Genomic DNA, 72,089 nt, shown 5'->3' on the forward strand with positions numbered 1-72,089 from the left:
TTCTGTGGTTGTGTAGTTTTTCTGTGCGTCATTTAGAATACGGCTAGCATAATAAATGACGTGCAGAAGCTTGTTATGCCTCTGTCCCAACACTGCACCAATGGCATGGTCACTGGCATCACACATTAATTCGAATGGTAATGTCCAGTCTGTTGCAGAGATGACTGGTGCTGTGACTAGCTTAGCTTTCAGGGTCTCAAATGCCTGCAGACACTGTGTGTCAAACACAAATGGTGTGTCAGCAGCTTATAGATTGCTCAGAGGTTTTGCAATTTTCGAAAAATCCTTTATAAACCTTCTGTAGAATCCTGCATGCCCTAGAAAGCTTCTAATTGCCTTAACATTGGCAGGTGGTGGTAATTTTTCAATTACTTCTACCTTTGCCTTATCCACCTCTATTCCCCTGCTTGAAATTTTGTGCCCAAGGACAATTCCTTCAGTCACCATAAAGTGACACTTCTCCCAGTTTAAAACCAGGTTAGTCTCTTGGCACCTTTTCAGGACAAGTGCTAGGTGGTTAAGACAGGAGCTGAATAAATCTCCATATACTGAGAAGTCATCCATGAAGACTTCCAGGAATATCTCCACCATATCAGAGAAGATGGATAGCATACATCTCTGAAAGGTGGCAGGAGCATTACACAGACCAAAAGGCATCCTCCTGTAGGCAAACACGCCAGAAGGGCAAGTGAATGCTGTTTTCTCTTGGTCCTGAGGGTCTACTGCAATTTGGTTGTAGCCTGAATAATTATCCAAAAAGCAGTAATAATCATGCCCAGCTAGTCTTTCTAGCATTTGGTCTATGGATGGCAAAGGAAAATGATCCTTTCTGGTGGCGGTATTGAGCCTTCTGTAGTCAATACACATGCGCCACCCTGTGACTATTCTTGTAGGAACCAGTTCATTTTTTTCATTATGAACTACTGTCATGCCTCCCTTCTTGGGGACAACTTGGACAGGGCTCACCCAGGGGCTATCAGAAATAGGATAAATAATCCCAGCCTCTAGTAATTTAGTGACCTCTTTCTACACCACCTCCTTCATGGCTGGATTTAGCCGCCTTTGTGGTTGGACCACTGGTTTGGCATTATCCTCCAATAGGATCTTGTGCATGCATCTTGCTGGGCTAATGCCCTTAAGATCACTTATGGACCACCCAAGAGCTGTCTTGTGTGTCCTTAGCACTTGAATCAGTGCTTCCTCTTCCTGTGGATTTAAAGCAGAGCTTATAATCACTGGAAAAGTGCTACCTTCTCCCAGAAATGCATACTTCAGGGATGGTGGTAGTGGTTTGAGTTCAGGTTTTGGAGGCTTATCCTCCTCCTGAGGAATTTTCAAAATTCTTTTGTTTCCTCTGGTTCTTCCTGATCAGGCTGAGCATCCCTGAAGATGTCCTCAAGCTCTGATTCTAGACTTTCAGTCATATTGATCTCTTCCACCAAAGAGTCAATAATGTCAGCGCCCATGCAGTCATTTGGTGTGTCTGGATGCTGCATAGCTTTTACAGCATTCAACTTGAACTCATCCTCATTGACTCTTAGGGTTACTTCCCCTTTTTGTACATCAATGAGAGTTCGTCCAGTTGCTAGGAAAGGTCTTCCTAGAATGAGAGTTGCACTCTTGTGCTCCTCCATTTCCAGCACTACAAAGTCAGTTGGAAAGGCAAATGGCCCAACCTTGACAATCATGTCCTCAATTATGCCTGATGGATATTTAATGGAGCCATCAGCAAGTTGGAGGCATATCCGGGTTGGTTTGACTTCTTCAGTCAACCCAAGCTTTCTGATAGTGGATGCAGGTATTAGATTGATACTTGCTCCAAGGTCACACAGGGCTATCTTGGTGCAAGCACCTTCTAATGTGCATGGTATCATAAAGCTTCCTGGATCTTGAAGCTTTTCTGGTAAGCTTTTCAGAATGACTGCACTGCATTCTTCAGTGAGAAACACTTTTTCAGTTTCTCTCCAATCCTTCTTATGGCTTAAGATCTCTTTCATGAACTTAGCATAAGAAGGTATTTGCTCAAGTGCCTCTGCAAACGGAATCTTTATTTCAAGAGTCCTCAGATAGTCTGCAAAGCGGGCAAATTGCTTATCCTGTTCCGCTTGGCAGAGTTTCTGAGGATAAGGCATCTTGGCTTTATATTCTTCAACCTTAGTTGCTGCAGGTTTATTCCTTACAGAGGTGGTTGGAGAAATCTTTTTAGGGGGGTTACTATCAGCACTCTCAGGTGTCTGGTTCCCCTTTTGCGTTTGAACGCCAGGATTGGGTGGAGAATGGGCGTTTAACGCCAACTTTTCCCCCTTTTCTGGCGTTTAAATGCCAGAACTGGGCAGGGAATGGGCGTTTAACGCCAACTTTTCCCCCTTTTCTGGCATTTGAACGCCAGAACTGGGCAGGGAATGGGCGTTTAACGCCAGCTTTCCCTCCTTTTCTGGCGTTTGAACGCCAATAGTATTCCTCTCTGGGCTCTTACTGTCCTCAGAGGGATTTTGGATAGTGGTTTGGCTATCCTCTGTCAATTGTTCCTTTACTGACTTTTTGCTACTTTGAGCAGTGTTATTCAGTGTCTTCCCACTCCTCAGTTGAACTGCTTGGCATTCTTCTGTTATTTGTTTAGATAGCTGCTGTTTTGCCTGATTCAACTGTGATTCCATGTTCTTGTTAGCAATTTTAGTCTCTTGGAGCATCTCTTTAAATTCTGCTAACTGTTTTGTCATCAGGTGTAATTGTTGAGTAAGCTCAACCATCTGTTCTTGAGGACTAGGATCAGTGGCTAATGCCATAACTTCTTCTTTTGTAGAGGACTCATGGCTAGAGTACAAATGTTGATTTCTAGCAACAGTATCTATGAGCTCTTGAGCCTCTTCAATAGTCTTCCTCATATGTATAGATCCACCAGCTGAGTGGTCTAGAGACATCTGAGCTTTTTCTGTAAGCCCATAGTAGAAGATGTCCAACTGTACCCACTCTAAAAATATTTCAGAGAGGCATTTTCTCAGCATACCTCTATACCTCTCCCAGACATTATAAAGGGATTCATTATCCTCTTGTTTAAAGCCTTGGATGTCCAGCCTTAGCTGTGTCATCCTTTTTGGAGGGTAAAAGTGATTCAGGAATTTGTCTGATAATTGTTTCCATGTCTTTATGCTTGCTGTAGGTTGGTTATTCAACCACTTCTTAGCTTGATCTTTTACAGCAAATGTAAACAGTAATAATCTATAGACATCCTGATCCACCTCTTTATCACGTACTGTGTCAGCAATTTGTAAGAACTGTGCCAGAAACTCAGTAGGTTCTTCCTGTGGAAGACCGGAATACTAGCAATTTTGCTGCACCATGATAATGAGTTGAGGGTTTAGCTCAAAGCTCCTTGCTTTGATGGGAGGTATACAGATGCTACTCCCAAATACAGCTGTAATGGGGTTGGCATATGACCCCAGAGTCCTTTTGGACTGTTCATTCCCATTTATGTCCATATTGGGGAAAAGGGAATTGATGTGAATAGTAATCAAGATATATATGTATATATATTTTTTTGAAAAGATGAAAGATAAAAACAACAAAGAGACACCAAACTTAAAATTTTTCAGAAAATCAAACATGAATTTTCAAAATTTTAAAGAAAAACCAAAGAAGACACCAAACTTAGAATTTTTAAAGATCAAAAAGGGACTAAGGATATGCAAATTCGAAAATTAAAAGAAAAATAGAAGCATGCAATTGACACCAAACTTAAAATATGAAATTATACTTAAATAAAAGACTCTAAACCAACAAAAATAAAACAGTCCTAATCTAAGCAATAAGATAAACCGTCAGTTGTCCAAACTCGAACAATCCCCGGCAACGGCGCCAAAAACTTGGTGCACGAAATTGCAATCACACTTTGCAATCCCGCACAACTAACCAGCAAGTGCACTGGGTCGTCCAAGTAATACCTTACGTGAGTAAGGGTCGATCCCACGGAGATTGTCGGCTTGAAGCAAGCTATGGTTATCTTGTAACTCTTAGTCAGGATATCAAAAATTATAAGGATTAATTGTAAAAAGCAAAAGAACATGAAACAGGTACTTGAATTGCAGTGATGGAGAATAGGTTGAGGTTTTGGAAATGCTCTGTCTTCTGAACCTCTGCTTTCCTACTGTCTTCTTCTTCAAACACGCAAGGCTCCTTCCATGGCAAGCTGTATGTAGGGTTTCACCGTTGTCAATGGCTACCTCCCATCCTCTCAGTGGAAATGTTCAACGCACCCTGTCACGGCACGGCTATCCAGCTGTCGGTTCTCGATCATGTCGGAATAGAATCCAATGATTCTTTTGCGTCTGTCACTAACGCCCCACAATCGCGAGTTTGAAGCTCGTCACAGTCATTCAATCATTGAATCCTACTCAGAATACCACAGACAAGGTTTAGACCTTCCGGATTCTCTTGAATGCCGCCATCAGTTCTAGCTTATACCACGAAGATTCTGATTAAGGAATCCAAGAGATATCTACTCAATCTAAGGTAGAACGGAGGTGGTTGTCAGGCACGCGTTCATAGTTGAGAATATGATGAGTGTCACGGATCATCACATTCATCAGGGTTAAGAACAAGTGATATCTTAGAACGGAAGCAAGCATGATTGAATAAGAAACAGTAGTAATTGCATTAATCCATCAAGACACAGCAGAGCTCCTCACCCCCAACCATGGGGTTTAGAGACTCATGCTGTAGAAGATACAATGAGAAACGTGTAAAGTGTCATGATGTACAGATACAATGTCAAAAGATCCTATTAATAGAGAACTAGTGATCTAGGGTTTACAGGAATGAGTAAATGACAGAAAAATTTACTTCCGGGCCCACTTGGTGTGTGCTTGGGCTGAGCATTGAAGCATTTTCATGTAGAGACTCTTTCTGGAGTTAAACGCCAGCTTTTATGCCAGTTTGGGCGTTTAACTCCAATTTTTATGCCAGTTCCAGTGTTAAACGCTGGGAATTCTGAAGCTGATTTGCAACGCCGGTTTGGGCCATCAAATCTCGGGCAAAGTATGGACTATTATATATTTCTGGAAAGCCCAGGATGTCTACTTTCCAACGCCGTTAAAATCGCGCCAATTGGGCTTCTGTAGCTCCAGAAAATCCACTTCGAGTGCAGGGAGGTCAGAATCCAACAGCATCTGCAGTCCTTTTTCGTCTCTGAATCAGATTTTTGCTCAGGTCCCTCAATTTTAGCCAGAAAATATCTAAAATCACAGAAAAATACACAAACTCATAGTAAAGTCCAGAAAAGTGAATTTTAATTAAAAACTAATAAAAATATACTAAAAACTAACTAAATCATACTAAAAACATACTAAAAACAATGCCAAAAAGCGTATAAATTATCCGCTCATCAGTAGCACAAACACGGTCACGCATACGGGTGCACGACGCTCTCGCGTCGCCTCCCCCAATTGCACGCCTCACGTGTACGTGTCAATCACGCGTATGCGTCAACAGTGCCGCGTCACCAAAACCCGGCAACGCCCACTTTTCTTATCTTTTCTTTCTCAATCCTAATTTCTTTCTTCTTTCTTCTTCTTTCTTTCTTCTTTATTCTACATTTTTTCTCTTTTCTTTTTCTTCTTCAAACTTTACTCCTTGATCGCAAGAATTGCGTTGGTTAGGAATTTCTCTTATAGAAAGAAGAATTTTGTTGTAAGCATAGCTCCAAACCAACAAACAAATCTCACACAATTTAAATTTGGTTGTCACAAGTAACAAACTCCAAATAAGAATTAACCGAAGTATTAAGACTCCGGGTCGTCTCACAAAGAATTGCAATAAAGTGCTCAATTATTGATTATGAAAGAATATGAGGGGGTTTGATTTTTATATTTTGGTAAGAAAATAAATGACAAGGAAAGTAAATCAAGCAAATAACTAAAGAAAGCAAGTAATAAGGAGAGACATTCATGGCAAGAATTGAGATCATAGGCTTCCTATCCTAGTCATACAATGATTAATTCATCTTATTTAGTCAACTCCAACAAATGGAAGAAGGTATCATGTTATCTTCACATAGGGAGAATGTCAAACAAGAATAATCAATCATATCACAATAATAACAAGAATCTATCTCATTTCGTCATCTCCAATATTGGAAGAAGGTATCACATTATCTTCCATGAGAGAAAGTCAAACAAGACTAGTTAACCTCAATCCAAATGTACTAATTAACTCACTAATAGAATTAGCAAAAGATTAGAGTCAATGAAATTCATATTAACTAACAACTCTAGATCACCAACATTAGTTGGGTATTCATGACTCAAGATTGCCTAATTACTCTTTCAAAGCCAAGAATGCTCAAAGTCTACTTTAAAGCCCAACCAAGCATTTTGTCAAACACTTGGTGGGTGTATAAGGTAAGCATGGTAAATGTGCAAGAATAGTAAAATCTACCAACTACAAATTGCAAGAAAAATAAATCAACAACTCAAATCATCAATGAAAGAAACATCATCATTAAATTTCATCAAATGTAAACAAGATCCAACATGAGTGTTCATAGACATAAAAGAGACATAAAAGTAAAATTGACAAAAGAACTAAGAAGAATAGAGTAGTAGAAACAAAAAATTGGAAAGGAAATAAGATGAAATCAAGAAATCATGCCTAGATCTAAGATGGATTAACCTAACTAATTCTAGAGAGAAGAGGGAGCTTTTCTCTCTAGAAACTAACCTACATAATGCTAAGCTACCAAACAATTGCTCCTCCATTGCCCAAGCTTGAATTCTACATGAAATAGCATTAGAAATGAGTTGGATTGGGCCCAAAATGCTCTAGAAATCGCTGGCCACAAATTGCTTAAAGTGAACCCACGTGCAGCATCGGCGCGCACGCGTACATGGCGCGTGCACGCCCATAAACACGAAGCAACATATGACAAATTTTTGAAGCCCCGGATGTTAGCTTTCCAACGCAATTAGAACCGCCTCATTTGGACCTCTGTTGCTCAAGTTATGATCGATTGAGTGCGAAGAGGTCAGGCTTGACAGCTTTACGGTTACTTCATGAGTTCTCCCACTTTGCATGTTTTTCTTCTCACTTCTTCCATCCAATACTTGCCTTATGAACCTGAAATCACTCAACAAACATATCAAGGCATCGAATGGAATTAAAGTGAATTAAATTTAGCTATTTTAAGGCCTAAAAAACATGTTTTCACACTTAAGCACAAATCTAGGGATAATTACAAAACCATGCTATTTCATTGAATAAATGTGGGAAAAGGTGATAAAATCATCCAAATTAAGCACAAGATAAACCACAAAATTGGGGTTTATCAAATCTCCCCACACTTAAACCAATCATATCCTCATGCTAAGAATAAAGAAGGACAAGAAAGGGGTATGAACATTTATTCAATGCAAAGAAACTATATAAACCTATCTACATGCATGCAACTATATGCAAAATACTTCTACCTACTTGGTCGAAAGCAAATCAATCTCCAAGAGCATGTATGAACAAGTAGGGTTGAGATCATATGATGATTCATGAATCCTCCCAATTCAAACATTAAAATGAAGTTCAAGTAGACTTGTAAGAAGAAAGCTCATGAAAGCTGAGAACAAGGAATTGAGCATCGAACCCTCACCGGAAGTGTATCCGCTCTAGTCGCTCAAGTGTATAGGGTCGATCACTCAATTCTCTTCTAATAATGCTTTCTAAGATTTGTTTTTCATCTAACAATCAACAATTATTCAATGCATGCATATATTTATCATGAGGTCTTATTCATAGGTTGTAATGGGGCTAGGGTAAAGGTGAGGATGCATATGGTCAAGTGAGCTTGGAATTTGAATCTTTGATTAACCTAAGCTCTCACCAAACACATAAAACAACCAATACAATTCTAATACACAACCTAGCTACCCACGATTCCCACTTTTTCACATACTCATGCATTCTCTTTAATTCACATTCTATATGCATTGATTTTTATTGAACTTTACTTTGGGGCATTTTTGTCCCCTTTTTATTTCTTTTTCTTTTTTTTTCTTTTTCTATATATATATATTTTTTTTCTTCATCATTTTTTTTCACATTTTTTTGTTTTTTCAAAAGTATATACAAACGTATCAATGCATATGGTTTTACATATAGTGCATGAATATGTACCCAATTCCCAATATTTTCAACAAAAATACAAAAATTACACTTTTACCTCAACCAATGTCCCAAGTTTCCCATACCCAAATGATACACACCCCCACTAGCCTAAGCAAATCAAAGATCCAAATTAAGGGATATTTATTGTTTTTCACTTAGGTGTAGTAATGTGCTAAAATTAAGAACAAAAGGGATTAAATAGGCTCAAATTTGGCTAATAATGGTTGATGAAAGGTAGGCTATTTGGGTAAGTGAGCTAAATAAAATGATGACCTCAATCATATAAATGCATGTATACATGGAATAATGGACATATAAAATCAAACAAATCAAATATTACAATCATAAAAAGAGAATAATACAAACAAGAATGAAAAAAAGTGGTTATAAGATGTAACCACGCAATTAGGCTCAAAACTCACATGCTTGTGTTCTTAGCTCAAAAACCATGTTCTAAAACAAATTCTTCAAGCAAGTTCAACAATTTTTTTTTTCAAATTGGTAGGGTGCCCTAAAAACAGTTTCTTGAAAAAGAAATCATCACCCTAACCAAGTAGTCCTAACATAAAAAAAATGGTAAAATATATACAAATTCTAACTAACATGCAACCTATCATGCAATGCAACAACTAACCAACAAAGACAAAAATTAAGAATTGGTGTTGAAAGAAAGAAATTGTTACCCATGGAGATCGGTCGGACGATCTTCCCACACTTAGAAATTTACACCGTCCTCGGTGTATGCAAAGAAGAGCAATGTGGATGGGTTGCTACAATTGATGAGCTCATTCAAAAGGTTGTGCGGGTGAACTTGTTTGTTGCCTATTTAGAAGCCTTTCCAATCCTTTCCTTCTTGGTGGCTAACCTAAAAGGAGAGAAAAGAAATAAAATTACGACTGCAATAAAGATATTAAAGCGAAGAGAACATAGGTAGGGCTAATGCCAAATAAAAGTAGGGTTCTCACTATATGGTAGCTACAATATATAAGTGAGAAGACAATATAAGCTAAGGCATATCAACTAATACTTGATGCAAGAATAAAGTCAAAGCATAGGTACATGACATGAAGAGCATGTTGCATCAAGCTTAATCAATAATTGACACAAACAAGATTAGTGATAAGCATGAGAGTATTTGGTCCCATCCTAACTCAATGATGATGAGGTATAAAAACAAGGGATCATGAGTCAGGAAGGACTAAAGCATTAATCTTGTGTGTAGAGCAAATATTACAATTAATGCCAAACAAGTCACGAAGCACCAAGATTAACTAAGGAATTCTCAACAATTGAGTAAGAGCATTCAACACTATTATTAAAATAAGAAACTCGAAAAAAAATAAAGTAAAAGCAGGCTATAAAACAAAATGGAAATGCGAAGAATAAAAGTATGCGAATGCAATGGACGAAAGATAATGGAAGATGAGAAATTTTTTTACCGGCGGGGACGCGTCATGCATGCTTACAAGCCGATGTGCATTTTGGCCGAAGCACGCGTACGCGCCAGGTGCGTGCACGCGCAGGATAGGTTGGGCGTAGGGCACAATGTCAGCTCAGGATTGGCCCAACTCTCTGGAAAATGTACCAGGAGGTAGGTAGCGCAATCAGCGCGTGCGCGCACAATGTGCGTACGCGTGGATTGTGCAATTAGAGTCAATGGCACGTACGTGTCAGGTGCGCGTACGCGCGGGTGGGTTTGTGCCTCAGGCCCAATGTTCGCACGGTGCAGGCCTAACTCTCAGGTTTTTGGCTGGGGGTAGAATTTTTGCATCCACGCGTACGCGTACATGGCGCATTCGGGTGGGTGATCGAAAATGCTTGAGGCGCGTGTACGCACCAGGTGCGCGCACACGCAGGTTAGTGCTCTGTTTTTCAAAATTTTTCCAAATTCTTGCACCAAACCAAGCCTTCCGAACCTCCGTACAGCTACCAAAACACCATAAAACCTTATTTAACCTACTAAACTACTAATTATACTCAACAAACTCAACAAAATATGAAATTAAACTAATTACCAATATGTACAAAAGGGAAAAATGAAAAGAATTTACCATAGTGGGGTGTCTCCCACCTAGTACTTTTGTTTATGGTCCTTAAGCTGGACTTATGGGGTGTTCCCCTTAAGGTGGCTTGTGCTTGAAGCTATCCTTGAACATTCACCAATGCTTGAATCGCCAATAAGCTTTAGTATTCAAAGATGATAACTCCAAGCCTTGATGGAGTTCCACACAAGCCATGGGCTGCCAAATTTGATTCTCCTTGTGCGATCCGGGATCCCACACTTTGTTTTGACACCCATCTTCAAATTGATCATCATGATTCCAATTGGGTGGCATGACCTTAGAATTCTCAATTAAGCATCCAAACATTCTCCTAGACCCATATAATTTGGTTCTACACCAACCATTACTATTCAACTTTGAGCATGCAACCATTATGAACTTAGAGTGATGTTCCCAACCACTACACAACTCTCTCTTACTCCTAACTCCACAAAGAGCTCTAAGTTGCCCATTATTTTCAATCAAACCATATTCAAATGAGAAAGTAAATCTTAGGGATAGAAATTTTATCCACTTGAATGTTGTGTTGGATGATGGTGACTTAGGAAGGGGGACCTATTCCGAGGGTTACCTGAAACTGTAGGTCGATATCGGACGAGACCTTCTGTACTGGTCGGAGCTGTTGTGTCCAACTTGTTGGACTTGGTGATGGTGCTGATCCTTCGTCACCGGAGGGTGGTGGTACCTGCAAGGGACTCCGATGCTTAAGTTAGCAAGGGTATTATGCAGGTTTTTTGTAGAATCGGAGTCTGAGTTATACTTGGGTGCTCTAGTGTATTTATAATGGTGTAGAGAGACCTTCCTTAGATAAGATAAGTGACGTTAGGATTTTTGCTAGTAAAGAATTTTATAAAAATAGTCGCGTTGTAGATATAGATTCTAAACCAACAGAAATCCCTTCGTGCAAACATTTTGGTTGTCACAAGTAACAAACCCCTTTAAAATTGATAACCGAAGTATTTAAACCTCGGGTCGTCTTCTCAAGGAATTGCAGGGAGGTATGTTCTTATTATTGGTTATGGAGATTGTAAATTGGGGTTTGAGAATGAAGAATTAATATGGCAAATAATTTAAATGGCAATTAAAATAAATAAATACTGTAAAGCAAACCCTTTGACAAGGTATGAGAAATTGGAAGTCCAGACTTAGTTATTCTTATCAATAATAATGAAAGTTGAATCTTAATTCCACTTAGTTAACCTTTGCTAAAGCAAAGGAAAGTCAAGGGACTAATTAGTTTGAGCTTCGAATCCTATTTATTTCCTAAGAAAAGGTTAGGATTATTGAAGTTCAGTTCAATTAGCAAAGATAACAGTTATCAATTATGTTGAGCTAAGATAACTCCTGAGTTACTGATTTCTTAACCAAGACCAAAAGGAAAAGGAATTAAATCTACTGGAATAAAAATGTCTTCAGATTGGGAATAATCAATAATATAAGTAAAAGAAAGCAATATTAACTGAAATACCTCAAATAACATTAATTCGAAAGAGTAATCTGTAACATAGAAGAATTTATAAACTAAATTGAGAAAACAAGTAATGAAAAAGGAATATTGAACCTGATAAAAAGATAATTCTTAAAGCAAATAAAATCCTAAATCTAAATCCTAATCCTAAGAGAGAGAGGAGAGAACCTCTCTCACTAAAAACTACATCTAGAACTTAAATTGTGAATTATGAGAGCATGCTGAGTCTCTGTAAGTTCGCTGACTTTAATCTGTGTTTCTGGGCCGAAAACTGGGTTGAAATGCGGCCCAGAATCTCTGCCAGCGACTTTTGTAATTCTGCAAATCGCGCATGTCACGCGATCGCGTCATCCATGCGGACGCGTCATTCGCGTTTTTCCCTGCCACGCGTTTGCGTTGTCCACGCTTCCGCGTCACTTGTGCTTTTCCAATCTGCGCGGTCGCGTGAGCCATGCGGCCGCGTCACTGTGGATTCCTTTCTTCTGCGCGGTCGCGTCGCTGACGCGTACGCGTCACTTCTCGCTGGTCATCTCTTCAATTTCTTGTGTTCCTTTCATTTTTGCAAGCTTCCTTCCCAATCTCTCACTCATTCATGCCCTATAAAGCCTGAAACACTTAACACACAGACCAAGGCATCAAATGGTAATAGGAGAAGATCAAAGCATGTTTTCAATCATAGAACTAAACTAGGAAGGAATTGTAAAATCATGCAAATCATATGAATAAGTGGGTGAAAAGCTTGATAAAACCACTCAATTAAATACAATATAAATCATAAAATAGTGGTTTATCAACCTCCCCACACTTAAACATTAGCATGTCCTCATGCTAAACTCAAGGAGACCAAATAAATGAGTAGGGAAAGGCAAGACTCATGCAATGCAACCTATGAATGTGAATGCAACTACAAGCTAAAATGATTCTACCTACTTGGTGAAAAAGTAAATAAATCTTTCAAGAATAAATATGAACTGGATTTCACTAATTCAAATCACAAAATACAATACAAATAACTTGCAAGAAGAAGATAGCTCATGAAAGCAGGGAACATAGAATTAAGCGCTGAACCCTCACTCATAGTGTATATCACTCTAATCTCTCAGGTGTATAGGGTCAATTCTCTCAATTCTCTACTAATCTTGCTTTCTATAGCTTGCTCTTCATCTAACAATCAACAAAAAATTTAATGCACCAATACACAAATCAAGAGGTCTTTTAACGGTTGTAATGGGGTTAGGGTTAAGGGTTGTATTTGGCCAAGTGGACTAAAATTTGAATCCTTAATTAACATAAACTTTCCACCTAACTCAAGATAATTCATTTAATTAAAATACAAAATCCAACTTCTCATTAACTGTGCTTTCCTACATATTTATGCATTCCAAGTTTTGAGTGCAGCTCATATGCATTGATTTCACTATTTATTTTGGGGCATTTTGTCCCCTTTTATTAATTGCTCTTTTCTTTTTTCTTTTTAACTTTTTTTTCTCAATGCATATGATTAAAGTATTGAATACAATAATATGTGCTCAACCATTATTTTGCACATTTTCACTAAAATATACAACGCCCAATTATTCAAACCAAATATTTTCAAACCCAACTTCCCCACACTTAAATCATGAGCACTTTTACTAGTCTAAGCTAACCAAGGATTCAAATTAAGGACATTATTGTTTTCCACTTAGAGTTAGTAATGTGCTAAAGTAAAGAACAAATGGGTATATTAGGCTCAAATTGGTTTGCAAAGGATAATGAAAGGGTAAGGCCATATGGGTATGTAAGCTTAGTGAAACAAAGGCCTCAATCATATCAGTGCATGCATACATCAAACAATAGAAATATAGAATTAAGCAAGACAAAGATCACAATTTTAGAGAGAAAAACACACACCAAAAATAAAATATTGGTTGATAAAATGCAACCAATCAAATAGGCTCAAAATCTCACTGGTTTTGTGTGTTCGAGCTCTAAACCATGTTCCAAAATAAGATTTCTTCAAACAAGTTTTTCAAAAGGTTTTATTCAAATTAGTGAAATACTATAAAAATTTCTTGAAAAAGAAAATATTACTTTAACCAAGTGGTAAAATATGCACAAAAAAAAATAAACATACAATCAAATATGCAAATGCAACAACTAACAAGAAAAATAAATCATTGGTGTTGAGGTAGAAGAGTAACTAACCCATGGACATCGATATCGACCTCCCCACACTTAAAGATTGCACCGTCCTCGGTGCATGCTAAGATGTGCAAGTGGACAGGTTGTGGTTCCTCAGCTAGTGCTCTTTTTGTTCCTTTCCTTGTCGGTGGTTTTGGGGGTAGCTTTCTCTTTGCCTTTCTTAGTGGCCATTCTGAAAAAGGGAAGAGAAAGTAAATTAAATTCTAAGAGATAGAGCAAGGAAGAGGAATGAGTGAGTGATAGTCAATGCACGCTATAGATCAATGAAGGTTACACATGGTCATGACAACATGTGAAAAGTTCATCAAATGGAATAGAATAAGTGCATGAAAGGGTAAGTAGATGCAGGATGTGTATTGGCATGCCGGCAAGGGCATGAGTAGCATAGATCAAGCATCACTCTGTAACAAACTATCATGGTTGTATTTACAATTAAAATCAATTAAGATAATAATAAATGGAATTTGTGAAAAGTGGGCATTAAATAGAATAATGTAGAAAAGGGCATGATGCCATACGAGCTTTTTCACAAACACATAGCATGCATGGTAAATAAGTCATTGAAAGTATTAAATTGAACATGCAAGTAATCTTTTTTTTAAAAGTTGTATAATTGTCAAACAATTCTTTGAATAATTCACAAGCAAATTAAATAAATATCTAACACCAATGAAGATAATGCAATGAATGAAACTATGCAAATAAATTAAATGGAAGTGAAGAGGGATGAGAAGAAGAAAGTAAAAAGGAAGAAGAAAGAAGAAAAGAAATAAGAAGGGAAGAAAAGAAGTAGATATAGGGAAGAAAAGATAAGATATTTGGCTGCTCTGGAAAAGTTGTGCGGCGGAAGTGACGCAGACGCGTGGGGGACGCGGTCGCGCGACTTGCGCTTAAATTAATCGACGCGGTCGCATCGGTCATGCGGCCGCGTCATAGGTGTTCTTCTTTAGGTGCGCGGTCGCGTCAATCATGCGGCCGCGTCGCTGCTTCTTCGCTCTTGGCACGCAGTCGCGTCGCCCATGCGATCGCGTGGATGCCAGTTTCTCCAAAACTCCGTTTTACACTTTTCTTCCATTTTTGTATGTTTCCTTTTTCATCCTTTAAGTCATTCCTGACTAAGAAGATCTAAACTATTCAACACACTAATCATGGCATCGAATGGAAAATAAAGGTAATTAAAATAATTAATTTTAAAGCATAGGAAACATGTTTTTCACATACATCGCATAATAAGGAAGGGAAAGTAAAACCATGCAATTAATATGAATAAGTGGGTGAAAGATTGAATAAATCACTCAAACTAAGCACAAAATATATCAAAAAATATGGGTTTATCAACCTCCCCACTTTTTCACATACTCATGCATTCTCTTTAATTCACATTCTATATGCATTGATTTTTATTGAACTTTACTTTGGGGCATTTTTGTCCCCTTTTTATTTCTTTTTCTTTTTTTTTTCTATATATATATATATATTTTTTTTCTTTATCATTTTTTTCACATTTTTTTTGTTTTTTCAAAAGTATATACAAACGTATCAATGCATATGGTTTTACATATAGTGCATGAATATGTACCCAATTCCCAATATTTTCAACAAAAATACAAAAATTACACTTTTACCTCAACCAATGTCCTAAGTTTCCCATACCCAAATGATACACACCCTCACTAGCCTAAGCTAATCAAAGATCCAAATTAAGGGATATTTATTGTTTTTCACTTAGGTGTAGTGATGTGCTAAAATTAAGAACAAAAGGGATTAAATAGGCTCAAATTTGGCTAACAATGGTTGATGAAAGGTAGGCTATTTGGGTAAGTGAGCTAAATAAAATGATGGCCTCAATCATATAAATGCATGTATACATGGAATAATGGACATATAGAATCAAACAAATCAAATATTACAATCATAGAAAGAGAATAATACACACAAGAATGGAAATAAGTGGTTATAAGATGTAACCACGCAATTAGGCTCAAAACTCACATGCTTGTGTTCTTAGCTCAAAAACCATGTTCTAAAATAAATTCTTCAAGCAAGTTTAACAATTTTTTTTCAAATTGGTAGGGTGCCCTAAAAACAGTTTCTTGAAAAAGAAATCATCACCCTAACCAAGTAGTCCTAACATAAAAAGAAATGGTAAAATATGTACAAATTCTAACTAACATGCAACCTATCATGCAATGCAACAACTAACTAACAAAGACAAAAATTAAGAATTGGTGTTGAAAGAAAGAAATTGTTACCCACACCTAGAAATTTGCACCGTCCTCGGTGTATGCAAAGAAGAGCAATATGGATGGGTTGCTACAATTGATGAGCTCATTCAAAAGGTTGTGCGGGTGAACTTGTTTGTTGCCTATTTAAAAGCCTTTCCAATCCTTTCCTTCTTGGTGGCCAACCTAAAAGGAGAGAAAAGAAATAAAATTAAGACTGCAACAAAGATATTAAAGCGAAGAGAACATAGGCGGGGCTAATGCCAAATAAAAGTAGGGTTCTCACTATATGGTAGCTACAATATATAAGTGAGAAGACAATATAAGCTAAGGCATATTAACTAATACTTGATGCAAGAATAAAGTCAAAGCATAGGTACATGACATGAAGAGCATGTTGCATTAAGCTTAATCAATAATTAACACAAACAAGATTAGTGATAAGCATGAGAGTATTTGGTCCCATCCTAACTCAATGATGATGAGGTATAAAAACAAGGGATCATGAGTCAAGAAGGGCTAAAGCATTAATCTTGTGTGTAGAGCAAATATTACAATTAATGCCAAACAAGTCACGAAGCACCAAGATTAACTAAGGAATTCTCAACAATTGAGTAAGAGCATTCAACAATATTATTAAAATAAGAAACTCGAAAAAAAATAAAGTAAAAGCAGGCTATAAAAACAAAATGGAAATGCGAAGAATAAAAGTATGCGAATGCAATGGACGAAAGAAAATGGAAGATGAGAAATTTTTTTTTACCGGCGCGGACGCGTCATGCACGCTTACACGCCGATGTGCATTTTGGCCGAAGCACGCGTACGCGCCAGGTGCGTGCACGCGCAGGATAGGTTGGGCGTAGGGCACAATGTCAGCTCAGGATTGGCCCAACTCTCTGGAAAATGTACCAGGAGGCAGGTAGCGCAATTGGCGCGTGCGCGCACAATGTGCGTACGCGTGCATTGTGCAATTAGAGTCAATGGCACGTACGCGTCAGGTGCACGTACGCGCGAGTGGGTTGGTGCCTCAGGCCCAATGTTCGCACAGTGCAGGCCTAACTCTCAGGTTTTTGGCTGGGGGTGGAATTTTTGCATCCACGCGTACACGTACATGGCGCATTCGCGTGGGTGATCGAAAATGCTTGAGGCGCGCGTACGTGCCAAGTGCGCACACGCGCCAGGTGCGCGCACACGCAGGTTGGTGCTCTGTTTTTCAAAATTTTCCAAATTCTTGCACCAAACCAAGCCTTCCGAACCTCCGAACAGCTACCAAAACACCATAAAACCTTATTTAACCTACTAAACTACTAATTATACTCAACAAACTCAACAAAATATGAAATTAAACTAATTACCAATATGTACAAAAGGAAAAAATGAAAAGAATTTACCATAGTGGGGTGTCTCCCACCTAGCACTTTTGTTTATTGTCCTTAAGTTGGACTTATGGGGAGTTTCTCTTAAGGTGGCTTGTGCTTGAAGCTATCCTTGAACATCCACCAATGCTTGAATCGCCAATAAGCTTTAGTATTCAAAGATGATAACTCCAAGCCTTGATGGAGTTCCACACAAGCCATGGGCTCCCAAATTTGATTCTCCTTGTGTGATCTGGGATCCCACACTTTGTTTTGACACCCATCTTCAAATTGATCATCATGATTCCAATTGGGTGGCATGACCTTAGAATTCTCAATTAAGCATCCAAACATTCTCCTAGACCCATATAATTTGGTTCTACATCAACCATTACTATTCAGCTTTGAGCATGCAACCATTATGAACTTAGAGTGATGTTCCCAACCACTACACAACTCTCTCTTACTCCTAACTCCACAAAGAGCTCTAAGTTGCCCATTATTTTCAATCAAACCATATTCAAATGAGAAAGTGAATCTTAGGGATAGAAATTTTACCCAATTGAATGTTGTGTTGGATGATGGTGACTTAGGAAGGGGGACCTGTTCCGAGGGTTACCTGAAACTGTAGGTCGATCTCGGACGAGACCTTCTGTACTGGTCGGAGCTGTTGTGTCCGACTTGTTGGACTTGGTGATGGTGCTGATCCTTCGTCACCGGAGGGTGGTGGTACCTGCAAGGGACTCCGATGCTTAAGTTAGCAAGGGTATTAATCAGGTTTTTTGTAGAATCAGAGTCTGAGTTATACCTGGGTGCTCCAGTGTATTTATAATGGTGTAGAGAGACCTTCCTTAGATAAGATAAGTTAGTTATCTTATCTTATCTTTATCTTCGAGTGAGGCCATCCTATCTTTAAGGGAACCGCCTTCATCTCTCTAGGCTTGGGCTGCCCTTGGATTCGCGTCGTGTTCCTCTGTTTGGGCCCTTTATTGGGCTTTTCTGGTAGTTTGGCCGAGCTCTTTGAGAAGAGGTCGGATTGTCCTGACCTGAAGAGGTCGGTCGCTTTGTCGGTAGAACATCCTGGGTCGGACAGCTCAACCCAGGGTATGAACAGTGCCCCTGCTTGAGCTCGGTCTTCCTTTTGAGGTCGAGTCTTTAGTTTTAGGACTTCGATCCTTCTCGGGTGAAACCGAACTCGAGCATTTCATCGATTTTATCTTTGTAGAGTTCCTTTTGAATACGAAACATTTCTGTTCCATTTCCTCTGAAAGCGCGCACTTTTGCATTAGTGTCATGGCCTTGGGAATGCGCGAGGGTTTTTATTGCCCTCATTAATTGGTTTTTGATGCTCCATTTCTTTTGGCTTTTATTTTGAATTTTACTCTCAAGAAACGTTTTTCTTCTTCTCTTGCTTTTTGCTGTAACTTTCCTTTTTCTTCTCTCCTTCTGTTTTCATTTGAAAACTTACGTTTTTTGTGTTTCTCCTTGCAACATTGTTTGGTGATCGTATGTGCTTTCTTTGTTTTCGACGGTAATTTCTGGTTTCTTCGTCTTCAACCTCCTTGCGCACTCTTCTCCTTTTCCAGGTTGGTTTTGCTTTTTCTTTCGTCGTCTATTTTTGCTGCTCTATTTTTTATTCTTTTGGTGAAGTTTTTATTTTGACTGAGTGCATATTGGAAAGCTTGAATCTTTGTATATTATCACGCTCGGTTTATCACTATGATGCATGTTTTCTGGTTTTCCTTTTGACCTTATGTATGCTTCGGGGTGTATTTTTCTGGTTTGACTCTTTTAGGGCTTCGTATGCTACTGCTGCTTTCTGAACTGTTGTTTTTTAGAAAGGTTGCTCCTTTTGATGGCTTTTGTCCTGTTGATTGCTTTTCTTTGATGGAGATTATTTTTTTTTTATTTTTGCCCTTTTTTTCTTGGGACGCTGCTTTGTTGGGAGAGGGTTATTTTCTCTGCTGAGGGTTTCGTTTTTATCTTTTGTAGATTTTTCTGAGACTTTACTCTGTCATTGCCTCCAAAGGATGCCCCTGGACCTTGGTGTGCGTCTTGGGGTCTTCCTTTTACTGTTTGTGTGCTCGAGATCACGTTGTCCAAGTTGCTTCCATATTGCCCGAATTTGTTTTTGGGTTAGTAGTCCGTTTCCTTTTCTTTGTTTGTAGGATTAGTTGGCCATGTCATCTCGCAAAAATATTGTCGAGGTGTCTTCTAAGGTTCCTGAGGGGATGGTTGATTGGGTAGATTCTATGGTCCTTCTGTGTGTCTCACTGGTTGACTCAGAGTTTTGTCAACAACTTAGGCAATTTCATAGGATCTGTGGCAACGGTAGTGATGAGAAGAATTATGATCTCGTATCTCCAACTTCTGAGGAAAGGGTCTATTTTTCTACCCGAATTGCTGGAGAGCGTCCTTTTTTCTATGCCTACGACTTCCTTTTTAGTCAAATGAATATTACTCTTCCTTTTCCCCCTTTTGAGACCAACCTGTTATGGTCCTGTAATGTAGCTCCATACCAACTTCATCCAAATTCCTGAGTTTGATGCTAGGGCATCTAGGCCAGTTTTACTGACCTTTTCTTTACTATTTTAGGATAGTTTCATGCATTTTCTTAGTAAATAAGGCAAGTTTTGGATGAAAATACACTTATACCATGATTCAGGCAAGTATTGTGAATTTTATATGATTTCATGAGAATTAAGCATGAATTGAATGATATAATTGATGATGCATAATCTCATGACTTGGAGCAAAACTTTGATGCACTTTAATTGCTTGATTTTAGGACAAAGGAAGTAAGGAAGAGCCACGTTAGTAGCCACGCCAATCTAATTAATGTGACCACTAATGTGGAAGAGAAAAGTGATTGCCAATAACGTCTTTGAAGCCATCATAGCTCACGTTAATTGCCACGTTAACTACATTAACATGGTAGTTAACGTGGAAGAAAAGGGAGCTCTAGCATTAGTGGTAAAAGTGAATACCACTAATGCTCCAAATTGGCAATTGGCCATGTTAAGAGTCACCTTAACTCAGTTAACGTGAACTCTAACGTAGAAGGGGAAGACAATGCCAACGTTAGTGACACTCACCTTTGTCACTAACGTTGGATTAAGCCAACATTGCCCACGTTAGTGGTCACGTTAAGACCACTAAAGTGAGAGATAACATGGAGCTAAGCATGATGAGCCAATGTTAGTGACACTCACCTTTGTCACAAACGTTGGAGATGGCATTCACTACCACGTTAGTCGCCACGTTAATCCAATTAACATGAGCTCAAACGTGGGAAGGAGGGGCGTTTGGAGCGTTAGTGACAAAGGTAAGTGTCACTAACTCTCGAAGCTTAGGCATGCTGATGAGCGGATAATTTATACGCTTTTTGGCATTATTTTTAGTATATTTTTAGTATGTTTTAGTTAGTTTTTATTATATTTTTATTAGTTTTTAGTTAAAATTCACTTTTCTGGACTTTACTATGAGTTTGTGTGTTTTTCTGTGATTTCAGGTATTTTCTGGCTGAAATTGAGGGACCTGAGCAAAAATCTGATTCAGATGCTGAAAAGGACTGTAGATGCTGTTGGATTCTGACCTCCCTGCACTCGAAGTGGATTTTCTGGAGTTACAGAAGCCCAATTGGTGCGCTCTCAATTGCGTTAAAAAGTAGACATTCTGGGCTTTCCAGCAATATATAATAGTCCATACTTTTACCCGAGATTTGATGGCCCAAATTGGCGTTCCAAATCAGCTCAAGACTGCCCGGCGTTAAACGCCGGAACTGGCACAGAAGTGGGAGTTAAACGCCCAAACTGGCACAAAAGCTGGCGTTTAACTCCAAGAAAAGTCTCTACACATGAAAGCTTCAATGCTCAGCCCAAGCACACACCAAGTGGGACCGGAAGTGGATTTTTACGTCATTTACTCATTTTTGTAAATCTTAAGCTACTAGTTCTCTATAAATAGGACCTTTTGCTATTTTATTTTCATCTTGGTTCTTCTGGTTCCCTCTCTGGGGCCAAAGCCAATGATCACCATTATCACTTATGTATTTTCAACAGTGGAGTTTCTACACACCATAGATTAAGGTGTGGAGCTCTGCTGTACCTCGAGTATTAATGCAATTACTATTGTTCTTCTATTCAATTCAGCTTATTCTTGTTCTAAGATATTCATTTGCACCCAAGAACATGATGAATGTGATGATTATGTGACGCTCATCATCATTCTCACTTATAGACGCGTGCCTGACAACCACTTCCATTCTACAAGCAAACAAGGCTTGAAAGTTTATCTCTTGGATTCCTTAATCAGAATCTTCGTGGTATAAGCTAGAATTGATGGCGGCATTCAAGAGAATCCGGAAGGTCTAAACCTTGTCTGTGGTATTCTGAGTAGGATTCAAGGATTGAATGACTGTGACGAGCTTCAAACTCGCGATTGTGGGGCGTTAGTGACAGACGCAAAAGAATCACTGGATTCTATTCCGACATGATCGAGAACCGACAGCTGAATAGCCGTGCTGTGACAGAGCGCGTTGAACATTTTCACTGAGAGGACGGGATTGTAGCCATTGACAACAGTGATGCCCAACATACAGCTTGCCATGGAAAGGAGTAAGAAGGATTGGATGAAGACAGTAGGAAAGCAGAGAGACGGAAGGGACAAAGCATCTCCATACGCTTATCTGAAATTCTCACCAATGAATTACATAAGTATCTCTATCTTTATTTTACTTATCATTTATCCTCCATAACCATTTGAATCTGCCTGACTGAGATTTACAAGATGACCATAGCTTGCTTCATACCAACAATCTCCGTGGGATCGACCCTTACTCGCGTAAGGTTTATTACTTGGACGACCCAGTGCACTTGCTGGTTAGTTGTGCGAAGTTGTGATAAAGAGTTGAGATTGCAATTGAGCGTACCATATTGATGGCGCCATTGCTGATCACAATTCCGCACACCACATGCCCACGTTAAGAGTCACGTTAGTTATACTAACGTGAACTCTAACGTAGGGAAAGGGGGCACAAGGCAACGTTATTGGAAAAGGTGATTCCCAATAACATTCGCGAAGGACCAAGAAGCAATGTTAGTGGTCACGTTAGTGATACTAACGTTGAAATTAACGTTGATCATTTTGGGTTAGAACGTGATGTGCATAAACTTGATATGCTACGATTTTAGGAAATTGCACGAACGGCAAAATTCCTTCCGGCAAGTGCACCGATTATCGTCAAGTAAAAACTCACAATAGAGTGAGGTCGAATCCCACAAGGATTGGTTGAATGAGCAATTCGAATTAGAAGTTTGTTTAGTTGAGCGGAATCAACTTTTGGATGTGAATTTGCATAAAGTAAATGTGGCAGGAAACATAAATTGCAAGGAATTGAAATTGCATAAACTTAAATTGCGAGAATTAAGGTGCGAGAAAGTAAATTGCTGAAAGTAAAAGGGAATTGGGGTGATTGCATGAATTGAAATTTCAGAATGTAAATAGAAAAGGATAGATCAGAGATGGGGAATTCATTGGGGTCAGGAGATATTGAAATCGCCGAATCTAAACATTTTCATCTCTTCCTCAACCAATGCATTCATTGAATCTTGCTTGGCAATCTTATATGATTGGATCCCAATTCCTTGGCTCACCAATTCTCTCTAAAAACAAACAAATTCCCAATCCCTTGGTTTAAATGTTCATAAGAAGAGATGATGCTCGATCACTGATTATACCACACAGTTTCATGGACCACAATTTGGTAGGATTACATGTCACAATATCCATCCAAACCCCAATCCAATTCACTGTGAGAAAGCTTATCTAGCATGAATCCATCATTCCTTTCCCAAGGTTCCGAAGGATTCCAATTATGGGTAGTTTCTTTCCCAAGACAACTACCCAATGGAATTAGATCGAGAAGCTTTCTAACAAAATTCAAGAGAAAAGATTGAAGAAGAAGATAAAACTATTATTGATTCATTGAATTACAATAGAGCTCCCTAACCCAATGAAAGGGGTTTAGTGAGTCATAGCTCTGAATTCAATTACAAAGAGTATGAAAACTAGCAAATGATCAAAAAGTTCCCTACTGTCAAAAGTGCCAACTAACTTCAATTCTATCCTATTTATACACTTTCTAAATTGAGCTTCTGTTGAGTTTCTTGGGCTTTGAGGCTTTCTCTTGATTTCCTTTTGCTTTGGGTTTATGATCCATAATCCTGATGAGACTGTGATCCAATTCTGTAACATTCATTGAGCAAACTTAGTGATAAACAAGTAATGACACAAGACTCAACAAATTGAAGTTCCAGACTCATCAATTCTTCCGGCCCAATCCCATAAACCATGATATTCAATTGGGTTTCATACCATAATACGTTTAAGTTAATATCTGTGCTCAAATGCTAACTTAAACTTCAATATATTTGGCCCAGAAACCCTTTCAAAAGGTGGCGTTTAAGTTGAAGTTTAAGTTTCAGTTTAAGGTTAAACTGAAACTTAAACGTGGAATTGGAAGAAAGCAACCCAGGGGTGTAAAATGTCGAACACGTTTAAGCTTCAGTTTAAGGTTAAACTGAAGCTTAAACGTGGAAATGAAGAAAACAACCCTGGAGGAGCAATTGGGTCGAACACGTTTAACCTCCAGTTTAAGGTTAAACTGGAGGTTAAACGTTGGTGCGCGAAATTGTGATCACTACAACTTCGCACAACTAACCAGCAAGTGCACTGGGTCGTCCAAGTAATAAACCTTACGCGAGTAAGGGTCGATCCCACGGAGATTGGTGGTATGAAGTAAGCTATGGTCATCTTGTAAATCTCAGTCAGGCAGACTCAAAGGGATATAGTGATGAACGAAAATAACATAAAAGATAAAGATAGAGATACTTATGTATATCATTGGTGTAAGAGCTTCAGACAAGTGTATGAAGATGCCTTCCCTTCCGTCTCTCTGCTTTCTTACTGTCTTCATCCAATCCTTCTTACTCCTTTCCATGGCAAGCTCGTGTAGGGTTTCACTGTTGTCAGCAGCTACCTCCCATCCTCTCAGTGAAAGCGATTGCATATGCTCCGTCACAGCATAGCGGAATTCATCTGTCGGTTCTCAATCAGGCGCGGAATAGAATCCAGTGATTCTTTTGCGTTATCACTAACGCCCCGCCCTCAGGGTTTGAAGCACGTCACAGTCATTCAGTCATTGAATCCTACTCAGAATACCACAGACAAGGTTAGACCTTCCGGATTCTCTTGAATGCCGCCATCAGGTCCTGCCTATACCACGAAGACTCCGAAGAATCCAAGAGATATTCACTAAGCCTCAGATGCTTATAGAACAAGAATGGTTGTCAGTCACCTTGTTCATGGGTGAGAATGGTGATGGGCGTCAATCATCACCTTCATCATGTTGAAGAACAAGTGATATCTTGGATAAAGAACAAGTGGAATTGAATGGAAGAACAATAGTAATTGCATTAATACTCGAGGTACAGCAGAGCTCCACACCTTAATCTATGGTGTGTAGAAACTCCACCGTTGAAAATACATAAGAACAAAAGTGATCATTGGTTTCGGCCCCAGAGAGGGAACCAGAAGAACCAAGATGAAAATACAATAGTAAAAGGTCCTACTTATAGAAACTAGTAGCCTAAGGTGTACAAGAATGAGTAAATGACATAAAAATCCACTTCCGGGCCCACTTGGTGTGTGCTTGGGCTGAGCAATGAAGCATTTTTCGTGTAGAGACTCTTCTTGGCGTTTAACTCCAGCTTTTATGCCAGTTTGGGCGTTTAACTCCCAATTAGGTGCCAGTTCCGGCGTTTAACGCTGGGAATTCTGAGGGTGACTTTGAACGCCGGTTTGGGCCATCAAATCTTGGACAAAGTATGGACTATTATATATTTCTGGAAAGCCCAGGATGTCTACTTTCCAACGCCGTTGAGAGCGCGCCAATTGGGCTTCTGTAGCTCCAGAAAATCCACTTCGAGTGCAGGGAGGTCAGAATCCAACAGCATCTGCAGTCCTTTTGAGTCTCTGAATCAGATTTTTGCTCAGATCCCTCAATTTCAGCCAGAAAATACCTGAAATCACAGAAAAACACACAAACTCATAGTAAAGTCCAGAAAAGTGAATTTTAATTAAAAACTAATGAAAATATACTAAAAACTAACTAAAAGATACCAAAAACCTACTAAAAACAATGCCAAAAAGCATACAAATTATCCGCTCATCACAACACCAAACTTAAATTGTTGCTTGTCCCCAAGCAACTGAAAATCAAGTAAGATAAAAAGAAGAGAATATACTATAAACTCCAAATTATCAATGAAACTAAGCTCCAAATTAGATGAGCGGGACTAGTAGCTTTTTGCCTCCGAACAGTTTTGGCATCTCACTTTATCCTTTGAAATTCAGAATGATTGGCTTCTTTAGGAACTCCGAATCCAGATAGTGTTATTGATTCTCCTAGTTAAGTATGATGATTCTTGAACACAGCTATTTTATGAGTCTTGGCCGTGGCCCAAAGCACTCTGTCTTCCAGTATTACCACCGGATACATACATGCCACAGACACATAATTGGGTGAACCTTTTCAGATTGTGACTCAGCTTTGCTAAAGTCCCCAATTAGAGGTGTCCAGGGTTCTTAAGCACACTCTTATTGCCTTGGATCACAACTTTATTTCTTTCTTTTTCTTTCTTTTTCTCTTTCTCCCCTTTTTTTTTTCGTTTTTCTCCTTCTTTTTCTCTTTTTTTTTTTTTTTTTGTATTCACTGCTTTTTCTTGCTTCAAGAATCATTTTTATGATTTTTCAGATCCTCAGTAACATGTCTCCTTTTTCATCATTCTTTCAAGAGCCAACAATTTTAACATTCATGAACCACAAATTCAAAAGACATATGCACTGTTTAAGCATACATTCAGAAAACAAAAAGTATTGTCACCACATCAAACTAATTAAGCTAGTTTTAAAGATGAATTTGAAATCCTGTACTTCTTGTTCTTTTGTGATAAAAACAGTTTTCATTTAAGAAAGGTGATGGATTCATATTCATAGCTTTAAGGCGTAGACACTAAGACACTAATGATCATAAGACACAAACATGGATAAACATAAAGCACTAAAATTCGAAAAACAGAAGAATAAAGAACAAGGAGATTAAAGAACGGGTCCACCTTAGTGATGGCGGCTCTTTCTTCTTCTTGAAGATCCTATGGAGTGCTTGAGCTCCTCAATGTCTCTTCCTTGTCTTTGTTGCTCCTCTCTCATGATTTTTTGATCTTCTCTGGTTTCATGGAGAATGATGGAGTGTTCTTGATGCTCCACCCTTAGTTGTCCCATGTTGGAACTTAATTCTCCTAGGGAGGTGTTCAGTTGCTCCCAATAGTCTTGTGGAGGAAAATGCATCCCTTGAGGTATCTTAGGGATCTCTTGATGAGAGGGGTCTCTTGTTTGCTCCATCTTCTTCTTAGTGATGGGCTTGAGGTCATGCCTTCTCAGTTGAACCGGCTTTGGATGCCATAAATGGTTATGGAAAAACAAAAAGCAATGCTTTTACCACACCAAACTTAAAAGGTTTGCTCGTCCTCGAGCAAAAGAAGAAAGAAGAGAGTAGAAGAAGAAGAAATGGAGGAGAGGGAGATGGCTTTGTGGTTAGGCCAAAGAGGGGAAGAAGTGGTGTTTTATGAAGGATGGATGTGAGTGGTGAAGAGAAAGAGATGTTGAGGTGATTGATGAATGGGTGAAGAAGAAGAGAGAGTGGTGGGGTTGTTTGGGGATCCTGTGGGGTCCACAGATCCTTAGGTGTCAAGGAAAAGTCATCCCTGCACCAAATAGCATCAAAATCCACGTTTTGAGCCATTTCTGGCGTTAAACGCCGGGCTGGTGCCCATTCCTGGCGTTTAACGCCAGGTTCTAGCCCTTTTCTGGCGTTTAACGCCAGTCTGGTGCCCCTTTCTGGCGTTAAACGCCCAGAATGGTGCCAGACTGGGCGTTAAACGCCCAACTGCTAGCCTCACTGGCGTTTAAACGCCAGTGAGTTCTTCCTCCAGGGTGTGCTGTTTTTCTTCCTGTTTTTCATTCTGTTTTTGCTTTTTCAATGGATTTTGTGACTTCTCATGATCATCAACCTACAAAAAAGATAAAATAACAAAATAGTTAACTATAAAACATTGGGTTGCCTCCCAACAAGCGCTTCTTTAATGTCAGTAGCTTGACAGATGGCTCTCATGGAGCCTCACAAATGATCAGAGCAATGTTGGAACCTCCCAACACCAAACTTAGAGTTTGAATGTGGGGGTTCAACACCAAACTTAGAGTTTGGTTGTGGCCTCCCAACACCAAACTTAGAGTTTGACTGTGGGGGCTCTATTTGTCTCTGATTTGAGGGAAGCTCTTCAAGCTTCCTCTCCATGATGATAGATGGATGTCCTTGGGCCTTAAACACCAAGGATTCTTCATTCACTTGAATGATCAACTCTCCTCTATCAACATCGATCACAGCCTTTGCTGTGGCTAGGAAGGGTCTGCCAAGGATGATGGATTTATCCATGCACTTCCCAGTCTCTAGGACTATGAAATCAGTAGGGATGTAGTGGTCTTCAATCTTAACCAAAACATTCTCTACAAGTCCAATGGAATCTCTATGGTCTCATTTTGAGCCTCAGATTCCCATGGTTCCTCATTGGGGAACTCATTGGAGGCCAGTGGACGTCCAGTGAGGTCTTCCTCAGTGGCGTTCACTGCCTCTTCTTCCTCCCAGAATTCGGCCATGTTGATGGCCTTGCACTCTCCTTTTGGATTTTCTTCTGTATTACTTGGGAGAGTACTAGGGGGGAGTTCAGTAACTTCCTTACTCAGCTGACCCACTTGTCCTTCCATATTCCTAATGGAGGACCTTGTTTCAGTCATGAAACTTTGAGTGGTCTTTATTAGATCAGAGACCATGGTTGCTAAGTTAGAGGTATTCTGCTTAGAACTCTCTGTCTGTTGCTGAGAAGATGATGGAAAAGGCTTGCCATTGCTAAACCTATTTCTTCCACCATTACTATTATTGAAACCTTGTTGAGGTCTCTCTTGATTCTTCCATGAGAAATTTGGGTGATTTCTCCATGAAGAATTATAGGTGTTTCCATAGGGTTCTCCTAGGTAATTCACCTCTTCCATTGAAGGGTTCTCAGGATCATAGGCTTCTTCCTCAGATGAAGAGATCCTCCAGCGGAGCTATCCAAAGACATTTTGGATAGTTCAGAGAGACCATCATAGAAAATACCTATGATGCTCCATTCAGAAAGCATGTCAGAAGGACACTTTCTGATTAATTGTTTGTATCTTTCCCAAGCTTCATAGAGGGATTCTCCATCCTTCTGTCTGAAGGTTTGGACTTCCACTCTAAGCTTACTCAATTTTTGAGGTGGAAAGAACTTTGCCAAGAAGGCATTGACTAGCTTTTCCCAAGAGTCCAGGCTTTCTTTAGGTTGAGAGTCCAACCATATTCTAGCTCTGTCTCTTACAGCAAAAGGGAATAGCATCAGTCTATAGACCTCAGGGTCAACCCTATTAGTCTTGACTGTGTCACAGATTTGCAAGAATTCAGCTAAGAACTGATGAGGATCTTCCATTGGAAGTCCATGGAACTTGCAATTCTGTTGCATTAGAGAAACTAATTGAGGCTTAAGCTCAAAGTTGTTTGCTCTAATGGCAGGGATAGAGATGCTTCTCCCATAAAAGTCGGGAGTAGGTGCAGTAAAGTCACCCAGCACCTTCCTTGCATTGTTTGCATTGTTGTTGTTTTCGGCTGCCATGTGTTCTTCTTCTTTGAAGAATTCGGTCAGCTTCAACAAGAATGCCTTTGTCTTTGTTCCTGCTCATATGAAAGAGAAGAAAACAAGAAAATATGGAATCCTCTATGTCACAGTATAGAGATTCCTTGAGGTGTCAGAGGAAAAGAAAAGTAGAAGACAGAAGTAGAAAATTCGAACTTATCAAAGAAGATGGAGTTCGAATTTTGCATTAAGAGATAGTGTTAGTCCAAAAGTAGAAGGATGTGAGAAGAAGGGAAGTAATTTTCGAAAATTAAGTAAAAGATTTTGAAAACATTTTGAAAAACACTAATTGATTTTCGAAAACAAAAGTGGGAAAGAAGTAAAGTGATTTTTGAAAAAGATTTTGAAATTAGAAATTAAAAAGATTTGATTGAAAACTATTTTGAAAAAGATGTGATTAAAAAGATTTGATTGAAAAGTTATGGTTTTAAAAAGATGTGATTGAGAAGATATGATTTGAAAACAATTTTAAAAGATATGATTTGAAAACAATTTGAAAAGATATGGTTTTGAAAAAGATTTGATTTTGAAAAGCTTTGAAAACTTGAAAAAAATTTGATTTGAAAACAAAATCTTCCCCCTTGTGCCATCCTGGCGTTAAACGCCCAGAATGTGCACATTCTGGCGTTTAACGCCCAAACTACTACCCTTTTGGGCGTTAAACGCCCAACCAGGCACCCTGGCTGGCGTTTAAACGCCAGTCTGTCTTCTTCACTGGGCATTTTGAATGCCCAGCTTTTTCTGTGTGATTCCTCTGCAGTATGTTCTGAATCTTCAATTCTCTGTATTATTGACTTGAAAAGACTCAAATTAAAAATATTTTTGGATTTTTAATAATGAGGAATAATCAAAATGCAACTAAATAACAATGCATGCAAGACACCAAACTTAGCAGTTTGTATACTACTGACACTAACAAGATGAGAATGCATATGAGAAACAACAAAACACTCAAGTCAATAGAATTCAAAGATCAAAACAAGGAAATCATCAAGAACAACTTGAAGATTAGTGAAGACACATGCATAAATTCGAAAAATGCAAGAAAAACAGAAACATGCAATTGACACCAAACTTAAAATGAGACACTAGACTCAAACAAGAAATATTTTTGGATTTTATGATTTTGTAAAATTTTTTGTGCTTTTTCGAAAATTAAGTGAAAAGGAAAATAAAGGTATCAAAATTCTTACTGAGAATTCCAGGAATCATGCAATGTTAGTCTAAAGCTTTAGTCTAAAGGAATTAGACATGGCCGGCTAAGCTTCAGCAGGACATTGCATTCAAGAGCTAAATTGATGATGATCAATCAGCTTTGGTGATGATAAGAACATCACTTTGAAACACTAGAATTCACTCTTAAGAACTCTGAAAAATAAAAAATACCTAATCTAAGCAACAAGATGAACCGTCAGTTGTCCATACACAAGAACAATCCCCGGCAACGGCGCCAAAAACTTGGTGCGCGAAATTGTGATCACTACAACTTCGCACAACTAACCAGCAAGTGCACTGGGTCGTCCAAGTAATAAACCTTACGCGAGTAAGGGTCGATCCCACGGAGATTGGTGGTATGAAGCAAGCTATGGTCATCTTGTAAATCTCAGTCAGGCAGACTCAAAGGGATATAGTGATGAACGAAAATAACATAAAAGATAAAGATAGAGATACTTATGTATATCATTGGTGTAAGAGCTTCAGACAAGTGTATGAAGATGCCTTCCCTTCCGTCTCTCTGCTTTCTTACTGTCTTCATCCAATCCTTCTTACTCCTTTCCATGGCAAGCTCGTGTAGGGTTTCACTGTTGTCAGCAGCTACCTCCCATCCTCTCAGTGAAAGCGATTGCATATGCTCCGTCACAGCATAGCGGAATTCATCTGTCGGTTCTCAATCAGGCGCGGAATAGAATCCAGTGATTCTTTTGCGTTATCACTAACGCCCCGCCCTCAGGGTTTGAAGCACGTCACAGTCATTCAGTCATTGAATCCTACTCAGAATACCACAGACAAGGTTAGACCTTCCGGATTCTCTTGAATGCCGCCATCAGGTCCTGCCTATACCACGAAGACTCCGAAGAATCCAAGAGATATTCACTAAGCCTCAGATGCTTATAGAACAAGAATGGTTGTCAGTCACCTTGTTCATGGGTGAGAATGGTGATGGGCGTCAATCATCACCTTCATCATGTTGAAGAACAAGTGATATCTTGGATAAAGAACAAGTGGAATTGAATGGAAGAACAATAGTAATTGCATTAATACTCGAGGTACAGCAGAGCTCCACACCTTAATCTATGGTGTGTAGAAACTCCACCGTTGAAAATACATAAGAACAAAAGTGATCATTGGTTTCGGCCCCAGAGAGGGAACCAGAAGAACCAAGATGAAAATACAATAGTAAAAGGTCCTACTTATAGAAACTAGTAGCCTAAGGTGTACAAGAATGAGTAAATGACATAAAAATCCACTTCCGGGCCCACTTGGTGTGTGCTTGGGCTGAGCAATGAAGCATTTTTCGTGTAGAGACTCTTCTTGGCGTTTAACTCCAGCTTTTATGCCAGTTTGGGCGTTTAACTCCCAATTAGGTGCCAGTTCCGGCGTTTAACGCTGGGAATTCTGAGGGTGACTTTGAACGCCGGTTTGGGCCATCAAATCTTGGACAAAGTATGGACTATTATATATTGCTGGAAAGCCCAGGATGTCTACTTTCCAACGCCGTTGAGAGCGCGCCAATTGGGCTTCTGTAGCTCCAGAAAATCCACTTCGAGTGCAGGGAGGTCAGAATCCAACAGCATCTGCAGTCCTTTTGAGTCTCTGAATCAGATTTTTGCTCAGATCCCTCAATTTCAGCCAGAAAATACCTGAAATCACAGAAAAACACACAAACTCATAGTAAAGTCCAGAAAAGTGAATTTTAATTAAAAACTAATGAAAATATACTAAAAACTAACTAAAAGATACCAAAAACCTACTAAAAACAATGCCAAAAAGCATACAAATTATCCGCTCATCAAACGTGGAAAATGAGAAAGCAACCCTGGAGGAGAGAAATAGTCGAACACGTTTAACCTCCAGTTTAAGGTTAAACTGGAGGTTAAACGTGGAATTGCTCCTTGGTGAGAAAAAGTGTCGAACACGTTTAAGCTCCAGTTTAAGGTTAAACTGGAGCTTAAACGTGGAAATGCTCCTTTGGTTCAATTCTCATTCTGGCGTTTAACCTCCAGTTTAAGGTTAAACTGGAGGTTAAACGTGGAAATGCTTCTTAGTGCCTTTCTCATTCTGGCGTTTAACTTCCAGTTTAAGGTTAAACTGGAGGTTAAACGCCAGTTACAGCATTTCCTCCTTTCTCATGATTCTGGCGTTTAAGCTCCAGTTTAGGCTTAAACTGGAGCTTAAACTCCACATTTGATATTCAAGCTTCCTTTATTGATTTTGTTGCTTCCTTGCCTAGCCTCTTCTTCCCTGAAATCATCCAAACAATTGCATCAAAGTCTTGCAAAATTTCATGAGAAATCATCCATTCATAGCATTCAAGTAATATAACTAAAAACTCATGGAATTTGCATCAAAATCATACTGTTTGGATGGTTCATTGCTTTGTTGTTCATTTAACCATTCTTGGTTACTTTAAGCTCAAGAAAATGCATACAACAACTAAAACTAACAGAAAAATGCTAGTGAAACTAGCCTAAGATGCCTTGGCATCACAACACCAAACTTAATACTTGCTTGTCCCTAAGCAAGTCCTGAGTTATTTAAGAAGAAAGTATGAAACAGAAAGCAATTACATTGGCTATATTAGCAAGCATTTGAAGTTCATCAGAAGGGTTTAATGCAGAAAGTTGCAGCATCACTTTTTCATTCTTATCAGGTAGGATTATCACTTTTTCATTGCATCCATCAAACACTGCTATGGCCTCTTGTTATTCTTATGTCCTTGGCACTTTTTCTTTTCTTTGTTTTTCTTTTTCTTAGAGCTCTTTTGCTCCTTGTTTGCTCAGTGTCATGTGTTGCACAAGCCTTTGGCATTTTCTTTTTCTTATCAGTGCATTACACATATCCACTACAGGCATTTTAGTTCACATTTCTTCTTGAGACATTGGTGCCCAGCACCTCTTTGTGTGACTAAATGTTTTGTATTTAGGTTGCTCTTGATAATGGACTTTTGGTTGATAATCCCGGGTTAGTTAACCCAAGTTACCAAGTGTTGAAACACTCCACAGAACCTATTCATCCAAGCAGATCCTTAATACATAAACACCACAGGCATTTGTCTCAGAAGTTCAAACCATTGGTGCCTAGCTTATTTTCTCAATTTTTTTGCTTTTTGGTTGCCCTTTTTCAGTGGCTTTTTCTTTCTTTTTCATGGCCAAAGACATTTATTCATCAAGATCCATAGACAGTATTCAACTTCTACACAAAAATGATAATTCTACACTCAATTTCCAGTGAGCTGACTAAACAATCAAACATGCATACCACCACTTAATTCTACTTGATTTGTCACTAATTGAGCCAAGTTACTTTTGTTCAAACTTTTCTTTTATTTTTTGAAACAGAACAAGTATGGCAAGCATTTGTTTAAGAAGGTGAAGTTATATCCAAACATCTAGGCATTCACTTTATTCAAAGCAATAAACAGACAAACATACTAACAACTCCACATTCCAGAAAGATTCAACAATTACAGTTTAAACCAGAACAAGCATGCTTTTGTTTGCCTTTTAAAGAATGGTCAAGGAACAACACCACCTTGTGAAATTTCTTGTTTTCTCTTTGTTGTCAGGAAACAATTTGATTTCTCCTTCTTCTCCTAATTGTTGCTTCATGTTCTTTCTAAGATCCTTGTTTCCTTTCCTGCAAAGAGTGATGAAGTTGCTTGCTTCTCAAGCACTTGAGTGGTTAGCTCAACTATGTATGGGCAAGTGTATGAGTCTTAAGTTGGTGTGTGAACACCAAACTTAGTCTCCTACTTACTCCTCTGCTCTTTGAATCCTTGAATTCTTCTTGGAATGAAGTTACTACTAAGGAATTTAAGCATTTCTGTGATTGCTTAGAATGGTTGTTCCTTTCATATAATTCAAAGGTTGTTGTGTTCAGTTGATCTGTATGGTGGAACACCAAACTTAGAGTCACACATTCCCTTTTGAATTATTGATCCATGAATTCATTGTTTGGTGTGAAACACCAAACTTAATTCTTTGCAATACACAGAAACTACTTCACCTTTTTATTGAAACAATTAAAAGAAACAGCAAAAGAGTATTACCTCAGGTTGGGTTGCCTCCCAACAAGCGCTTCTTTAACGTCACTAGCTTGACGGTTGTCTTCCTCAGTTGAGGTGATATTTAACCTTGTCCTTCTCCTCCACATCTTATCCTTCCTTTTGTACCTGCACAAACAAACAAATTTGCTATTATTTTTCGGTCCATGTGAATAATGAATAGTACTTGCACATGTTTTTCATTCTTTTTGAATTGTAAATCAATGATTGTCTTCATGAGCTTGTAGCCGTGACCTTTGTATGTATGCACACTTATTACTGGACACCAAACTTAATGTTTGGTAATGTCTCCTGATGATATGAAATCCATGTTGGTTGTCCTTAATAATTATGCATAATTCTAATAAATCATAGTCACTTTGGCTCTTTGATCCTAAACAATTTTACTACCTAAAGTAATTGAAATCAAAGTATTAAAACGTGCAAATGGTATACTTGTCATGAATTTCTAAATCCAAAGGAACTTCTTGCTTTTCATTAACTGTGTTCAAAAGGAACACCAAACTTAATGTTTGGTTGTGCACCTTGAAAGATTGAATACAATTTGAATAAGATTTGGGGGTGCCTTCAGGTACACCAAACTTAGAGACCAATTGTATTTTACATGCAATGTTTAGTGCACCTTATCAACAGTTGTCCTGAGGATTCAAGTTCATGCATAAGAAACCATGCTTTATTAGATGCAGAGCAAAACAATAAAGAGTAAGGATACTAAAACATGGGTTGCCTCCCATGAAGCGCTTCTTTAACGTCACTAGCTTGACGGTTGTCCCTTGTTAGGGTGGATTGTAGTGCTTGATGTCTTCTCCTCTCACTATGGAGACATCCCCATTTGATTCCTTCATGATTTCCAAATGTTCCATAGAAAGAACTTTCCTGATTGTGAACACTTGAGGGAGCTGGGAAGGAATGGGTTTGAGGCCAGGTGGGATTGGCAGATAATGACTTGATATCACTTTATCTCCCGGAGAGAAACCTTCAGTGGGAATTTTCTTGTTTCTCCACCCTCTTGGCAATTTCTTTACAATTCTTCCCTCTCTCTTGAGGATTTCTTCATTGACCTTTATGCTAGGAGGACCCTTCTGATTTATTTCTATTGATTCTTGTGGCTTTAACTCTTGTAATTCTTGTTTGCCTTCAAAGGATTGTTTTAGAGTTTCAGCTGCTGAATTGCTTTCCTCCAAACACAGATTGCTACTATCATCCTTAGGCTTTTTAGGTTCTGGTTCAGGCTCAGATGCAGGTTTAAAAACATGGAAAATGAGCTGTTCATCATGTACTCTCAAAATTAGTTCTCCTTGTTCTATATCTATGAGCGCTCTAGCAGTGGCTAGAAATGGCCTTCCCAGAATGATAGGGTGTAGGTAGCTTTCCTCCATGTCCAAAATGACAAAGTCTGTGGGGAAAAAATAATTTCCCACTTTCACCAGCACATTCTCAACTACCCCTTCAGCTTGCTTTTGAGTTTTGTCAGCCAGTTGTATGATTACATCAGTGGATCTCACCTCATTCAGTTGTAGCCTCCTCATAAGAGTTAGAGGCATCACATTTATGCTAGCTCCTAGATCACAGAATCCTCTGTCAATTTTTGTTTCCCCTATGATGCAGGGGATATGAAAACTTCCTGGGTCTGTTTTCTTAGAGACCATATCCTTCTTGATGAGTGCACTGCATTCTTTGTTCATTATTACCGTTTGTCCTCTCTTCAAAACTCTTTTCTTGCTCAGCAATTCCTTCAAATACTTGATATGTGTAGGCATCTGCTGGAGAATCTCAAGAAAGGGAATATTGATATGGAGAGACTTAAATGTCTCTAAAAACCTTGAATATATTTTCCCTTTTTCACCTCCTCCTAACATCTGAGGAAATGGTGCTTTTGGTTGGTATGTTTCCAGCATGCCTTCCTTTTGCATTTCCTTGTCTTGCTCAGTTTCACTTTCCTGCTTAGCTTCTTCCACACCTTCTTTCAAGATTTCTAGTTCCTTTTCTGAGGGTCTGATTCCTTCTTCTTCTGAGACTTCCTTCAATATGGTGATGGCCTTGCATTCTTCCCATCTCACTCCCTTTTGTTCCCCTTTAGGATTCTTTTCTGTGTCACTAGGGAACACTGCAGTTGACTTGGGGGCCTGTTGAGATAGCTCTCCTACTCGAGACTCCATCCACTTGAGTTTTTCACCATGGTTCCTTAAGGTCGATCTCACATCTTCCCTAAAGCTTTTCAACTCATTTATGTCCTGACCCATGTATGCTAGTATTCCTTCTATCCTGTTTAATTGATCTTGAAATTGTTGGTTCGGATTGGATTGGGCAGGTTGATTATTTTGGCCATGATATGGTGGTTGGGAGTAAGTGTTTTGTGTGGCTTGGTATGATCTTTGGTTGGAGTTTTGGTATGTGGAATTGTTATGTTGGTTGTGGTTGTAAGGTTTGTGGTTTTGTGGTTGGGTTTGCTGGTTTCCCCACCCAAAGTTTGGGTGGTTTTTCCATCCTGGGTTGTAAGTGTTGGAATGTGGATCATATGATTGCTTGTGTTGGTTTCCCACATAGTTGGCCTCTTCCCAATCACCTCCTTCAATGCTCACTTCCTCTTGATCTTGTGTGTGTATTGCAGCCACTTGCTTTGTGTCTAATTTCCTGGTGAGCTTTGCTAGTTGCTTGGCAAACACCTTGTTCTGGGCTAGAATTGTATCAACATGGTTCAGCTCAATGACTCCCTTAGTGTTGTGCCTCTCTGAAGTATAGTAGTACTCATTCTCAGCCACTGTCTCAATCACTTCAATGGCTTCTTCCACAGTCTTTTTCCTGTTCAATGAACCTCCTGATGAATGGTCTACAGCCTTCCTTGATTCATAAGAAAGTCCATCATAGAAAATATGCAATTGCACCCAGTCATGGAACATGTCTGGTGGGCATTTCCTTGTCAATTCTTTGAACCTCTCCCATGCCTCGTAGAGGGTTTCACCATCCTGTTGTCTAAAAGTCTGAACCTCAGATCGAAGCCTATTGACCTTTTGTGGGGGGTAGAAACGTGCCAGAAACTTGCTTTCCACTTCATCCCAGGTTGTTAGGCTCCCCCTTGGGAATGATTCCAGCCACTTAGCTGCCTTATCCCTAAGTGAAAATGGGAACAAGAGCAGTTTATAGGCATCTTCCTGGACTCCATTGGACTTCACAGTGTCGCAAATTCTCAGGAATTTTGTGAGATGTTGGTTTGGGTCTTCATTAGCACTCCCACCAAATGAACAATGATCCTCCACCAGTGATATTAGCTTTGGTTTGAGTTCAAAATTGTTGGCCTGAATGGGTGGTTTCTGAATGCTGCTACCACAATTCCCAGAGGTTGGGTTTATGTATGAACCAAGAACCCTCCTCTCAGGAATGGCATTGTTTCCTTCAGCCCTCTCATGGTTGTAAACTTCTCTATCCATGTTGAGATCTAGAGCTTCCTCAAAATTGTCCTCAGATTCTCCTTCAGATTCTTCTTCTCCCAGTACTCTCTTCCCTCTTGCTTCCCTTCTAAGTCTATGAAGGGTCCTCTCTGGTTCGGTATATGGAGGAGTTGTTGTCTCTCCTCTCCTACCTGTCATACAAGAACACAGCACAGGCAGCAAACAAGTGAAATACTCTTGGTTAATGGAAGAGTATGGTTAGAGCAATTGAGGAATTAATTCAAATAGTTAGTGGGTCAGTGAGTTAGTTGCTTGAATTGAAAGGCATAAGAAAGAAAAAGCAAATAACAGAGTGCAGAAATTAAAATTCAACAAGTAACTTGAACTGAATTAACAAAACAAAACAAAAAATGCTCAATCTAGTTAACTTCCAATTTGAGAATTCTCAATCGAAAACCAATCCCCGGCAACGGCGCCATAAACTTGATGTGCATAAACTTGATATGCTACGATTTTAGGAAATTGCACGAACGGCAAAATTCCTTCCGGCAAGTGCACCGATTATCGTCAAGTAAAAACTCATAATAGAGTGAGGTCGAATCCCACAAGGATTGGTTGAATGAGCAATTCGAATTAGAAGTTTGTTTAGTTGAGCGGAATCAACTTTTGGATGTGAATTTGCATAAAGTAAATGTGGCAGGAAACGTAAATTGCAAGGAATTGAAATTGCATAAACTTAAATTGCGAGAATTAAGGTGCGAGAAAGTAAATTGCTGAAAGTAAAAGGGAATTGGGGTGATTGCATGAATTGAAATTTCAGAATGTAAATAGAAAAGGATAGATCAGAGATGGGGAATTCATTGGGGTCAGGAGATATTGAAATCGCCGAATCTAAACATTTTCATCTCTTCCTCAACCAATGCATTCATTGAATCTTGCTTGGCAATCTTATATGATTGGATCCCAATTCCTTGGCTCACCAATTCTCTCTAAAAACAAACAAATTCCCAATCCCTTGGTTTAAATGTTCATAAGAAGAGATGATGCTCGATCACTGATTATACCACACAGTTTCATGGACCACAATTTGGTAGGATTACATGTCACAATATCCATCCAAACCCCAATCCAATTCACTGTGAGAAAGCTTCTCTAGCATGAATCCATCATTCCTTTCCCAAGGTTCCGAAGGATTCCAATTATGGGTAGTTTCTTTCCCAAGACAACTACCCAATGGAATTAGATCGAGAAGCTTTCTAACAAAATTCAAGAGAAAAGATTGAAGAAGAAGATAAAACTATTATTGATTCATTGAATTACAATAGAGCTCCTAACCCAATGAAAGGGGTTTAGTGAGTCATAGCTCTGAATTCAATTACAAAGAGTATGAAAACTAGCAAATGATCAAAAAGTTCCCTACTGTCAAAAGTGCCAACTAACTTCAATTCTATCCTATTTATACACTTTCTAAATTGAGCTTCTGTTGAGTTTCTTGGGCTTTGAGGCTTTCTCTTGATTTCCTTTTGCTTTGGGTTTATGATCCATAATCCTGATGAGGCTGTGATCCAATTCTGTAACATTCATTGAGCAAACTTAGTGATAAACAAGTAATGACACAAGACTCAACAAATTGAAGTTCCAGACTCATCAATTCTTCCGGCCCAATCCCATAAACCATGATATTCAATTGGGTTTCATACCATAATACGTTTAAGTTAATATCTGTGCTCAAATGCTAACTTAAACTTCAATATATTTGGCCCAGAAACCCTTTCAAAAGGTGGCGTTTAAGTTGAAGTTTAAGTTTCAGTTTAAGGTTAAACTGAAACTTAAACGTGGAATTGGAAGAAAGCAACCCAGGGGTGTAAAATGTCGAACACGTTTAAGCTTCAGTTTAAGGTTAAACTGAAGCTTAAACGTGGAAATGAAGAAAACAACCCTGGAGGAGCAATTGGGTCGAACACGTTTAACCTCCAGTTTAAGGTTAAACTGGAGGTTAAACGTGGAAAATGAGAAAGCAACCCTGGAGGAGAGAAATAGTCGAACACGTTTAACCTCCAGTTTAAGGTTAAACTGGAGGTTAAACATGGAAATGCTCCTGGTGCCTCTCTTGCTTCTGGCGTTTAACCTCCAGTTTAAGGTTAAACTGGAGGTTAAACGTGGAATTGCTCCTTGGTGAGAAAAAGTGTCGAACACGTTTAAGCTCCAGTTTAAGGTTAAACTGGAGCTTAAACGTGGAAATGCTCCTTTGGTTCAATTCTCATTCTGGCGTTTAACCTCCAGTTTAAGGTTAAACTGGAGGTTAAACGTGGAAATGCTTCTTAGTGCCTTTCTCATTCTGGCGTTTAACTTCCAGTTTAAGGTTAAACTGGAGGTTAAACGCCAGTTACAGCATTTCCTCCTTTCTCATGATTCTGGCGTTTAAGCTCCAGTTTAGGCTTAAACTGGAGCTAAAACTCCACATTTGATATTCAAGCTTCCTTTATTGATTTTGTTGCTTCCTTGCCTAGCCTCTTCTTCCCTGAAATCATCCAAACAATTGCATCAAAGTCTTGCAAAATTTCATGAGAAATCATCCATTCATAGCATTCAAGTAATATAACTAAAAACTCATGGAATTTGCATCAAAATCATACTGTTTGGATGGTTCATTGCTTTGTTGTTCATTTAACCATTCTTGGTTACTTTAAGCTCAAGAAAATGCATACAACAACTAAAACTAACAGAAAAATGCTAGTGAAACTAGCCTAAGATGCCTTGGCATCACAACACCAAACTTAATACTTGCTTGTCCCTAAGCAAGTCCTGAGTTATTTAAGAAGAAAGTATGAAACAGAAAGCAATTACATTGGCTATATTAGCAAGCATTTGAAGTTCATCAGAAGGGTTTAATGCAGAAAGTTGCAGCATCACTTTTTCATTCTTATCAGGTAGGATTATCACTTTTTCATTGCATCCATCAAACACTGCTATGGCCTCTTGTTATTCTTATGTCCTTGGCACTTTTTCTTTTCTTTGTTTTCTTTTTCTTAGAGCTCTTTTGCTCCTTGTTTGCTCAGTGTCATGTGTTGCACAAGCCTTTGGCATTTTCTTTTTCTTATCAGTGCATTACACATATCCACTACAGGCATTTTAGTTCACATTTCTTCTTGAGACATTGGTGCCCAGCACCTCTTTGTGTGACTAAATGTTTTGTATTTAGGTTGCTCTTGATAATGGACTTTTGGTTGATAATCCCGGGTTAGTTAACCCAAGTTACCAAGTGTTGAAACACTCCACAGAACCTATTCATCCAAGCAGATCCTTAATACATAAACACCACAGGCATTTGTCTCAGAAGTTCAAACCATTGGTGCCTAGCTTATTTTCTCAATTTTTTTGCTTTTTGGTTGCCCTTTTTCAGTGGCTTTTTCTTCTTCTTTTTCTTTCTTTTTCATGGCCAAAGACATTTATTCATCAAGATCCATAGACAGTATTCAACTTCTACACAAAAATGATAATTCTACACTCAATTTCCAGTGAGCTGACTAAACAATCAAGCATGCATACCACCACTTAATTCTACTTGATTTGTCACTAATTGAGCCAAGTTACTTTTGTTCAAACTTTTCTTTTATTTTTTGAAACAGAACAAGTATGGCAAGCATTTGTTTAAGAAGGTGAAGTTATATCCAAACATCTAGGCATTCACTTTATTCAAAGCAATAAACAGACAAACATACTAACAACTTCACATTCCAGAAAGATTCAACAATTACAGTTTAAACCAGAACAAGCATGCTTTTGTTTGCCTTTTAAAGAATGGTCAAGGAACAACACCACCTTGTGAAATTTCTTGTTTTCTCTTTGTTGTCAGGAAACAATTTGATTTCTCCTTCTTCTCCTAATTATTGCTTCATGTTCTTTCTAAGATCCTTGTTTCCTTTCCTGCAAAGAGTGATGAAGTTGCTTGCTTCTCAAGCACTTGAGTGGTTAGCTCAACTATGTATGGGCAAGTGTCTGAGTCTTAAGTTGGTGTGTGAACACCAAACTTAGTCTCCTACTTACTCCTCTGCTCTTTGAATCCTTGAATTCTTCTTGGAATGAAGTTACTGCTAAGGAATTTAAGCATTTCTGTGATTGCTTAGAATGGTTGTTCCTTTCATATAATTCAAAGGTTGTTGTGTTCAGTTGATCTGCATGGTGGAACACCAAACTTAGAGTCACACATTCCCTTTTGAATTATTGATCCATGAATTCATTGTTTGGTGTGAAACACCAAACTTAATTCTTTGCAATACACAGAAACTACTTCACCTTTTTATTGAAACAATTAAAAGAAACAGCAAAAGAGTATTACCTCAGGTTGGGTTGCCTCCCAACAAGCGCTTCTTTAACGTCACTAGCTTGACGGTTGTCTTCCTCAGTTGAGGTGATATTTAACCTTGTCCTTCTCCTCCACATCTTATCCTTCCTTTTGTACCTGCACAAACAAACAAATTTGCTATTATTTTTCGGTCCATGTGAATAATGAATAGTACTTGCACATGTTTTTCATTCTTTTTGAATTGTAAATCAATGATTGTCTTCATGAGCTTGTAGCCGTGACCTTTGTATGTATGCACACTTATTACTGGACACCAAACTTAATGTTTGGTAATGTCTCCTGATGATATGAAATCCATGTTGGTTGTCCTTAATAATTATGCATAATTCTAATAAATCATAGTCACTTTGGCTCTTTGATCCTAAACAATTTTACTACCTAAAGTAATTGAAATCAAAGTATTAAAACGTGCAAATGGTATACTTGTCATGAATTTCTAAATCCAAAGGAACTTCTTGCTTTTCATTAACTGTGTTCAAAAGGAACACCAAACTTAATGTTTGGTTGTGCACCTTGAAAGATTGAATACAATTTGAATAAGATTTGGGGGTGCCTTCAGGTACACCAAACTTAGAGACCAATTGTATTTTACATGCAATGTTTAGTGCACATTATCAACAGTTGTCCTGAGGATTCAAGTTCATGCATAAGAAACCATGCTTTATTAGATGCAGAGCAAAACAATAAAGAGTAAGGATACTAAAACATGGGTTGCCTCCCATGAAGCGCTTCTTTAACGTCACTAGCTTGACGGTTGTCCCTTGTTAGGGTGGATTGTAGTGCTTGATGTCTTCTCCTCTCACTATGGAGACATCCCCATTTGATTCCTTCATGATTTCCAAATGTTCCATAGAAAGAACTTTCCTGATTGTGAATACTTGAGGGAGCTGGGAAGGAATGGGTTTGAGGCCAGGTGGGATTGGCAGATAATGACTTGATATCACTTTATCTCCCGGAGAGAAACCTTCAGTGGGAATTTTCTTGTTTCTCCACCCTCTTGGCAATTTCTTTACAATTCTTCCCTCTCTCTTGAGGATTTCTTCATTGACCTTTATGCTAGGAGGACCCTTCTGATTTGTTTCTATTGATTCTTGTGGCTTTAACTCTTGTAATTCTTGTTTGCCTTCAAAGGATTGTTTTAGAGTTTCAGCTGCTGAATTGCTTTCCTCCAAACACAGATTGCTACTATCATCCTTAGGCTTTTTAGGTTCTGGTTCAGGCTCAGATGCAGGTTTAAAAACATGGAAAATGAGCTGTTCATCATGTACTCTCAAAATTAGTTCTCCTTGTTCTATATCTATGAGCGCTCTAGCAGTGGCTAGAAATGGCCTTCCCAGAATGATAGGGTGTAGGTAGCTTTCCTCCATGTCCAAAATGACAAAGTCTGTGGGGAAAAAATAATTTCCCACTTTCACCAGCACATTCTCAACTACCCCTTCAGCTTGCTTTTGAGTTTTGTCAGCCAGTTGTATGATTACATCAGTGGATCTCACCTCATTCAGTTGTAGCCTCCTCATAAGAGTTAGAGGCATCACATTTATGCTAGCTCCTAGATCACAGAATCCTCTGTCAATTTTTGTTTCCCCTATGATGCAGGGGATATGAAAACTTCCTGGGTCTGTTTTCTTAGAGACCATATCCTTCTTGATGAGTGCACTGCATTCTTTGTTCATTATTACCGTTTGTCCTCTCTTCAAAACTCTTTTCTTGCTCAGCAATTCCTTCAAATACTTGATATGTGTAGGCATCTGCTGGAGAATCTCAAGAAAGGGAATATTGATATGGAGAGACTTAAATGTCTCTAAAAACCTTGAATATATTTTCCCTTTTTCACCTCCTCCTAACCTCTGAGAAAATGGTGCTTTTGGTTGGTATGTTTCCAGCATGCCTTCCTTTTGCATTTCCTTGTCTTGCTCAGTTTCACTTTCCTGCTTAGCTTCTTCCACACCTTCTTTCAAGATTTCTGGTTCCTTTTCTGAGGGTCTGATTCCTTCTTCTTCTGAGACTTCCTTCAATATGGTGATGGCCTTGCATTCTTCCCATCTCACTCCCTTTTGTTCCCCTTTAGGATTCTTTTCTGTGTCACTAGGGAACACTGCAGTTGACTTAGGGGCCTGTTGAGATAGCTCTCCTACTCGAGACTCCATCCACTTGAGTTTTTCACCATGGTTCCTTAAGGTCGATCTCACATCTTCCCTAAAGCTTTTCAACTCATTTATGTCCTGACCCATGTTTGCTAGTATTCCTTCTATCCTGTTTAATTGATCTTGAAATTGTTGGTTCGGATTGGATTGGGCAGGTTGATTATTTTGGCCATGATATGGTGGTTGGGAGTAAGTGTTTTGTGTGGCTTGGTATGATCTTTGGTTGGAGTTTTGGTATGTGGAATTGTTATGTTGGTTGTGGTTGTAAGGTTTGTGGTTTTATGGTTGGGTTTGCTGGTTTCCCCACCCAAAGTTTGGGTGGTTTTTCCATCCTGGGTTGTAAGTGTTGGAATGTGGATCATATGATTGCTTGTGTTGGTTTCCCACATAGTTGGCCTCTTCCCAATCACCTCCTTCAATGCTCACTTTCTCTTGATCTTGTGTGTGTATTGCAGCCACTTGCTTTGTGTCTAATTTCTTGGTGAGCTCTGCTAGTTGCTTGGCAAACACCTTGTTCTGGGCTAGAATTGTATCAACATGGTTCAGCTCAATGACTCCCTTAGTGTTGTGCCTCTCTGAAGCATAGTAGTACTCATTCTCAGCCACTGTCTCAATCACTTCAATGGCTTCTTCCACAGTCTTTTTCCTGTTCAATGAACCTCCTGATGAATGGTCTACAGCCTTCCTTGATTCATAAGAAAGTCCATCATAGAAAATATGCAATTGCACCCAGTCATGGAACATGTCTGGTGGGCATTTCCTTGTCAATTCTTTGAACCTCTCCCATGCCTCGTAGAGGGTTTCACCATCCTGTTGTCTAAAAGTCTGAACCTCAGATCGAAGCCTATTGACCTTTTGTGGGGGGTAGAAACGTGCCAGAAACTTGCTTTCCACTTCATCCCAGGTTGTTAGGCTCTCCCTTGGGAATGATTCCAGCCACTTAGCTGCCTTGTCCCTAAGTGAAAATGGGAACAAGAGCAGTTTATAGGCATCTTCCCGGACTCCATTGGACTTCACAGTGTCGCAAATTCTCAGGAATTTTGTGAGATGTTGGTTTGGGTCTTCATTAGCACTCCCACCAAATGAACAATGATCCTCCACCAGTGATATTAGCTGTGGTTTGAGTTCAAAATTGTTGGCCTGAATGGGTGGTTTCTGAATGCTGCTACCACAATTCCCAGAGGTTGGGTTTATGTATGAACCAAGAACCCTCCTCTCAGGAATGGCATTGTTTCCTTCAGCCCTCTCATGGTTGTGAACTTCTCTATCCATGTTGAGATCTAGAGCTTCCTCAAAATTGTCCTCAGATTCTCCTTCAGATTCTTCTTCTCCCAGTACTCTCTTCCCTCTTGCTTCCCTTCTAAGTCTATGAAGGGTCCTCTCTGGTTCGGTATATGGAGGAGTTGTTGTCTCTCCTCTCCTACCTGTCATACAAGAACACAGCACAGGCAGCAAACAAGTGAAATACTCTTGGTTAATGGAAGAGTATGGTTAGAGCAATTGAGGAATTAATTCAAATAGTTAGTGGGTCAGTGAGTTAGTTGCTTGAATTGAAAGGCATAAGAAAGAAAAAGCAAATAACAGAGTGCAGAAATTAAAATTCAACAAGTAACTTGAACTGAATTAACAAAACAAAAAAAAATGCTCAATCTAGTTAACTTCCAATTTGAGAATTGTCAATCGAAAACCAATCCCCGGCAACGGCGCCATAAACTTGATGTGCATAAACTTGATATGCTACGATTTTAGGAAATTGCACGAACGGCAAAATTCCTTCCGGCAAGTGCACCGATTATCGTCAAGTAAAAACTCATAATAGAGTGAGGTCGAATCCCACAAGGATTGGTTGAATGAGCAATTCGAATTAGAAGTTTGTTTAGTTGAGCGGAATCAACTTTTGGATGTGAATTTGCATAAAGTAAATGTGGCAGGAAACGTAAATTGCAAGGAATTGAAATTGCATAAACTTAAATTGCGAGAATTAAGGTGCGAGAAAGTAAATTGCTGAAAGTAAAAGGGAATTGGGGTGATTGCATGAATTGAAATTTCAGAATGTAAATAGAAAAAGGATAGATCAGAGATGGGGAATTCATTGGGGTCAGGAGATATTGAAATCGCCGAATCTAAACATTTTCATCTCTTCCTCAACCAATGCATTCATTGAATCTTGCTTGGCAATCTTATATGATTGGATCCTAATTCCTTGGCTCACCAATTCTCTCTAAAAACAAACAAATTCCCAATCCCTTGGTTTAAATGTTCATAAGAAGAGATGATGCTCGATCACTGATTATACCACACGGTTTCATGGACCACAATTTGGTAGGATTACATGTCACAATATCCATCCAAACCCCAATCCAATTCACTGTGAGAAAGCTTCTCTAGCATGAATCCATCATTCCTTTCCCAAGGTTCCGAAGGATTCCAATTATGGGTAGTTTCTTTCCCAAGACAACTACCCAATGGAATTAGATCGAGAAGCTTTCTAACAAAATTCAAGAGAAAAGATTGAAGAAGAAGATAAAACTATTATTGATTCATTGAATTACAATAGAGCTCCCTAACCCAATGAAAGGGGTTTAGTGAGTCATAGCTCTGAATTCAATTACAAAGAGTATGAAAACTAGCAAATGATCAAAAAGTTCCCTACTGTCAAAAGTGCCAACTAACTTCAATTCTATCCTATTTATACACTTTCTAAATTGAGCTTCTGTTGAGTTTCTTGGGCTTTGAGGCTTTCTCTTGATTTCCTTTTGCTTTGGGTTTATGATCCATAATCCTGATGAGGCTGTGATCCAATTCTGTAACATTCATTGAGCAAACTTAGTGATAAACAAGTAATGACACAAGACTCAACAAATTGAAGTTCCAGACTCATCAATTCTTCCGGCCCAATCCCATAAACCATGATATTCAATTGGGTTTCATACCATAATACGTTTAAGTTAATATCTGTGCTCAAATGCTAACTTAAACTTCAATATATTTGGCCCAGAAACCCTTTCAAAAGGTGGCGTTTAAGTTGAAGTTTAAGTTTCAGTTTAAGGTTAAACTGAAACTTAAACGTGGAATTGGAAGAAAGCAACCCAGGGGTGTAAAATGTCGAACACGTTTAAGCTTCAGTTTAAGGTTAAACTGAAGCTTAAACGTTGAAATGAAGAAAACAACCCTGGAGGAGCAATTGGGTCGAACACGTTTAACCTCCAGTTTAAGGTTAAACTGGAGGTTAAACGTGGAAAATGAGAAAGCAACCCTGGAGGAGAGAAATAGTCGAACACGTTTAACCTCCAGTTTAAGGTTAAACTGGAGGTTAAACGTGGAAATGCTCCTGGTGCCTCTCTTGCTTCTGGCGTTTAACCTCCAGTTTAAGGTTAAACTGGAGGTTAAACGTGGAATTGCTCCTTGGTGAGAAAAAGTGTCGAACACGTTTAAGCTCCAGTTTAAGGTTAAACTGGAGCTTAAACGTGGAAATGCTCCTTTGGTTCAATTCTCATTCTGGCGTTTAACCTCCAGTTTAAGGTTAAACTGGAGGTTAAACGTGGAAATGCTTCTTAGTGCCTTTCTCATTCTGGCGTTTAACTTCCAGTTTAAGGTTAAACTGGAGGTTAAACGCCAGTTACAGCATTTCCTCCTTTCTCATGATTCTGGCGTTTAAGCTCCAGTTTAGGCTTAAACTGGAGCTTAAACTCCACATTTGATATTCAAGCTTCCTTTATTGATTTTGTTGCTTCCTTGCCTAGCCTCTTCTTCCCTGAAATCATCCAAACAATTGCATCAAAGTCTTGCAAAATTTCATGAGAAATCATCCATTCATAGCATTCAAGTTATATAACTAAAAACTCATGGAATTTGCATCAAAATCATACTGTTTGGATGGTTCATTGCTTTGTTGTTCATTTAACCATTCTTGGTTACTTTAAGCTCAAGAAAATGCATACAACAACTAAAACTAACAGAAAAATGCTAGTGAAACTAGCCTAAGATGCCTTGGCATCAGAACGTTAGTGGAAAAGGTAATTGTCACTAACGTTCCCGAACCCACATCCTCACTTAACGTTAACGCCACTAACGTCCTAACTAACGCCCATGCCTAACTCACACTTTTTTTGCAAATAAAGTTGAGCCCACTGAAGATTGTAACTGCTTCAACTCAAGATCAAAGGCCCATATCCAAGACTTGAAGAACTCACTAGAAGATCAAGAGGAATAGTATATATAGGAGTAGTTTTGAACTGTAGGGAGCTTTTTGGCACTTTGGAGAACTACCCTCTGTATATTTACTTTTCTGCATTTTCTAGTTAAGCATGTAATTTTCACTGCCATTTTCCATTTCCAGAGCTATGAACAACTAAATCCCTTTCATTGGGTTAGGGAGCTCTGTTGTAATTTGATGGATCAATTATAGTTTTTATTCTTCTTTCCTCTTTCTTTTCACTTTAATTTTCGAAAATTTCTTCCCCTCTTCTCACATCCTTCTATTTATGGACTAACACTCCTCCTCAATGCACAATTTGAACTCCATCTCTCTTGATAAGTTCGAATTCTTCTACCTCTTCCTTCTATCTTTCTTTTCCTCTAACACCTCAAGGAATCTCTATACTTTGACATAAAGGATTCCATATTTTCTTGTTCTCTTCTCTTTCATATGAGCAGGAGCAAAGACAAAAACATTCTTGTTGAGGCTGACCCTGAACCTGAAAGGACCTTGAAGCGAAAGCTAAGAGAAGCTAAAGCACTACTCTCTGTAGAAGACCTAACAGAAATCTTCAAAGAAGAAGAAGACATGGCAGCCGAAAATAACAACAATGCCAACAATGCAAGGAAGGTGCTGGGTGACTTTACTACACCTACTCCCGACTTCTATGGGAGAAGAATCTCTATCCCTGCCATTGGAGCAAACAACTTTGAGCTTAAGCCTCAATTAGTTTCTCTAATACAACAGAATTGCAAGTTCCATGGACTTCCATTGGAAGATCCTCATCAGTTTTTAGCTGAATTCTTGCAAATCTGTGACACTGTCAAGACCAATGGGGTTGACCCTGAGGTCTACAGACTTATGCTATTCTTTTTTGCTGTAAGAGACAGAGCTAGGATATGGTTGGACTCACAACCTAAAGAAAGCCTGAACTCTTGGGAAAAGCTAGTCAATGCCTTCTTGGCAAAGTTCTTTCCACCTCAAAAATTGAGTAAGCTTAGAGTGGAAGTCCAAACTTTCATACAGAAGGAAGGTGAATCCCTCTATGAAGCTTGGGAAAGATACAAACAATTGATCAGAAAGTGTCCCTCTGACATGCTTTCTGAATGGAGCATCATAGGTATCTTCTATGATGGTCTGTCTGAACTATCCAAGATGTCATTGGACAGCTCTGCTGGAGGATCTCTTCATCTGAAGAAGACGCCTGCAGAAGCTCAAGAACTCATTGAAATGGTTGCAAATAACTAATTCATGTACACTTCTGAAAGGAACCCTGTGAACAATGGGACGAATCAGAAGAAAGGAGTTCTTGAGATTGATACTCTGAATGCCATACTGGCTCAGAACAAAATATTGACTTAGCAAGTCAATATGATTTCTCAAAGTCTGTCTGGAATGCAAGCTGCACCAGGCAGTACTAAGGACGCTTCATCTGAAGAAGAAGCTTATGATCCTGAGAACCCTTCAATGGAAGAGGTGAATTACATGGGAGAACCCTATGAAAACACCTATAATCCTTCATGGAGAAATCATCCAAATGTCTCATGGAAGGATCAACAGAGACCTCAACAAGGTTTCAACAACAATAATGATGGAAGAAACAGGTTTAGCAATGGCAAGCCTTTTCCATCATCTTCTCAGCAACAGACAGAGAATTCTAAGCAGAGCCACTCTGACTTAGCAACCAAGGTCTCTGATCTAATCAAAACTACTCAAAGTTTCATGACTGAAACAAGGTCCTCCATTAGGAATTTGGAGGCACAAGTGGGACAGCTGAGCAAGAAAATTACTGAACTCCCTCCTAGTACTTTTCCAAGCAATACAGAAGAGAATCCAAAAGGAGAATACAAGGCCATTAACATGACCCACATGGCCAAACTTGGAGAGGAGGAAGAGGCAGTGATCACCAATGAGGAAGACCTCAATGGACGTCCACTGGCCTCCAATGAGTTCCCTAATGAGGAACCATAGGAATCTGAGGCTCATAATGAGACCATAGAGATTCTATTGGAATTGCTTCTGCCATTCATGAGCTCTGATGAGTATTCTTCCTCTAAAGAGGACGAAGATGTCACTGAAGAGCAAGTTGCCAAGTACCTTGGAGCAATCATGAAGCTAAATGACAAGTTATTTGGTAATGAGACTTGGGAGGATGAACCCCCTTTGCTCACCAAAGAATTGGATGACTTGACTAGGCAGAGATTATCTCAAAAGAGACAGGATCCTGGGAAGTTCTCAATACCTTGTACCATAGGCACCATGACCTTTGAGAAGTCTCTGTGTGACCTAGGGTCAAGCATAAACCTCATGCCTCTCTCTGTAATGGAGAAGCTAGGGATCTTTGAGGTGCAAGCTGCAAGAATCTCACTAGAGATGGCAGACAATTCAAGAAAACAAGCTTATGGACTTGTAGAGGATGTTCTGGTAAAGGTTGAAGACCATTACATCCCTGCTGATTTCATAGTCCTAGAGACTGGGAAGTGCATGGATGAATCCATCATCCTTGGCAGACCCTTCCTAGCCACAGCAAAGGCTGTGATTGAGGTTGACAGAGGAGAATTGATCATTCAAGTGAATGAAGAATCCTATGTGTTTAAGTCTCAAGGATATCCCTCTGTAACCATGGAGAGGAAGCATGAAGAGCTTCTCTCAAAACAGAGTCAAACAGAGCCCCCACAGTCAAACTCTAAGTTTGGTGTTGGGAGGCCACAACCAAATTCTAAGTTTGGTGTTGAACCCCCACATTCAAACTCTAAGTTTGGTGTTGGGAGGTTCCAACATTGCTCTGAGTATCTGTGAGGCTCCATGAGAGCCCACTGTCAATCTACTGACATTAAAGAAGCACTTGTTGGGAGGCAACCCAATATTATATTTATCTATTTTCCTTTGTTATTTTATGTTTTCTATAGGTTGATGATCATGGGAAGTCACAAAATCAATTGAAAAAGAAAAAACAGAATGAAAAACAGAAAGAAAAATAGCACACCCTGGAGGAAAACCTTGCTGGCCTTTAAACGCCAGTAAGGGCAGCAATTGGGCGTTTAACACCCAGTCTGGCACCATTCTGGGCGTTTAACGCCAGAAAGAGGCACCAGACTGGCGTTTAATGCCAGGAATGGGCAAGAAGCTGGCGTTAAACACCAGAAATGGGCACCAGCCCGGCGTTTAACACCAGGATTGACAAAATGAGCATTTTTGCTCGCCACTTGGTGTAGGGATGAATTATCCTTGACACCTCAGGATCTGTTGACCCCACAGGATCCCCACCTACCCCACCACTCTCTCTCTTCTTCTTTTCCATTCACCAATCACCTCAACACCTCTTCCCCAAAAACCCCTCACCTATCAAATCCTACCATTCTCTTCACCACTCACATCCATCCTTCATAAAACCCCACCTACCCTACCATTCAAATTCAAACCACTTTCCCTCCCAAACCCACCCATAATGGCCGAACCACAAAGCCCCCTCCATCTCCTCTATTTCTTCTTCTTCTACTCTCTTCTTTCTTCTTTTGCTCGAGGACGAGCAAACCTTCAAAGTTTGGTGTGGTAAAAGCATTGCTTTTTGTTTTTTCATAACCATTTATGGCATCTAAGGCCGGAGAAATCTCTAGAAAGAGGAAAGGGAAGGCAAAAGCTTCCACCTCCGAGTCATGGGAGATGGAGAGATTCATCTCAAGGGTGCATCAAGACCACTTCTATGAAGTTGTAGCCATGAAGAAGGTGATCCCCGAGGTCACTTTCAAACTCAAAAAGAGTGAATATCTGGAGATCCGATATGAGATTCAAAGAAGAGGTTGGGAAGTTCTTACCAACCCTATTCAACAAGTCAGAATCTTAATGGTTCAAGAGTTCTATGCCAATGCATGAATCACCAAGAACCATGATCAAAGTGTGAACCCAGATCCAAAGAATTGGCTTACAATGGTTCGGGGGAAATGCTTAGATTTTAGTCCGGAAAATGTAAGGTTGGCATTCAACTTGCCCATGATGCAAGGAGATGAACACCCTTACACTAGAAGGGTCAACTTTGATCAAAGGTTGGACCAAGTCCTCATAGACATTTGTGAAGAGGGCGCTCAATGGAAGAGAGATTCAAGAGGGAAGCCGGTTCAACTGAGAAGGCATGACCTCAAGCCCGTGGCTAGGGATGGTTGGAGTTTATCCAACGCTCAATCATTCCCACTAGCAACCGGTCCGAAGTTACTATAGACCAGGCTATCATGATTCATAGCATCATGATTGGAGAGGAAGTAGAAGTTCATGAGGTTATATCCCAAGAACTTTATAAGGTAGCGGACAAGTCCTCTACCTTGGCAAGGTTAGCCTTCCCTCATCTCATTTGTCACCTCTATTATTTAGTTGGAGTTAACACAGAGGGAGACATCCTCATTGATAAGGACAAGCCCATCACTAAGAAAAGGATGGAGCAAACAAGAGATCCCACTCATCATGAAATCCCTGAGATGCCTCAAGGGATGCACTTTCCTCCTCACAACTATTGGGAGCAAATCAACACCTCCCTAGGAGAATTGAGTTCCAACATGGGACAACTAAGGGTAGAGCACCAAGAACATTCTATCCTTCTCCATGAAATTAGAGAAGATCAAAGAATCATGAGAGAGGAGCAACAAAGGCAAGGAAGAGACATTGAGGAGCTCAAGCACTCCATAAGATCTTCCAGAGGAAGAAGAAGCCGCCATCACTAAGGTGGACCCGTTCTTTAATCTCCTTGTTCTTTATTTTCCTGTTTTTCGAATTTTTATGCTTATGTTTATCTATGTTTGTGTCTTATGATCATTAGTGTCTTAGTGTCTATGCCTTAAAGTTATGAATGTCCTATGAATCCATCACCTTTCTTAAATGAAAAATTTTCTTAATAAAAAAAGAGAAGAATTGCATGAATTTTGAATTTTATAACAGATTAATTATTTGATGTGGTGGCAATACTTTGACTTCTGAATGTATGCTTGAACAGTGCATATGTCTTTTGAATTTGTTGTTCATGAATGTTGGCTCTTGAAAGAATGATGAAAAAGGAGACATGTTACTGAGGATCTGAAAAATCATAAAAATGATTCTTGAAGCAAGAAAAAGCAGTGAATACAAAAAAATAAAAAAAAGGGAAAAAAAGAAAAAAGAAAAAATAAAGTCGTGATCCAAGGCAAAAAGAGTGTGCTTTAGAACCCTGGACACCTCTAATTGGGGACTCTAGCAAAGCTGAGTCACAATCTGAAAAGGTTCACCCAGTTATGTGTTTGTGGCATGTATGTATCTGGTGGTAATACTGGAAGACAGAGTGCTTTGGGCCACGGCCAAGACTCATAAAGTAGCTGTGTTCAAGAATCATCATACTTAACTAGGAGAATCAATAACACTATCTGGATTCTGAGTTTCTATAGAAGCCAATCATTCTGAATTTCAAAGGATAGAGTGAGATGCCAAAACTATTCAGAGGCAAAAAGCTAAAAGCCCCGCTCATCTAATTAATACTGATATTCATAGATGTTTTTGGAATTCATTGCATATTCTCTTCTCTTTATCTTATTTGATTTTCAGTTGCTTGGGGACAAGCAACAATTTAAGTTTGGTGTTGTGATGAGCGGATAATTTATACGCTTTTTGGCATTGTTTTTAGTATGTTTTTAGTATGTTTTAGTTAGTTTTTATTATATTTTTATTATTTTTTAGTTAAAATTCACTTTTCTGGACTTTACTATGAGTTTTTGTGTTTTTCTATGATTTCAGGTATTTTCTGGCTGAAATTGAGGGACCTGAGTAAAAATCTGATTCAGAGGCTGAAAAGGACTGCAGATGCTGTTGGATTCTGACCTCCCTGCACTCGAAGTAGATTTTCTAGAGCTACAGAAGCCCAATTGGCGGACTCTCAATTGCTTTGGAAAGTAGACATCCTGGGCTTTCCAGCAATATATAATAGTCCATACTTTGCCCGAGATTTGATGGCCCAAACCGGCGTTCCAAATCAGCTCAAGACTGCCCGGCGTTAAACGCCGGAACTGGCACAGAAGTGGGAGTTAAACGCCCAAACTGGCACAAAAGCTGGCGTCTAACTCCAAGAAAAGTCTCTACACATGAAATCTTCAATGCTCAGCCCAAGCACACACCAAGTGGGCCCGGAAGTGGATTTTTACGTCATTTACTCATTTTTGTAAACCTTAAGCTACTAGTTCTCTATAAATAGGACCTTTTGCTATTGTATTTTCATCTTGGTTCATCTGGTTCCCTCTCTGGGACCGAAGCCAATGATCACCATTATCACTTATGTATTTTCAACGGTGGAGTTTCTACACACCATAGATTAAGGTGTGGAGCTCTACTGTACCTCGAGTATTAATGCAATTACTATTGTTCTTCTATTCAATTCAGCTTATTCTTGTTTCAAGATATTCATTCGCACCCAAGAACATGATGAATGTGATGATTATGTGATGCTCATCATCATTCTCACTTTTGGACGCGTGCCTAACAACCACTTCCGTTCTACAAGCAAACAAGGCTTGAATGTTTATCTCTTGGATTCCTTAATCAGAATCTTCGTGGTATAAGCTAGAATTGATGGCGGCATTCAAGAGAATCCGGAAGGTCTAAAACTTGTCTGTGGTATTCTGAGTAGGATTCAAGGATTGAATGACTGTGACGAGCTTCAAACTCGCGATTGTGGGGCGTTAGTGACAGACGCAAAAGAATCACTGGATTCTATTCCGACATGATCGAAAACCAACAACTGAATAGCCGTGCTGTGACAGAGCGCGTTGAATATTTTCACTGAGAGGACGGGATTATAGCCATTGACAATGGTGATGCCCAACATACAGCTTGCCATGGAAAGGAGTAAGAAGGATTGGATGAAGACAGTAGAAAAGCAGAGAGACGGAAGGGACAAAGCATCTCCATACGCTTATCTGAAATTCTCACCAATGAATTACATAAGTATCTCTATCTTTATTTTACTTATCATTTATCCTCCATAACCATTTGAATCTGCCTGACTGAGATTTACAAGATGACCATAGCTTGCTTCATACCAACAATCTCCGTGGGATCGACCCTTACTCGCGTAAGGTTTATTACTTGGACGACCCAGTGCACTTGCTGGTTAGTTGTGCGATGTTGTGATAAAGAGTTGAGATTGCAATTGAGCGTACCATATTGATGGCGCCATTGCTGATCACAATTCCGCACACCACATGCCCACGTTAAGAGTCACGTTAGTTATACCAACGTGAACTCTAACATAGGGAAAGGGGGCACAAGGCAACGTTATTGGAAAAGGTGATTCCCAATAACATTCGCGAAGGACCAAGAAGCAACGTTAGTGGTCACGTTAGTGATACTAACGTTGAAGTTAACGTTGATCATTTTGGGTTGGAACGTTAGTGGAAAAGGTAATTGTCACTAACGTTCCCGAACCCACATCCTCACTTAACATTAACGCCACTAACGTCCTAACTAACGCCCATGCCTAACTCACACTTTGTTTGCAAAAAAAGTTGAGCCCACTGAAGATTGTAACTGCTTCAACTCAAGATCAAAGGCCCATATCCAAGACTTGAAGTACTCACCAGAAGATCAAGAGGAGTAGTATATATAGGAGTAGTTTTGAACTGTAGGGAGCTTTTTGGCACTTTGGAGAACTACCTTCTGTATATTTACTTTTCTACATTTTCTAGTTAAGCATGTATTCTTCACTACCATTTTCCATTTCCAGAGCTATGAACAACTAAATCCCTTTCATTGGGTTAGGGAGCTCTGTTGTAATTTGATGGATCAATTATAGTTTTTATTCTTCTTCCTCTTTCTTTTCTCTTGATTTACTAGAAAGCTTTCGATCTTAATTCAATTGGTTAGTTGTCTTGGAAAAGAAACTCTCCATAATTGGATCTCCTCTGAGCCTTGGAAAAGGGATGAGGAGATCATGCTAGAAATGCTTTCTCATGTTGGACCAAATTGGGGTTTGGGCGAATATAGTGACATGTAATCCTCCCAATACTTTGATTTGGAAATACATGTGGTATAATCAGTGACCACACTTCATCTCTTACCATGAGTAATTAAATCAAGGAATTAGGCAATTGTTCAAGCTTAGAAAGATTGGATTGCCAAGGAATTGGGATCCAATCACTTAAGATTGCCAAGGAGATTAATGAATGCATTGATTGAGGAAGAGATGAGAATGAATTTGATGCGGAGAATGCAACATCTCCTGAGCCTAATGAATCCCCTATTTCTGATCTTACCCATTCTCTTTACTTTCTGCTATTTATTTCCATGTTCATCTCCCCAAATCCCCATTTAAGATTCTGCACTTTATTTTCTGTAATTTACTTTTCCGCCATTTAATTTCCTGCAATACCAACTACATTCTGTTTAGCTCAACTAGCACACTCTTTCAACTAAAGTTGCTTGACAAATCAATCTCTGTGGGATTTGACCTCACTCTATTGTGAGTTTTTACTTGACGACAATTCGGTATACTTGCTGTTCATACTCTGACCGAGCTCCCCAAACTCGGCAAAGTTCATAGAAGGTCCGACCTCATCCCCAGGCCCATGCCTGAGGTCGGACCTCGGACAATAAAGCTAAAGAAGCCCAAAAGGAACGAAGCCCAAGACCTAAAGGCTGAAAAGGCCTAGGAAAGGCGGTTCCACAAAGATAAAGATAAAACTCCCAAAAGGATAAAGATAAGATAAGAATATCTTATCCAGGGAAGATCACGGCCAACTACTATAAATACACTGGAGCACCCAGGTATAACACACACTCTAATTCTACTCAATATCTGCTTGGACCCATGCTAACTTAGGCATCGGAGTGTCATTGCAGGTACCACCACCAACCACTCGGCATACCAAGCTCGGGTCATCAATCCCCCCATCTCGGGCCTCCCTAAGACGACCGAGCTGCGCGTTTCAGGTAACCCTCGGAACATTGGCGCCGTTGCCGGGGACCTGGAAGTCATCCCTTTACCATGGCGGACGACCCTCCCAACAATAACCACGCTACATCAGAACAAGAGGAGGAAGTTGACACCGGAGAACGACCGGACAGCCCTCTATCACCACGCACTCCAGGAGGAAACAAACAGAATCGCCCAAAGACATCACTCCCAAACCAAGATCCCCAAAATCCCGAAAGCTCGGAAATTCTAGAAGCAGTTCGGACACAGCAAAACCGGCTGAAACAACTCGAAGAGGGCGTAAAAAAGCAGAAAGAAACTGAACAAGATCTGAGGAGGGAAGCTCGCAAGCGAAGAGAATTAGAAGAAAAACTACGGAAAATAGAGGCCAACCTGAAGGACCGGACGGAACGCGGCACCACCCCCGAAGGCAATCATGATCCCTTCACACGAGAGATCATGAAGGAGAAGGTACCGCGAAACTTCAAACCGCCCGATATGGACCTCTACGACGGCACCACCGATCCAAGTCACCACCTCAGCAACTTCAGAAGCAGAATGTACCTAGTCGACGCCTCCGACGCGATTCGGTGCAAAGCCTTCCCCACCACCCTCACCAAGTCGGCCATGAAGTGGTTCGACAACCTGCCACCAGGATCAATCTCCAGCTTCGAGGACCTAACCAAAAAATTCCTAACAAGGTTCTCTATTCAAAAGGACAAGACAAAACACGCCCCCAGTCTACTCGGATCAAGCAAGGTAACCAAGAAACTCTCCGAGAATACATGGAGCGATTCAACAAAGCCTGCCTGGACATACAACACTTGCCCACTGAAGCAGCCATCATGGGACTGGCAAACGGCCTAAAAGAGGGACCGTTTAGCCAATCCCTATCCAAACGATACCCGACCTCTCTATACGAGGTGCAGGAGCGGGCAGAAAAATACATCAACATGGAGGAAACCTCCCAGCTGAGAGACTCTTCTAGAAAAGAATCAACCTACCCGCTCCGGGATCGAGATCGGGAACAGAAGAAGAAAGAAGAACCCAACTCGGACAAGCCGCGGAAGTACCACAGCTACACCCCCCTCCGAGTCTCCCTAGTAGACGTCTACAGAGAAGTATGCCACACCGAAAAGATCCCACCACCCCGACCTCTAAAACACAAGAGAGCGGGGAGAGATCGGTCCGAGTACTGTGAATACCACAAACTTTATGGCCATTCTACTAACGACTGCCACGACCTAAAAAATGTTATAGAAAAACTAGCCAGAGAAGGAAAACTCGACAGATACATAGCAGAGAAAGGAGAAGAGACCAAGAAGAGAAGGAGGGGAGATAACGAAGATCGGGCAGAACGAACCCCACGAACCCCTGAAAGACACGTACACATGATAAACGGAGGTTTCGCAGGCGGAGGAACATCCAGATCCTCGCGAAAAAGGCACCTCAAAGAAGTCTACCACATCCGAGAAGACAGTCCCCTGCCCGAGCTACCTATTATCTCATTTACCCGAGAAGATGCTCAAGGGATAATACCCGGGCACGACGATCCAATGGTAATCACCATTATTCTAGCAAACACCAACTTACATCGAACCCTGATTGACCAGGGAAGCTCAGCAGATATCCTGTTCAAAGCGGCTTTCGACAAACTCGGACTTGAAGAAAAAGAGCTAAAAGCCTATCCCACCGACCTATTTGGGCTAGGGGACACCCCAATCCATCCCTTAGGATACGTCTCGCTACACACTACCTTTGGAAAAGGCGAGCAATCTAAAACATTAAGCATCGACTACATTATAGTCGACGTCACTTCAGCATACAATGCCCTCATTGGGCGACCAACCTTAAACAGACTGGCAGCTATAGTCTCGACCCCACACCTCTGTATGAAGTTCCCCACCACAAAAGGAATCGCTACCCTAAAGGGCGACCAAAAACTAGCACGACGATGCTACAACGAAAGCCTAAGCCTAAAAGGGAAAGAGATCAACACGATAGAACTCGGACGAGTCCAAGCCCGAGAAGATCTTCGACCACAACCAGAGGGAGAAACCGAAAAAGTCCAGATTGGGAGCACACCTGAAAAACGACAAACATAGGGGCAAACCTCGAAGCGGGCTTAAAAGAGGAACTCATAACCCTCTTAAGGGAGAATTCCGACCTCTTCGCCTGGAGAGCCTCCGACATGCCAGGCATAAGCCCCGACCTGATGTGCCATAAGTTATCAGTGTACCCGGGATCCCGACCTGTCCAACAAAGACGCAGAAAGCTCGGGCCCGAACGCATGCAAGCAATAGAGGAACAAGTACAAGCACTACTAGATGCAGGGTTCATTAGGGAAGTAAAATACCCCCTATGGCTCGCAAACGTGGTCCTGGAAAAAAAGCCCAATGGAAAATGGAGAATGTGCGTCGACTACACGGATCTCAACAAAGCCTGCCCCAAAGATCCATATCCACTACCAAACATCGACGCCTTAGTAGATGCAGCCTCAGGCTATAGATATCTCTCCTTCATGGACGCATACTCAGGATACAACCAAATCCCGATGTACGGACCTGACCAAGAAAAGACCTCGTTCATAACCCCAAGGGCAAACTACTGCTACGTAGTAATGCCCTTCGGGCTGAAGAACGCAGGGGCAACCTACCAGAGGCTAATGAACAAAGTGTTCTCAGAGCACATCGGACTACAACTGGAGGTGTACGTCGACGACATGCTGGTAAAGACACAGGAAGACAGAAACTTGCTGACCGACCTCACCAGTGTCTTCGGCACCCTCAGAAAACACAACATGAGACTTAACCCGACGAAGTGCACCTTCGCCGCAGAAGCCGGAAAGTTCTTAGGCTTCATGCTGACTCAAAGGGGCATCGAAGCAAACCCGGACAAATGCCAAGCAATACTCAATATGAAGAGCCCGACATGTGTCAAAGAAGTACAACAACTGAATGGAAGACTGGCCGCCCTATCAAGATTCTTGGCAGGATCAGCGATAAAATCACTACCTCTCTACTCACTCCTAAAGAAAGGGAAACCCTTCTCGTGGACCCCGGAGTGCGAAAAAGCCTTTCAAGAATTCAAGGAATTCCTCGGGCGGCCACCAATCCTAACCCGACCTTTAAAAGGGGAAGAGCTCGTACTATACCTCTCGGTCGGACATCGGGCAGTCGCTTCAGCGCTAATACGAGAAAATGATCAAGGACAACACCCCATATACTTCGTAAGCAAGGCACTACAAGGGGCCGAATTAAACTATCAAAAGATAGAAAGATTCGCCTACGCCCTAGTGCTCACAGCCCGGAGGCTCCGTCCCTACTTTCAAGCCCACACCATCAAAGTCCGGACAGACCAACCCATGAGACACATCCTGCAAAAAACAGACCTGGCAGGACGAATACTACAATGGGCGGTGGAACTGTCCGAGTTCGACCTCCACTATGAAGCCCGGACTGCCATAAAATCTCAATATCTAGCCGACTTCATCGCAGAATACACTGAGACCCCTGGAACCCCACTCTCATGGAACCTATATGTCGACGGGTCCTCAAACAAAACGGGAAGCGGAGCCGGGGTCATACTCGAAAGCGACCAAGGAACGCGGATAGAACTATCCCTAAAATTCGAGTTCCAGGCTTCAAACAACCAAGCTGAATACGAGGCCCTACTAGCTGGTCTAAAGCTAGCCAAAGAGGTCGGAGCCCAGAGAATCGCGATCTTCAGCGACTCCCAGGTCATCACATCACAAGTAAATGGAAGTTACCAGGCCAAAGACCCAACTATGAAAAAATACCTGGACCAAACACAGGCACAATTACGCCACTTCCCAGAAATACAAATCCAGCACATACCTCGGGAACAAAATGCCCGGGCAGACGCCCTCTCAAAGCTTGCTAGCACCAAGCCCGGAGGCAACAACAGAAGTCTTCTCCAGGAAACCTTACAATCTCCCTCCGTGCCAAGAGAGGAAGAAATACTAATATATCCAACCAACAGCAAGGATGGATGACCCCCATACTCAACTACCTGAGGTCAGGAACTCTCCCCGCCGAAAGAAAAGAAGCTAAAAGGCTTACAAAGGACGCCCAGAATTATACACTAATTCACGACATATTATACAGAAGAGGATTCTCAAATCCCCTCCTTAGGTGCGTTCCGACCTCAGAAACAAAAGGCGTCCTCGAAGAAGTCCACGAAGGCATGTGCGGGAACCATCTCGGAGCTCGGGCACTATCCATAAAAGTAGTCAGGGCCGGGTTCTACTGGCCGACCTTGCAAAGAGACGCAACAGAGTTTGTGAAAATATGCCCCCCTGCCAAAAACACGCCAATTTTCACAAGGCACCACCCGAAGACCTTATCAGCATCACTGCGCCATGGCCCTTCGCAAAATGGGGACTCGATTTACTCGGCCCGTTCCCACAAGGACCGGGGCAAGTCAAATACCTCATAGTAGGGGTTGACTACTTCACAAAGTGGATCGAAGCTGAAGCCTTAGCCACCATTACGGCTCAGAAAAGCCGCAAATTCCTATACAAAAACATTGTCACAAGGTTCGGAGTCCCCTACTCCATCACAACAGACAATGGAACACAATTCACGGACACAAGTTTTCAGAAATTGGTGGCCGAACTAAAAATCAAACAGCAATTCACATCAGTGGAGCACCCACAAGCCAATGGGCAAGCAGAGGCTGCAAATAAAGTCATCTTGGCCGGGTTAAAACGAAGACTCCAAGAGACCAAAGGGGCGTGGGCCGAGGAGCTCCCCCAGGTACTATGGGCATATCGGACAACCCCACACTCTACAACGGGAGAATCACCGTTTCGACTAGCTTATGGGATGGAGGAAATGATTCCTATCGAAATAGATGAAGGGTCACCCAGAATCATCTTCTACAATGAAAAAGATAACCCGCAGGCACAAAGGGAAGAACTCGACCTCCTCCCCGAGGTCCGAGAAAGAGCCCGGATTCGAGAAGAAGCCTTAAAACGGCGAACGGCCCTCAGATACAATCAGAAAGTTATAAAGCGAAGCTTCTCCATCCACGACCTAATTCTAATCCGAAATGACATCGGAACACAAAAGTCGGGAGAAGGAAAGCTAGCCGCAAATTGGAAAGGGCCCTACAAGGTAACAGAAGTCTTAGGAACAGGCTATTACAAAGTATCCGACCTAGAAGGCAACGAGCTGCCCAGGGCCTGGCACGCCTGTAATCTAAGATGGTACTACAGCTAGAAAAATTTAACCCGAGGTGTACTCTTTTTCCCTACAAGGGTTTTTTAATGAGACACCCGGTTAAAATAAAACACCCGACCTAGTCAAGGGTAAACACTTTGTAAGTATTCTTTCTTTTTAATACTAATCGAATTTTTCTATTTTCTTTTCTCCTTCCTCATGACGAAACAAATCCTAGAAAGTACCCCACCAAGGCGCATTAATTTATGCTCGACAAAACGCAAAAATCATTTGTCAAGAGACCATACAAGGTCGGCAAAGATAAAAGCGACGAGGTTCAAATTAATGTGAGAAGTTATAAAGTAACTCTGAAAAGGCTCAAAAAAAAAAAAAAAAAAGAGCCAAATAAAAAGAGATTACAAAAATAACTTAAAGGGCCGACCAACGAAAAGGTCGGACCTAACAACAGGAGGTACTCAAAGGCCCGAGGTCCGAAGAAAAGCCCGGATCCAAGGAAGAAGCCTCAAAACAAAAGTTTCAAAACGCTAAGCTAAAAAGTTGTTATCCAAAAAGCAACTAAAAAGCATAAAAGCGGAAACAAAAGCCAAAACGCGAACAAGGCTAAAACAAAGGTTTCAAAACGCTAGCTAAAAAGTTGTTATCCAAAAGCAACTAAAAAGCATAAAAGCGGAAACAAAAGCCAAAAACGCGAACAAGGCTAAAACAAAGGTTGCAAAACGCTAGCTAAAAAGTTGCTATCCAAAAAGCAACTAAAAAGCATAAAAGCGGAAACAAAAGCCAAAACGCGAACAAGGCTAAAACAAAGGTTTCAAAACGCTAGCTAAAAAGTTGTTATCCAAAAGCAACTAAAAAGCATAAAAGCGGAAACAAAAGCCAAAAACGCGAACAAGGCTAAAACAAAGGTTGCAAAACGCTAGCTAAAAAGTTGCTATCCAAAAAACAACTACAAAGCATAAAAGCGGAACAAAAAGTCAAAAGCACAAAAACACCGCATAATAAGCTAAAAAAGTTACTACAAGTAGCTAAATAGCAGAAAGGTGTCCAAAGCGTTCACGAAAAACATCCAAAAAGCAAAAAGAACCCACAGGCCGGGTAAAAGGCCAAAACAAAAGATCACAGAGGATCAAGGACCTTTCCGGTCTCCACATCAACAGAAGGCTGCGGAGGAAAAATGGAAACTGGGACTGCATCAACGACACCGTCATCCCGGTTTAAAACCTCCACGCCAGAACCATCCCCGGCCAAAGTTGAAGTCGGATCCGCAACCGGAACCTTGAGGTCGGACACCGGAGCCTTGGGGTCGGACACCGGAGCCTCATCCTCGGCAGGGGCAGGAACAATCTTTCCCTCCACAACAATGTTATCCGTACTGAATAAGCTCAGATCCAGGTCGGGAGCAAGAACCCGGATCTGATCCCTCAAATTCACAAACATAGCATCCATACCCTTGGCCACATTATCTTCCAGCTCGTAAAAATCATCCCGAGCCGATTGCAACTTCTCCTTCGTCTCCACAAGCTCGGCATACAGCTTGGTATAGTTCTCCGTCGCCACCTTCGCCATCTCCTCAGATGTCTTCGCCGCCGCCACAGCCGCGGTAGCCCTAGTTTTCTCTTCCTCCAAAGAGATCTCCAGCTCAGTAATCCTGGCAGCCTTCAGTTGACTAATCTTATCAAGATCAGACTGAGCCTTCTCAAGTCGGGAGCTGGTCGCACCAATGGGGATTTCTTGAACTCCTGGGCAATAGCGGCATGAAGACTGGCCATCCGGACACAGCTCCGCGCCATATACTGAAAATGATGCTCCATAGACACATCATCAGTAGAAATAAAAGTCTGAGGAAGAATATGCTGTTCAATCCAACCAAGGGCATCAAAATCCTTGTCATTAAAACCCGCAAGCTCCTGAGAGGTCTTCTGTTTCTTGGGGGGAGGACCCGAGGTCGAAGGCGGGGAAAGGTGACCGGGCCCAGAGGTCGGAGGATCTTGAGTTATAGCTCGGAACTGAGGAGTCGGAATGGTCTTCGACCGAGTCTGAACACCCACAGTAGCCTTCTGCGGAGAAGATCGGGCAGAAGCCTCAGCCTCGATATTCCGAGCAGCCGCAGACTTCTTCGACCGACGAAGAAACTTCATGGAATCCGCCTGAGAAGACATCTCTGCAGAAACAAAAAGAAAGGGATTATCACAAACAGGAATTCCACCAAAACAGGCAAAATACTAAAAGGATGAAGCTCGGAGAGGTCGGGAACTACCTAACTCGGAACGGAGAAGGCTTGGATCTCCCAACATTTTCTTCGTGTCCAAGTGAGGTGCCCGACCCCATAAACTGCTCAACACACCCACAAAAGCCTGCTCCACCTCATCTAGACTCTCAAAGGTATACTTAACCGACACTACATTCTCTTGCCAACAAAGAGGAAAAGAAGGCTCCCCACTCTCATCTAGAAAGAAAGGTCGGACGTCCCCAGCAGCCGGACCTTGAAATAATAGTTCTTAAAATCATGAAAGGACTCATCGTACAAAGTACAAAACTTCTTTCCCTGGTTAGCCCTAAAAGAGACCCAAGACACCTTCCCTCCACCCGACCCCGGTTTCGTCAACACAAACAGATAGGAAAAAAGAGAAACAGAGGGGGAGACGCCCAAAAACTGACACAAAAGTTGGAACAGCTTTAAAAACGCCCAAGAATTGGGATGGAGTTGCGTAGGGGCAAGATTACAAGACCACAGCACCTCGGATTCCAGGTCAGTAAAGGGAAGTCGGACACCCAGCTTAGAGAAAAAACAATCGTAAGCATAAAAGAAAAGCTTCTCGGAACTTTCTAAAGGCGGGAAGCACACTCTCTCCTCGGACTCCGGGGCTACTAGCTCATAATCCCGCTCAGACTCTCTATTCTCACAAATGCTACACTCCCTACGGAACCTAGCTAAATACTCAGAATCTACAACAGAAGGGACTCTTAGAGGACCAGGATCTACCCAGCCAAGACCACTTGGAATCTTGGTCGACATTGCTTGAAAAACCTTTCGAGACATAAAATTCTTGCCTACAAAGAAGAATACAACAGCAAGCAACAATCACATAAAAGCAGATAGCGAAAACCCATTCAGCAAAAACAAGAAACAAAGATCTTTATAGAAGAAAATGCAGCAACAAAATACCAGAGAAAAGAGCCCCCCCCCCCCCATATACAAGCAAACAGAGCAATGGCGGCGCCTCTTTTCGGGGCAACCCAGGCATAGAGAAAAAGAAACAGACAAAGAGCCACACAAAAGAACAGAAGCATATGAGTACAAAAGAAAAGAGACGAACAAACCTAGAAAGAAAGAAAACGGCGAGCTCCGACAGCAAGGGGAACGAAACGGCGGCGCAGAGAAAACCCCGGAAAAACGCACAGAAAGATTTGAGGAAGAAGAACAAAGTGAAAGAAGGAGCGGTGCTCGAAGAAGAAGATGGCGAAAACTTAGAAAAAACAGAAAGGAACAGAATAAACGAAGAAAAGGAGGAAAGGGGCAAATAAATAATGCCTTCACAAAGCCCGAACGGAAATCGAGGAGAAACGGTAAAATGCAATAAATGCAGAAACGGCCATTTTTGAATTTTGAAAAGAACTACTATGCTCGAGCTCGACCTCTCAAGGACGAACTCGGGCAGGGGCACTGTTCATACTCTGACCGAGCTCCCCAAACTCGGCAAAGTTCATAGAAGGTCCGACCTCATCCCCAGGCCCATGCCTGAGGTCGGACCTCGGACAATAAAGCTAAAGAAGCCCAAAAGGAACGAAGCCCAAGACCTAAAGGCCGAAAAGGCCTAGGAAAGGCGGTTCCACAAAGATAAAGATAAAACTCCCAAAAGGATAAAGATAAGATAAGAATATCTTATCCAGGGAAGATCACGGCCAACTACTATAAATACACTGGAGCACCCAGGTATAACACACACTCTAATTCTACTCAATATCTGCTTGGACCCATGCTAACTTAAGCATCGGAGTGTCATTGCAGGTACCACCACCAACCACTCGGCATACCAAGCTCGGGTCATCAATCCCCCCATCTCGGGCCTCCCTAAGACGACCGAGCTGCGCGTTTCAGGTAACCCTCGGAACACTTGCCAAAGGGAAATTTGTTGAGAGACAAGTTTTCGTGCATCAGAGTTCGGTATCCTTGCTTCGCAATCTCTCTTCTTTTATCTTTTTGTCTTAACAAAGCCTGGTGCAGTTAAAAAGAAAGCTGCTTGGGTTTCTTTCCGAACTTCCCAGGGGAAAAAGGTTTTCTCCATGTTTGATGAATCTTTTCGTGATTTCAAAAATTACTTTTTTAGGGTCCGAGCTGTTGAAGGAGCTCGGCCCTTTTTTCTGGATGAAAATGATGAGCCAACCTTTCCTTTAGAATGGCAAAAGAATGTAGTGGTATCGAGATATTTATGGGATATGTTAGATGAGGCTGAACAACCTTTTGTGACCGTGCTGGAAGAAAACTGGGGGCAGCCTCCTCATCTCGACACCAAGAAACTTTTAGCTAACCCATCTCTCCTCCGAGCTGAGCTGGGTAGTGGTCAATTTTTTCTTTTGGTTTTGCTCATCGCTTTGTTGAGTTTGTCTCTTATGAGATCTTTTTCTGACTCGTAGCTTGGTTTCCTACTGTGGTGTTTGTTTGCAGAGATGATTAAAAACAACGAATCTATAAAGGCCTTTAAAAGGGCGAGGAAGGCTACTACAGCTCAGAATGCCTCGGCCAAGGCGGCCGGGGAGGGGTCTTCTCAGGTTTTGTCGAAGCCTTTGGTTACGAGTTCTCTTGGGCCGAGGAGGGTTATCCCTACTCCTCGGGTTTGTTTAGTTGATCCTTCACAAACTTCTGCTGGTACCTCTTCTCCTTCCGCAGCTCCTCCTCCAAAAAGACCTCGAACTGTCGAGCCTTTTAGTTTGGATGCTCCCGATTTTGATGCTATCGGGTTTGTAGATTGATGCCAGAGCATTTTGGCCAGTTTCACTGACCTTTTCTTTACTGTTTTTAGGTAATTTCATGCATTTTCTTAGGAAATAAGTTAGTTTTGGGTAGATATTCACTCAGACCTTGATTCAAGCATACATTGTGCATTTTACATTGTTTCATGAGGATTTTGCATGATTTTAATGACAAAATTGTATATTGCATTACCCATGACTTGGACTAGAACTTTGATGCACTCTATTGCTTGATTTCAGGACCAAAGGAAGCAAGGAATGGGAGGTAACTTGCAAAGTTAAGGAGAAAAGTAATTGCCAAAAACACTCTCAAAAGCCATCAATGCCCACGTTAAAGAGTCACGTTAACTAAGTTAACGTGAACTCTAACGTGGAGAAGGGAAGTAGAGCCAACGTTAGTGACACTCAACATTGCCACTAACGTCGGCAAGCTCACAAATGTCCACGTTAGAAGCCACGTTAACCTAGTTAACGTTAACGTGGCCTCTAACGTTAAAGGGGGAAGAGAAGCCAACGTTAGTGACACTCAACATTGTCACTAACGTTGGCCTAAGGTGCAAGGAGCCACGTTAACTCCCACGTTAACTTGGTTAACGTGGGAGCTAACGTAAGAGATGAAGAGTTGTCGACAACGTTAGTGACACTCAACATTGTCACTAACGTTGGAGCAACCACACAACCCCCAAGAGCCACGTTAACTTCCACGTTAACTTGGTTAACGTGGAAGCTAACGATGAGGAATGAAGAATGAGCCAACGTTAGTGACACTCAACATTGTCACTAACGTTGGGATGGCTAAGAATGGCCACGTTAGATGCCATGTTAACCTAGTTAACGTGGACTCTAACGTGAGACCTAGGGGCACACTTGAACGTTAGTGACAATGTTGAGTGTCACTAACGTTCTCGAAGGTTGGCAAAAGCCACGTTAGAAGCCACGTTAACCTAGTTAACGTGAGCTTTAACGTGAAGCAAGAAGGGGCACACTTGAACGTTAGTGACAATGTTGAGTGTCACTAACGTTCTCGAAGGCTAACAAGGCAACGTTAAAAGCCACGTTAACCCAGTTAACGTGGGCTTTAACGTGAGGCAAAGGGGTGCATGGCAATGTTAGTGACAATGTTAAGTGTCACTAACGTTCTCGAACTTGTATTCTCACTAAATGATAAAAATCCCTAACGTCTTGAGCTAAAGTCTATGCCCACTTCACACTATCTCTCTGCAAGTAAGCCAAGCCCAATTGAAGAAAGGAACTGCTTCAAACTCAAAGATCCAGAGGCCCAAGACTTTAAGAGCTAACTAGAAGCTGAGAGAGTAGTATATATAGGAGTAGTTTTGAAAGAGAGAAGAGCTTTTGGAAGGGCTAGAACAGAGAACTACTCTTTGTATTTACTTTCTCTGTACTTCTAGCTTTATCATGTATTCTCCATCTTTGATTTTGATTTCTAGAGCTATGAACAACTAAAACCCTTTCATTGGGTTAGGGAGCTCTGTTGTAATTTGATGGATGATGAGCGGATAATTTGTACGCTTTTTGGCATTGTTTTTAGTATGTTTTTAGTATAATTTAGTTAGTTTTTAGTATATTTTTATTAGTTTTTAGTTAAAATTCACTTTTCTGGACTTTACTATGAGTTTGTGTGTTTTTCTGTGATTTCAGGTATTTTCTGGCTGAAATTGAGGGACCTGAGCAAAAATCTGATTCAGAGACTGAAAAGGACTACAGATGCTGTTGGATTCTGACCTCCCTACACTCGAAGTGGATTTTCTGGAGCTACAAAAGCTCAATTGGCACGCTCTCAACGGCGTTGGAAAGTAGACATCCTGGGCTTTCCAGCAATATATGATAGTCCATACTTTGCCCAAGATTTGATGGCCCAAACCGGCGTTCAAATTCACCTTCAGAATTCCCAGCGTTAAACGCCGGAACTGGCACCAAAGTGGGAGTTAAACGCCCAAACTGGCACAAAAGCTGGCGTTTAACTCCAAGAGAAGTCTCTACACGAAAATGCTTCATTGCTCAGCCCAAGCACACACCAAGTGGGCCCGGAAGTGGATTTTTATGTCATTTACTCATCTTTGTAATTCTTAAGCTACTAGTTCCCTATAAATAGGACCTTTTACTATTGTATTTTCATCTTGGTTCTTCTGGTTCCCTCTTTGGGACCAAAGCCAATGATCACTCTTGTTCTTATGTATTTTCAACGGTGGAGTTTCTACACACCATAGATTAAGGTGTGGAGCTCTGCTGTACCTCGAGTATTAATGCAATTACTATTGTTCTTCTATTCAATTCAGCTTGTTCTTGTTCCAAGATATCACTTGTTCTTCAACTTGATGAATGTGATGATCCGTGACACTCATCATCATTCTCACCTATGAACGTGTGACTGACAACCACCTCCGTTCTACCTTAGATTGGGTGAATATCTCTTGGATTCCTGATACACGACGCATGGTTGATCGCCTGACAACCGAGCGCTCGCCTGACAACCGAGCCAGCCATTCCGTGAGATCAGAGTCTTCGTGGTATAGGCTAGAATTGATGGCGGCATTCAAGAGAATCCGGAAGGTCTAACCTTGTCTGTGGTATTTTGAGTAGGATTCAATGATTGAATGACTGTGACGTGCTTCAAACTCGCGAATGTAGGGCGTTAGTGACAGACGCAAAAGAATCACTGGATTCTATTCCGACATGATCGAGAACCGATAGCTGGATAGCCGTGCCGTGACAGGGTGCGTTGAACATTTCCACTGAGAGGATGGGAGGTAGCCACTGACAACGGTGAAACCCTTGCATAAGCTTGCCATGGAAAGGAGTAAGAAGGATTGGATGAAGACAGTAGGAAAGCAGAGAGACGGAAGGGACAAAGCATCTCCATTCGCTTATCTGAAGTTCTCACCAATGAATTGCATAAGTATCCCTATCTTTATCTTTATGTTTTATTCATCATCTATACCCATTTGAGTCTGCCTAACTAAGATTTACAAGGTGACCATAGCTTGCTTCATACCAACAATCTCCGTGGGATCGACCCTTACTCGTGTAAGGTTTATTACTTGGACGACCCAGTGCACTTGCTGGTTAGTTGTGCAAAGTTGTGTTTATGCCATGGTATTGAGCACCAAGTTTTTGGGGCCATTACTAGGGATTATTTGAGTTGTGAAAAGTAGTGATCACAATTTCGCACACCAATGGATCAATACTAATTTTCTTATTCTTCTTCTATCTTTCCTTTTGATTTTACTTGAAAGCTTTCGATCCTCACCCAATTGGATAGTTATCTTGGAAAAGAAGCTATTCAAACATGGATCTCTTCGGATCCTTGAAAGTGGAATGAAGAGATTAGCTAGAAATGCTTTCTCATGCTGGACCAAATTGAGTGTAGATGGGTATGTGGCTATAACCCTCTAAGCATTTGATTTGGGAAGTGCATGTGGTATAATCAGTGACCACACTTCATCTCTTCTCATGAGCAATTGACCAAGGAATTGGCTATTGATCAAGATTTGAGAGATTGAATTGCAAGAAATTGTGATTCAATCACTTAAAATTGCTAAGGAGATCAATGAGTGCATTGATTGAGGAAGAAATGAAAATGAAGTTGATCCGGAGAATGCAACATCTCCTAAGCCCAATGAACTCCCCATTTCTGATCTTACCCATTCTCTTTATTTTCTGCAATTTACTTTTATGAGCAATTCCCCCATTCCCATTTACAATTTTGCTATTTACTTTCAGTCATTTACTTTCCTGCCATTTTAATTTCTACAACTATCAACTCTATTCATGGATTCGTTCAACTAGATTATTCCTCTAATTAAAGTTGCTTGATCAATCAATCCCTGTGGGATTCGACCTCACTCTATTGTGAGTTTTTACTTGATGACAAATTCGGTACACTTGCCGAATGGGAATTTGTTGAGAGACAAATTTTACCCCGATCATAGATCAACAGATTGCTCCCAATGGTGTCATGCCTACTGATGATGTATCCATTCTTCATCATTTGGATTTTATTACTCAGAGTGGTATTAAACTGGCACACATGGGAGCGGCTTTATACCGGACTACTCAAGATCTTCCTATCCATGCTACAAAGGCCTTTATAGAGGAGGCAAAATCAGAGTTTGACCGGATTAAGGGTTTGAAAGAGGAGCTTGAGGTGAAAGTGACCGAGCTGGAGAAGGAGTTGGAGGGGGAAAAGACTCCGGCTATTGGTCTGGTGGCTGCTGTGCAACTAGCTAAGGATATGGCGTTAAAACATAAGGATAGCTATGTTACCACCTATAGAGAGATGATGGATATCAGGAACAGCTTGGAATATGTCCGGGCCGATTATACCGAACTT

General features: G+C 40.6%; 4 non-coding genes across 4 annotated transcripts; 3 read left to right on the plus strand and 1 right to left on the minus strand.

Annotated features, from left to right (window-relative positions):
- Positions 1 to 28,731: 28,731 nt before the first annotated feature.
- LOC130948547 (small nucleolar RNA R71) lies at positions 28,732 to 28,839 on the plus strand. Its single transcript, XR_009073093.1, has one exon. It is a non-coding gene; the product is annotated as a small nucleolar RNA R71 (small nucleolar RNA).
- An 8,608-nt stretch (positions 28,840 to 37,447) lies between these two features.
- LOC130947877 (small nucleolar RNA R71) lies at positions 37,448 to 37,551 on the plus strand. Its single transcript, XR_009072843.1, has one exon. It is a non-coding gene; the product is annotated as a small nucleolar RNA R71 (small nucleolar RNA).
- A 7,639-nt stretch (positions 37,552 to 45,190) lies between these two features.
- LOC130947947 (small nucleolar RNA R71) lies at positions 45,191 to 45,294 on the plus strand. The gene has a single exon (XR_009072873.1). It is a non-coding gene; the product is annotated as a small nucleolar RNA R71 (small nucleolar RNA).
- A 4,345-nt stretch (positions 45,295 to 49,639) lies between these two features.
- LOC130948139 (small nucleolar RNA R71) lies at positions 49,640 to 49,747 on the minus strand. The gene has a single exon (XR_009072943.1). It is a non-coding gene; the product is annotated as a small nucleolar RNA R71 (small nucleolar RNA).
- Positions 49,748 to 72,089: the final 22,342 nt, after the last annotated feature.

Source organism: Arachis stenosperma, chromosome 1 (genome assembly GCF_014773155.1).
Source record: "Arachis stenosperma cultivar V10309 chromosome 1, arast.V10309.gnm1.PFL2, whole genome shotgun sequence".
In the NCBI taxonomy this organism is placed as follows: domain Eukaryota; kingdom Viridiplantae; phylum Streptophyta; class Magnoliopsida; order Fabales; family Fabaceae; genus Arachis; species Arachis stenosperma.